The sequence below is a fragment of the Triturus cristatus genome, chromosome 2_1 (assembly GCF_964204655.1).
Source record: "Triturus cristatus chromosome 2_1, aTriCri1.1, whole genome shotgun sequence".
Lineage (NCBI taxonomy): Eukaryota > Metazoa > Chordata > Amphibia > Caudata > Salamandridae > Triturus > Triturus cristatus.
Window position 1 is genome coordinate 693,397,036 of NC_140581.1, and position 72,089 is coordinate 693,469,124.

Genomic DNA, 72,089 nt, shown 5'->3' on the forward strand with positions numbered 1-72,089 from the left:
TATCACTAACTAATGTCTCTTACAGATATATTGTTACACAAGTAGTAACTTGTGCATCTGAAAGAGACACGTTAGGGATAGATTCCTCACCTTAGAATAGATACCCCAGCAATACCAACCCCGATGGTGGGTCTGCGAACAAGATTACACCAGAAAGTCACGGAGAACAGAACAGCCAAAGAAGCAGTCTCTCCGGACCCGACTGTCAATGCAATATTGCTTTGTAAAAGTGTGCAGCGAAGCCCACATGGCAGCCTGACAAATGTCCTGCAGGGGGACACCGCGTCCCAATTCAGTAGTAGCTGCTGTCGCCCTGGTAGAATGGGCACGCAACCCCACCGGAGGTTCCTTTTTAGCCATAGAATAACAGGCCTTGATACACAAGACGACCCAGCGGGAGATAGTCCTCTTGTGAACAGCCCGGCCTTTCTTGGTGCCTGCGTAACCAACAAATAGCTGGTCATCCACCCGGAATGCCTGTGTGTGATTCAGGTAAAAGGAGAGCGCACATTTTGGGTCCAGGCGGTGGAGCCTCTCTTCCTCTCTGGAAGGGTGCGGAGGCAGAAGGAAAGTGGGCAAGGTGATAGTCTGCCCAATGTGGAAGGCAGTGAGAACCTTTGGCAAGAAGGAAGGACGAGTATGAAGCACAACCTTGTCTGGATGAACCGACAGAAAAGGAGGCTTACAAGAAAGAGCCTGAAGCTCACTCACTCTCCTGGCAGAGGTGATAGCCACCAGGAAGGCAGTTTTCAAAGTCAAAAGACATAAAGGACAATTGTGAAGCGGCTCAAAGGGAGCACATATGAGATAAGTCAAAACAAGATCCAAGTCCCACTGAGGCATTATGAAAGGAACAGGAGGGAACATATGCGTAATGCTTTTTAAGAATCTCTGTACAACAGGGGACTTGAAAAGAGAAGGCTGACTGGAAGCCTCAGAAATGCTGAAATGGCCGAAAGGTAGCCCTTGATAGTGCCCAGAGCAGAGCCCTGCCACGACAGAGAAAGAAGGAACAAAAGGACCTCAGAAAGAGGGACAGAAAGGGGGTCAACAGTCTTGGCTGTGCACCATGCCACAAATTTGTTCTACCTGCAGGCGTATACCGATTTAGTGGAGGGACGCCTGGCTGCCAGAATGAAATCACAGACTTTGGGAGGCAAGTCAAATGGAATCATCTGTCGCCTCTCAATCTCCACGCATGTAGGTGGAGGCTGGACAGATTTGGGTGGAGAACCGTCCCCTGCTGCTGCGAAAGAAGATCCTCCCACAGAGGCAGTCGGATCGGGGGATCCAGGCTCATACTGAGTAGCTCGGGATACCAAACTCTTCGAGCCCAGTCCGGAGCCACATGGATGACTTGGGCCAGGTCGTGCCTGACTTTCTTCAGCACTCTGGGTAGAAGAGGTATAGGCGGAAAGGCGGAAAACAGACCGCAGCTCCACTTGCGACGCAAAGCGTCGCCAAGCGTGTGCCGCCTTGGAAATTCCAACGCGCAGAACTGCAGACATTGCGCGTTCTCTTCTGTGGCGAATAGATCTAACCAAGGCTCTCCCCACTGTTGAAAGAGACCTTGTGCCACCTCCGAGTGAAGACGCCATTCGTGATCCATCAGACACCGGCAGCTGAGTTTGTCTGCCCTGGAGTTCAAAGACCTCGCCAGGTGTTGAACCGTCAAGGAAATGCCGTGACGTTTCAGCCATGTCCAGAGGCGTAGAGCCTCCTGACATAGGGTCCACGACCCCACCCTGCCCTGTTTGTTGCAATACCACATGGCGGTGGTGTTGTCCGTGAACACCTGCACTACCTTCCCTCTGACAGAGGGAAGGAATGCCTTCAGTGCAAGAAGGATCGCCCGAAGCTGCAGAAAGTTGATATGGAGCCGGGACTCCGCCAGAGACCAGAGGCCTCTGATCTCCGCCTCTCCCATGTGCCTGCCCCATCCCAGGAGGGAAGGATCCGTCACCACTGTGTGCTCCGGTTTGGGAAGGGAGAGGGATCTGCTGCTGACCCAATGCTGACTCGTGAGCCACCCCTGCAATTGTTGTGCAGTGCCCTCCGAGACCTGGACGTAGTCGGACAGGTTCCCCTGATGCTGCGCCCACTGGACCATCAGGTCCCACTGCAGAGCCTGCATGTGCCACCTGGCATGGTTGGTCAGCAGGATGCAGGAGGCCATGAGTCCCAGCAGCCTCAAGGTCATCTTGACCAAAACACAGGACAAGGGCTGAAAGATCGGAATCATAGCACGAATGTCCTGGACTCGCTGTTTGGGAGAATAAACCCGAAACTGCGCCATGTCCAGAACCGCTCCGATGAAGAGAAGTTTCTGGGAGGGAATAAGGTGCAACTTCAGCACGTTGATGGAAAACCCCAGCAAATACAGGAGGTCGGCCGTAGTCTGGAGGTGGGAGACGACAGTGTGGGGCAAGCCCGCCTTGAACAACCAGTCGTCGAGATAGGAGAAGACTGGAAACCCCTGATCTGTGCAGATGAGCTGCGACCAAGGCCATCACTTTTGTGAACACCCCAGGGGCGCTGGTAAGGCCAAAGGGGAGCATGGTGAACTGAAATTGCTCCTGGCCCACCGTGAATCGCAGGTAACGTCAATGGCCGGCAGGACGGTAATATGAAAATAAACGTCCTGCAGGTCCAGTGCCACCATCCAGTCTTGTAGGTCGAGAGCAGACAAGAACTGAGCCAGAGTGAGCATTTTGAACTTCTCCTTCCGGAGGAAGCGATTTATGCTCCAAAGGTCTAAGATGGGACGCAGATCCTTGTCCTTCTTTGGAACCAAGAAGTAGTGGGAGTAACAACCACAACCTACTTCTGGCATCGGAACGCACTCGATGGCCAACTTGGCCAAGCGGCCCGTAACTGCTGGAGAAATGCCAAATGATCCCCCGACATGCGGTGGAACTGCGGTGGCATGGCTGGGGGGGTAGACTCGAAGGGGAGGGATTGCTCCGTCGAACAATCTCCAAAACCCACCTGTCTGATGTAATGTTGCGCCAGTGGGGGAGGTGATGACGACTCCTGCCCCCCACTGGCGTCTGGTGGGCCTGAAACACCAGACTAGGAAGGTGTGGAGGCACTGGCAGCGGGGGAGTTGGTGGACTGACCCGCACGCTGGCCCCGTGACCCGCCTCTGCGAGCCCCACGTCCGCGGCTGCGCTGGGACTGTTGCTGCGCAGGCTTGTTCTGAAATGAACGTGTTTGTACGCCCCTTCCGGAGCTTCGAAAGTAAGGAAAGTTAGAAGCTGAAGGAGTACGTGTAGACGAATGGCCTAAGGACTTGGCCATGGCCCGAGTCCTTGAAACGCTCCAATGTGGAATCCGCATTATCACCAAAGAGGCGAGTGCCATCGAAGGGCATGTCCATCAAAGTATTCTGGACATCTGCCGAAAAACCAGTCATCCTCAACCAGGCATGACGACGAAGCACCACCGGTGTGGAAATCGCCCTACCCAGTGAATCTGCGGTATCAAGACCACAACGTATAGTGAATTTGGCCGCGTCTCTCCCCTCCATAAGAGCTTGGGAGAGAACTGCCCTGGCCACTTCCGGACACTGAGGTGGCACTTGTTCAACCGCATCTCATACAGAATGGGAATAGCGGCCCAAGAGACAGGCAGTGTTCACAGACCGCAGTCCAGAACTTACGGAAGAATAAATCTTCTTGCCAAACTGCTCCAACTTCTTGGATTCCTTGTCTGGTGGAGCAGAAGGAAACGAACTCGTCGAGGCCTGAACCACCAAACTTTCAGGTGTAGGGTGTTGGGTGAGGAAGGCAGGGTAGACCGGGGCCGGGCGATGGCGTCGGCCTACACTGTTGTCCAGAGGGGCCCCTGTGTTGGGCCGGGACCAGGTCGCCAGAAGCACATCAGTAAGTGCATCATTAAACAGCAACAGCGGGTCTGTAGAAGAAGAGGCTGGCCGAAGCACTTCAGTCAGTAGGTTGGTCCTGACAGCCACAATAGGGAGCTCGAGGCCAAGAGCCTCGGCCGCCGTACGTAGCACCGTGGAAAAGGTACCACTCTCCTACATAGTAGTTGAAGGGGATGGTGAACCAGGCGCCGGAGCGTAATCCGGGTCACCGGCCTCCCCCTCCTCATCCCAGTCGGGGACAGACTCTCACTGTGCTACGAGAGGGTCTTCAAACCCCTCCCAGTCCTCCCCTTCCTCCACAAGTGGACGAGGACCTGGGTGAATAGAAGGGTAAAAGTTTCCCATTGGTGTCGGGATCGGCGTTAGGAGACATCCCTCCGGCACCGTGCCGGCATCGGAAAAGAAGTCGATGCCGGCGTCGGCGCCGCTGGCATCGGTGACATCGATGTCGGCGGGGGCCGTACGGGGTCCACCGGCAAGAACGGGGAGCCATGGCTGGAGCCATGGAGGCCTCTGGGCATCGACGACGTCAGAGCCGGCAACGTCGCGGAACGCAGAACAGTGGGGCCCGCGGGGCCCAAGGCGTGCCGACGGGGCCGCACGGGCTGAAGATACGTGCCATTGCAGACACCAACTCTTGCAATTCGGCTGGAAATGCCGATGGACCCAGGAAAGGTAGGTAAGGCAACGGTAACTGCTCAGGCTCTGTTGGAGCCGCAGGGGCGGTGCAACCTGCCCCCTCAGCCGCATTCCGTGACCAGCGAGGGGAGGATGAAGAGCGGCGACGCTTCTTCGACTTCTTGTGCTTTGCCTTACCTGACTCCGAGTGTGAAGACTTTGAATGATGGTGCTTGCTCTGCGACCGGGCCCTCGACCTCCCACGGGACTGGGAACGACGTGGGGCCGACTCCCGGGCCTCCAGCCACTTCCGGGACCGCTCCCGCAAAGTTTTCAGGCCATGGCTTGGCAGTGGGGGCACGACTCGGTGTCGTGGTCACGCGGTACAAAAGGGGGTGGTGATGGACGGAGCATCAGAACCAATCAAACACTCACACCCAGTCAACAGATCTGGGTTTGATCCATCACCGTTCTTTAGCCCACTCTGCCACCCCAGTTCAGACATGGCCATATGCAAATTAGTCTGACCCTGTGCCTCATGGGAACAGTCCAGCCCGAACTGCCAAGCCATGCCTTCCCTGGACCGGAAACAAGCTTCCTAGGACTGGTTTCTGGCATTTCAGCCGTCTTCAGCCAGGCTTGCTTGAATCCAATGGCAAAGTGAGCAAGGGACTCACGTCTGAGCATACCCTGCCAAATTATGGCGAGCAAAGCGGTACAAAAGGGGGTGGTGATGGACGGAGCATCAGAACCAATCAAACACTCACACCCAGTCAACAGATCTGGGTTTGATCCATCACCGTTCTTTAGCCCACTCTGCCACCCCAGTTCAGACATGGCCATATGCAAATCAGTCTGACCCTGTGCCTCATGGGAACAGTCCAGCCCGAACTGCCAAGCCATGCCTTCCCTGGACCGGAAACAAGCTTCCTAGGACCGGTTTCTGGCATTTCAGCCGTCTTCAGCCAGGCTGGCTTGAATCCAGTGGCAAAGTGAGCAAGGGACTCACGTCTGAGCATACACTGCCAAATTATGGCGAGCAAAGCGGTAGAAAAGGGGGTGGTGATGGACGAAGCATCAGAACCAATCAAACACTCACACCCAGTCAACAGATCAAGCTTCCTAGGACCGGTTTCTGGCATTTCAGCCGTCTTCAGCCAGGCTTGGCAGTTCGGGCTGAACTGCTCCCATGAGGCACAGGGTCAGACTGATTTGAAGATCTGTTGACTGGGTGTGAGTGTTTGATTGGTTCTGATGCTCCGTCCATCACCACCCCCTTTTGTACCGCTTTGTTCGCCATAAGTTGGCAGGGTATGCTCAGACGTTAGTCCCTTGCTCAATTTGCCACTGGATTCAAGCAAGCCTGGCTGAAGACGGCTGAAATGCCAGAAACCGGTCCTAGGAAGCTTGTTTCCGGTCCAGGGAAGGCATGGCTTGGCAGTTCGGGCTGGACTGTTCCCATGAGGCACAGGGTCAGACTGATTCGCATATGGCCATGTCTGAACTGGGGTGGCAGAGTGGGATAAATAACGGTGATGGATCAAACCCAGATCTGTTGACTGGGTGTGAGTGTTTGATTTGTTCTGATGCTCCGTCCATCACCACCCCCTTTTGTACCGCTTTGTTCGCCATAAGTTTGCAGGGTATGCTCAGAAGTGAGTCCCTTGCTCACTTTGCCACTGGATTCAAGCAAGCCTGGCTGAAGATGGCTGAAATGCCAGAAACCGGTCCTAGGAAGCTTGCTTCAGGTCCAGGGAAGGCATGGCTTGGCGGTTCGGGCTGGTCCGTTCCCATGAGGCACAGGGTCAGACTGATTTAAATATGGCCATGTCTGAACTGGGGTGGCAGAGTGGGCTAAAGAACGGTGATGGATCAAACCCAGATCTGTTGACTGGGTGTGAGTGTTTGATTGGTTCTGATGCTCCGTCCATCACCACCCCCTTTTGTACCGCTTTGTTCGCCATAAGTTGGCAGGGTATGCTCAGACGTGAGTCCCTTGCTCACTTTGCCACTGGATTCAAGCAAGCCTGGCTGAAGACGGCTGAAATGCCAGAAACCAGTCCTCGGAAGCTTGTTTCCGGTCCAGGGAAGGCATGGCTTGGCAGTTCGGGCTGGACTGTTCCCATGAGGCACAGGGTCAGACTGATTTGCATATGGCCATGTCTGAACTGGGGTGGCAGAGTGGCCTAAACAACGGTGATGGATCAAACCCAGATCTGTTGACTGGGTGTGAGTGTTTGATTTGTTCTGATGCTCCGTCCATCACCACCCCCTTTTTTACCGCTTTGTTCGCCATAAGTTGGCAGGGTATGCTCAGACGTGAGTCCCTTGCTCACTTTGCCACTGGATTCAAGCAAGCCTGGCTGAAGACGGCTGAAATGCCAGAAACCGGTCCTAGGAAGCTTGTTTCCGGTCCAGGGAAGGCATGGCTTGGCAGTTCGGGCTGGACTGTTCCCATGAGGCACAGGGTCAGACTGATTTGCATATGGCCATGTCTGAACTGGGGTGGCAGAGTGGCCTAAAGAACGGTGATGGATCAAACCCAGATCTGTTGACTGGGTGTGAGTGTTTGATTTGTTCTGATGCTCCGTCCTTCACCACCCCCTTTTTTACCGCTTTGTTCGCCATAAGTTGGCAGGGTATGCTCAGACGTGAGTCCCTTGCTCACTTTGCCACTGGATTCAAGCAAGCCTGGCTGAAGACGGCTGAAATGCCAGAAACCGGTCCTAGGAAGCTTGTTTCCGGTCCAGGGAACGCATGGCTTGGCAGTTCGGGCTGGACTGTTCCCATGAGGCACAGGGTCAGACTGATTTGCATATGGCCATGTCTGAACTGGGGTGGCAGAGTGGGCTAAAGAACGGTGATGGATCAAACCCAGATCTGTTGACTGGGTGTGAGTGTTTGATTAGTTCTGATGCTCCGTCCATCACCACCCCCTTTTGTACCGCTTTGTTCGCCATAAGTTGGCAGGGTATGCTCAGACGTGAGTCCCTTGCTCACTTTGCCACTGGATTCAAGCAAGCCTGGCTGAAGACGGCTGAAATGCCAGAAACCGGTCCTAGGAAGCTTGTTTCCGGTCCAGGGAAGGCATGGCTTGGCAGTTCGGGCTGGACTGTTCCCATGAGGCACAGGGTCAGACTGATTTGCATATGGCCATGTCTGAACTGGGGTGGCAGAGTGGGCTAAAGAACGGTGATGGATCAAAACCAGATCTGTTGACTGGGTGCGAGTGTTTGATTAGTTCTGATGCTCCGTCCATCACCACCCCCTTTTGTACCGCTTTGTTCGCCATAAGTTGGCAGGGTATGCTCAGACGTGAGTCCCTTGCTCACTTTGCCACTGGATTCAAGCAAGCCTGGCTGAAGACGGCTGAAATGCCAGAAACCGGTCCTAGGAAGCTTGTTTCCGGTCCAGGGAAGGCATGGCTTGGCAGTTCGGGCTGGACTGTTCCATGAGGCACAGGGTCAGACTGATTTGCATATGGCCATGTCTGAACTGGGGTGGCAGAGTGGCCTAAAGAACGGTGATGGATCAAACCCAGATCTGTTGACTGGGTGTGAGTGTTTGATTTGTTCTGATGCTCCGTCCATCACCACCCGCTTTTTTACCGCTTTGTTCGCCATAAGTTGGCAGGGTATGCTCAGACGTGAGTCCCTTGCTCACTTTGCCACTGGATTCAAGCAAGCCTGGCTGAAGACGGCTGAAATGCCAGAAACCGGTCCTAGGAAGCTTGTTTCCGGTCCAGGGAAGGCATGGCTTGGCAGTTCGGGCTGGACTGTTCCCATGAGGCACAGGGTCAGACTGATTTGCATATGGCCATGTCTGAACTGGGGTGGCAGAGTGGCCTAAAGAACGGTGATGGATCAAACCCAGATCTGTTGACTGGGTGTGAGTGTTTGATTTGTTCTGATGCTCCGTCCATCACCACCCCCTTTTTTACCGCTTTGTTCGCCATAAGTTGGCAGGGTATGCTCAGACGTGAGTCCCTTGCTCACTTTGCCACTGGATTCAAGCAAGCCTGGCTGAAGACGGCTGAAATGCCAGAAACCGGTCCTAGGAAGCTTGTTTCCGGTCCAGGGAAGGCATGGCTTGGCAGTTCGGGCTGGACTGTTCCCATGAGGCACAGGGTCAGACTGATTTGCATATGGCCATGTCTGAACTGGGGTGGCAGAGTGGGCTAAAGAACGGTGATGGATCAAAACCAGATCTGTTGACTGGGTGCGAGTGTTTGATTAGTTCTGATGCTCCGTCCATCACCACCCCCTTTTGTACCGCTTTGTTCGCCATAAGTTGGCAGGGTATGCTCAGACGTGAGTCCCTTGCTCACTTTGCCACTGGATTCAAGCAAGCCTGGCTGAAGACGGCTGAAATGCCAGAAACCGGTCCTAGGAAGCTTGTTTCCGGTCCAGGGAAGGCATGGCTTGGCAGTTCGGGCTGGACTGTTCCATGAGGCACAGGGTCAGACTGATTTGCATATGGCCATGTCTGAACTGGGGTGGCAGAGTGGCCTAAAGAACGGTGATGGATCAAACCCAGATCTGTTGACTGGGTGTGAGTGTTTGATTTGTTCTGATGCTCCGTCCATCACCACCCGCTTTTTTACCGCTTTGTTCGCCATAAGTTGGCAGGGTATGCTCAGACGTGAGTCCCTTGCTCACTTTGCCACTGGATTCAAGCAAGCCTGGCTGAAGACGGCTGAAATGCCAGAAACCGGTCCTAGGAAGCTTGTTTCCGGTCCAGGGAAGGCATGGCTTGGCAGTTCGGGCTGGACTGTTCCCATGAGGCACAGGGTCAGACTGATTTGCATATGGCCATGTCTGAACTGGGGTGGCAGAGTGGGCTAAAGAACGGTGATGGACCAAACCCAGATCTGTTGACTGGGTGTGAGTGTTTGATTGGTTCTGATGCTCCGTCCATCACCACCCCCTTTTGTACCGCTTTGTTCGCCATAAGTTGGCAGGGTATGCTCAGACGTGAGTCCCTTGCTCACTTTGCCACTGGATTCAAGCAAGCCTGGCTGAAGACGGCTGAAATGCCAGAAACCGGTCCTAGGAAGCTTGTTTCCGGTCCAGGGAAGGCATGGCTTGGCAGTTCGGGCTGGACTGTTCCCATGAGGCACAGGGTCCGACTGATTTGCATATGGCCATGTCTGAACTGGGGTAGCAGAGTGGACTAAAGAACGGTGATGGATCAAACCCAGATTTGTTGACTGGGTGTGAGTGTTTGATTGGTTCTGATGCTCCGTCCATCACCACCCCCTTTTGTACCGCTTTGTTCGCCATAAGTTGGCAGGGTATGCTCAGACGTGAGTCCCTTGCTCACTTTGCCACTGGATTCAAGCAAGCCTGGCTGAAGACGGCTGAAATGCCAGAAACCGGTCCTAGGAAGCTTGTTTCCGGTCCAGGGAAGGCATGGCTTGGCAGTTCGGGCTGGACTGTTCCCATGAGGCACAGGGTCAGACTGATTTGCATATGGCCATGTCTGAACTGGGGTGGCAGAGTGGGCTAAAGAACGGTGATGGATCAAACCCAGATCTGTTGACTGGGTGTGAGTGTTTGATTGGTTCTGATGCTCCGTCCATCACCACCCCCTTTTGTACCGCTTTGTTTGCCATAAGTTGGCAGGGTATGCTCAGACGTGAGTCCCTTGCTCACTTTGCCACTGGATTCAAGCAAGCCTGGCTGAAGACGGCTGAAATGCCAGAAACCGGTCCTAGGAAGCTTGTTTCCGGTCCAGGGAAGGCATGGCTTGGCAGTTCGGGCTGGACTGTTCCCATGAGGCACAGGGTCAGACTGATTTGCATATGGCCATGTCTGAACTGGGGTGGCAGAGTGGGCTAAAGAACGGTGATGGATCAAACCCAGATCTGTTGACTGGGTGTGAGTGTTTGATTGGTTCTGATGCTCCGTCCATCACCACCCCCTTTTGTACCTCTTTGTTCGCCATAAGTTGGCAGGGTATGCTCAGACGTGAGTCCCTTGCTCACTTTGCCACTGGATTCAAGCAAGCCTGGCTGAAGACGGCTGAAATGCCAGAAACCGGTCCTAGGAAGCTTGTTTCCGGTCCAGGGAAGGCATGGCTTGGCAGTTCGGGCTGGACTGTTCCCATGAGGCACAGGGTCAGACTGATTTGCATATGGCCATGTCTGAACTGGGGTGGCAGAGTGGGCTAAAGAACGGTGATGGATCAAACCCAGATCTGTTGACTGGGTGTGAGTGTTTGATTGGTTCTGATGCTCCGTCCATCACCACCCCCTTTTGTACCGCTTTGTTCGCCATAAGTTGGCAGGGTATGCTCAGACGTGAGTCCCTTGCTCACTTTGCCACTGAATTCAAGCAAGCCTGGCTGAAGACGGCTGAAATGCCAAAAACCGGTCCTAGGAAGCTTGTTTCCGGTCCAGGGAAGGCATGGCTTGGCAGTTCAGGCTGGACTGTTCCCATGAGGCACAGGGTCAGACTGATTTGCATATGGCCATGTCTGAACTGGGGTGGCAGAGTGGGCTAAAGAACGGTGATGGATCAAACCCAGATCTGTTGACAGGGTGTGAGTGTTTGATTGGTTCTGATGCTCCGTCCATCACCACCCCCTTTTGGACCGCTGTGGTCACGCCCCAGGCAGAAGACACACTCACGGTGCAGGTCCGTCAGCAACATCGTGCGCAGACAGGCCGTGCAAAGCTTGGAACCGGGCATCCCTATGCACCAGGTGTAAGTTTACTTACAAATTGTAACAAACAAATACTTAGTCAACAAGTGACGGGGTACCACTCTCTCCGGATCTGCGCTTGCTGGTGCGGAAAAAGAAAGAACTGACGTCAGCGCGCGTGGGCGCGTCCAAGTAGCTCCAGTGACGTCATCTTGGCGAATACGATACCAGCAACGCACACGGAGCCATACGACGACACTTATCGACACGCAGGGGTACTGCTGACGAAAGATTTCCAGATCCAGTCTGTTGCCTGGGGATATTCTAAGCCTTAGAGAGTGTGGCTTATTGTATTTAAAGGGTTTGCAGAGTTGCATGTGATTTCCGTGTCAGTGCTGCAGCCGAGAAAATGCCTCCTCGAGTTGTTGTGATTTTAAATTTGGAAGCCCCGTGCACATGTATGACTAATGTTTTATGTGCATAATAAAGTACTGTCTAAGAGAGAAATGCATCGGGAAGAACACGTTACACCTCTGCCGGAGGAAGGGGTCACAGGGACATTGGGCACTAATGCCAGCGCCGTCAGCACATTTCATGTGGAGTCAGCCCACAGAAAGGTCTCAAAACATGAATTTTAATGCTTTCAATAGACAGGACTCTTCTGGTGGTGGAAGTGAGGTGCCCACCGTGCCTCTGGGTTATGATTGAATTATAAGTTTGCACGGCGGGCATAGAAACACAGTATGACCTTTACAAAACAGAAGCGGGCACAAGTACTGCCCGCGGTTACACTTACCTGCAGCTTAAGTGATATCGGCGTTTTTCCGGCTGCAGTGAAGATTCTCCGGGGTTGCGGGCTGCGACGTCGCCACGGACACAGGAAGCTTCTTCAAAGGTCCTTTAAAAGTCAGCTGTAAAAGCGCTAGTTACAGATGACTTTTAAAGGGCTTGTGCTTCGAGCCGGGTGCCGTGTGTGACGTCACGTCTCAGCGGCCCAGGCCAATCAGAGGCAAGCATAAGCAGAGAAGATGGGCGCAGGAGCAAACGTTGTGAATACGTATTGAATACGTATTCACTACGTATGCTCCTGCGGCCATCTTCTCTGTTTACAGGAAGGACCTGGCATACTGTATGTATGTGTATGCAAGGGTCCGCGGGCCGCCAATGAAGGCCGGGCGGGCCGCCAGCGGCCCGCGGGTCGTACTATGAGTACCCGTGTTCTAAGGTGAGGAATCTATCACTAAAGTGTCTTTCAGATTTACAAAATAGTAATACAGTTATGTATCTAGATTGGTGAAGAAACATTAGAAATGAACATCACATCTAACTGCTTAGAGACAGACGCCCTTCACGCTGCAACAGTCGGAGTGACCATTGTCATTCTGCCTGTGACAATCCCTCACAGACGTGTCCCTGAATGTGTGTGTTTGGGTCCCACTGCGGCTGCAGTTCAGCACACCTATCCGATCCCTAAGCCTTTAGAAGACTTGCAAACTGTGCGCCCGCAGCGGGGTGGCCCGGGAAGTTTGGGTCGGTCATTCTATCAAAAAAGAACTAGCCCACGAGCTGCATTTGGGCACATCCCATCGGCCAATTGCCCGCCTCGCCTATCGGACCCTGCCTACTCACATCTTTTTTCCCTTTTGATTCACCTTCTTCCCCTTTTTGCTTGCTCGTATCTTCTTTCTCCCTTTCTCCTCCATATTAACCCCCCTTTCTATCGGAGTATCTTCTCCTAGCTACTTTTCACGGTTTCCCTTTTCCACCATTTGCCCTCTTCTTCTTTCTTCTTGTGTGTTCCCCTTTTATGTCATCTCGATAGTATGTCTTCTATCCTCTCTCTGCCTTACATGTCTCTCCTCCCTTTCTTTCTCACGTCCTCCTCTTAAGGCAGACACGCGCCTGCAGTCTGTTTATCAGGGCTCTCTGGTCTGATCCCTACAAGGCAAGTCTGCCCAGTGTCTTCCAATCTTCCGGACTCGTCCTTGCCTGTCTCCCCACTTCCTAGACTAATGATCACCCAGAGGAGAGCAAACAAAGAGCCAGGCCCAGGGAGGCTCTGGCACAAAATGTATGAGCAGGTAATTAAATCAGTCCTACCAATGAAAGAGACAACGGAGCTCGTCGCAGCTTGGATTAGGTGCACTACACCCGCTGCACCCCTAATAGCTAGGCCCCTCTCTACAACACAAATAAATAATTTAATTAAACTCGGGATTGACGTGGTATAGAATCCTTAGTCAAGAGAATAAAGCCTCCTTGTCACCAAAACATTTGAATCAACACACCTTTCACACCAAGAGGATAAGGATGGACAGTATGAACATAATGAAAACAGATAAGAAGAAATAAATCAGGAACATTTATTTAACAATTCATAAAATAGAGTACAAACTTAATGATGTACAAAGTCACGTAGCTATTAATGAAGCAAGGACAATGTCAACAAATAAGTATACAGATGATCATAAAACGTTGCTTAAAAAACAATCAGTATATTTCTAAAAATATAAAGAAAAACATACACAATAATATACACCATAGGACATAAAATTGGGAACAAAGTAAAAAGGAAAAAATAATCCTATTGACATAAGGAAATCACCAAATCAAAGATTTATCAATTGCGACCCTGAATGATACCACTTTCGAATGTGTGTCACAAAAACCAGTAATCATAGATTTTAGGTGGTTTCCTCTTATAAAAGCATCGACGCGTTTCGGTGGGCAATAGTTCACAGCCAACACCTTCTTCAGGAAATACACAATAGAATCCCAATAACAGTTATCCTAAAACGAAATATTCTGAAAAACAAAAAAACATATAACATCGTTTTAATCAATTCCCAAATTTATTTCTTCTCTCTTTATGGCACATTACAACTGTCCACAACCTTCATCCTGCAACTAATACTCAGACAACCATACATCAGCACCACTCTAGGCTTCTTTATTTTACAACCAATAGGGTAAGTTGGTAGAAACCCATTTGATACACAAAAAATGAGCTATCATTTAAGTATATCTATTGAGCCTATGATAGGGCTATACCATATGAGTACATGGTGAGAAATCTTCTTGCTACGTTTAATCCAAGTGCTATACTATAGTATCTGCACTCCTATTTATGTTTGACAGAGAACGGAAAGTCCCTAATCCTGCTTAAGGACCAATTACTATCCTCTTCATATTACTTCTTACACATATCTATCCAGTGTAGAACTCACATTTGTTCTTTATTAGGCTGTGTCCATAAGGATCCTGCCAAAGCTTCTGTGTGTTTAATTTTTAGGAAAATTCTTCACAATGAAATGGTACCTATTTGAGTAGAAAATGAAATGCCAAATTTATTGGCTTTGTGCCTAGATAGGACTAATAAATCGTTTATACTATCTGAAAGTTAGATACCATTCCATGTACCTTAATTTCATCGACTCCGGGTCTAAAAGGACCTCAGGATACTATTTCCTCTATCTGGATGCAGTCTTTCTTTGTTATTCCAAGAAGAGAAATTCAAGAGACCTGTAAACAAAGTGAGTAAGTATGTACATTTTCTCAATGATTTTAAAAGACAATGTATATTTTCAGTTCCTCCTGGATACCGAGATAACAAGACCTATAAACAAAGTGAGTAAGTTTGTACATTTTCTCAATGATCTTAAAAGAAAATGTATATTTTCGGTTCCTCCTGGATACCGAAATTACAATAGCTAAGAGGTGTGGAAATGGAACTCTGCTATACCAAAGAATCATTGCAAAGAAACAGGATATACTGGAAGTGTTGCAGATAATTTAATGGACACTAACAATACATGTCCATTCAGCAACCACATCCTTAACAGAAGGACAAACCCCTCTCGTAATAAAGCTATCAGTCCCTACACCCAACTCGTACATGATAGTACGAATGAACCCTCCGGCATTTGATCAGAGCCCCTCGTTGCAAGATCGATATCATATATCTTGAGGACACACCCGTCTTAAATTAAGTGATGTGTCTCCTTAGACCGATTGCAAAATATCCGGACATCACCATCACCATTTCGTCATTACAATCCCAAGATCTATCCAGTCAGCGAAATAGGACCAAGGTATCTGATTCGATACTAAAAACCTTCAAATTACACTAATCTACCACTAGATACTGTTGGTCTTTGTAGTAACAAAATGCTTAGTGGTAGGGCGCAACTATATTGCAATAAATCAGAACAGGCTTCCAATTTGAATAAAAAAAGATAAGAACCGGATGTATGGTTCGAAGAGTTACCTTCAAAAATATCTCAATAATGGATTACCGTGCCTTCATAGGGTGTGGGCAAACAGATGTCCCAGAATTCGGATAGGTGCCAAATAACGCACTGTGGGAAAATTCAAAAAATATCTGGATAAGCCATTATTTCTTTACAAACGGCGAACCACCTATCCCCCATCCAGCCCATAGCCATCTGTAGTCAGAGCCTACCTCAATTAGACTTGTTCCGGTACGCACGGTAAGGTCTTCTTAGTCGAATAAGCTTCATTCACGAAGGACGGAGAATTTAAAATCCGAGTCCTTAATTGCATCGGCAACAGGAAGTGAACCCAATTCTTCCGGGGTAAAATCAAATGGATGTAAACAATTACCAGACGCCCGCAAATGGGCGCGCCATCTTGGAAGAGTGCGATGAATATAGTTACACCTAATGCTATGCGAGATCTGAATGTGCCTAATGACAACAGTCACTATCACAGATATTTGTTTAAGGCCATATTTGCTTACGCAAAAAGTAATGGAACTATACCAAAAAGATCGCCAATAAAAAATCGAGAAAGATCTTTTCTCGATAAACCTTACATCTTTACTAATATTCCTAGATACTTATACTTAGTGATCAAGTGGAGAATACCCCGCTAACCACATCCCTCTTGCGTATAGTAGAGAGGGTATCCCACACAAGCACTTTCGAAAAACAGCCGCCATTATGAACAGGCGGAGGGCCCAAGAAATCCAGACGACAATAAAGTGAAATAAAACATCAATATGTCGTGTAGTTTCTGAGAAGACAGGTAAACTATCAAGGGATCAAAGATGGTTACAGTAAAATGGTCAACCCCTGTCTTTAATGTTGATAACTGCAAGGGAGGTAATCCAGTTATTAAATAAGGAAATCCAGGACCTAGAAGACAAACTTAAAGCATCTAGCAGCCTCGAGGAAGGCAAGAAAAAATTGGAAGAGATTGTGATAGAGTTAGATTCATTCAGTGAATATCTACTCAAAAGAAAAACGGACAAGCTAAGAAAGGATATTAGACTCTTCTCCCAGGAAAGGGCCTATCCTTACCTATCCGAAAACTTCTATACTTCAACAAATGATAATTTGACTGGTAACCCCAATCCCCAGTGGAGCAACAAACGTATTATAACATTTTCAGATACAACTGACTCAGACAGCGAGGGGCCATCTTGTCAAACCCCCCAATATAGATCAGACGCGGAGAGATACCAAAGTGAGAACCGTTTTTTAGGGAATCGAAGGGGCGGATCCCGCCCACGATTTCAAAACCAATATCGAAACCAATATCAGAACACACATCAGAGAAGTCAATACCAGGAACCAGTCCAACAACAGAGATACCAGGAACCAGCTCAACCACAAAGATACATCAGGACTCGCCAGAACCAATACTGGCGAACATAGCTAAAATTCCAGTGTTTAATCTATCAGCACATATGATGGATGACCCCACTGAGACATTACTTACCAAAGGACTTTCCTTTGTTCCTTCAGTTACGATGAACAAATTCGAATTCATGACAGACATGCATGCTTTCTTCCGGAAAATCAGATTGAATTTTTTTTTTCAGAACAGAGATGTGAATAATGACAATGGAAATCGTTCCGGTCTCAAACCACCATCGAATTTTACACCTACCATTAATCAAATTGGTAAAGAAGTAGACCTCTTTGAGAAAGCTGTCCTCAACAAGATTGAAAAAATAACCACATTTGTACCCTTTCCCACCAATAACATCACCAGGGAAGAAAAGAATGCCCTTTCTACCTTGAAAAACAACAAAGACATCACAGTGAAACCATGTGACAAAGGGGGAGGCATAGTAATTTTTGACACGTGACTACAAGGATAGAATGAACGCGCTGTTGGGGGTACCCAGGCATTATTTAAAAATCAATACCAACCCAGAACCAAGACTGAAACGTAGAATCCTTCAGGTGGTTGTATCAGCAGTAGAGAGGGGGGAAATATGCGAAAAAGAAGCAGAGTATCTTACCCCTACTCATACCCGGATCCCCATTATCTATGGAGTTCCCAAAACTCATGAAAATCAAAAGGACCCCCCAATGAGACCCATTGTATCCACCATAGGATCGGCGACAGAACCACTTTCAAAATATATTGATCGGTTCCTTCAACCTTTGGTCACCACGCTCCAATCCTATGTTAAGGACACAGGACACTTTATCTCTAAAATAGAAGGCCTACAATATGATCCAGAACGAGAAATTTTAGTCACCATGGATATTGAGTCCCTATACTCGAACATCCCACAAGGAGATGCTTTGAGAACAGTTAAGGACAAAATTGAATCAGAAACATCATTACACAACAAAACATTCCTGACTCAATGTTTGGAAATTGTTCTGGAAGAAAACTTTTTCGAATTTGATGGTGATTTTTATCATCAAATACAGGGAGTCAGCATGGGGGCGGCCTGTGCGCCCAGTGTCGCCTGTCTGTATATGGGACACTTCGAAGATCGAAACATCTATAACGAGGTGGCCCCCTTTTATGAGAACATTCGTCACTGGTCACGCTTCATCGACGATATATATTTTTTTGTCTGGAGTGGTGACCAAGAATCCCTTAATGAATTCATCTCTTGGATTAATCTAGCTGACTCCAACCTCCGATTTACGGCACAAAGCAGTGTTGAAAAACTAGAGTTTCTGGATGTTTATGTCAAGCATGAAGACCACCAACTTCAGGTATCACTTTTCACGAAACCTACCTCTAGGAACACCCTGCTTCACTTTGAAAGCTTTCACCCCAACAGCCAAAAATCGAGTATACCATTCAGCCAGTTTCTACGACTGCGTAGAAACTGCACTTCAGTTAAAGATTATCTCTTTCACTCAGAGTTAATGAAACAGAAATTCATTCAAAGAGGGTATCCCAACAGGCTTGTTAGGGATGCTCTCAAGAGAGCCAGATACTACAATCGGGATACGTTGTTCATCCCCAAGGAGAAAGAAAACAAGATGGAAAAACTGGTCTGTGTTATCAAACACTCACCCATAAATCCTAAAGTACGTCAAATTGTCAATTCACAATGGCATCTTCTTAATCTAGACAATCAGACACCCAAAATTCCGAAACCTCTTTTCGCATTCCGACGGAACAAAAACCTAAAAAACATGTTGGTGAGGGCCAAACTACCAGAACGGAATATTGCGACACAGAGATCCATCACAGGCAACATTCCTATATTGGGACACTATCAATGTGGAGGTTGCCAGGCATGCCCTAATGCTATTGTTGATGACAACATCGTAATTAACAACAGGACAATTAACCTCAAAGAGATGACAAATTGTAAAACATCCAACTGCATATATGTCATCTTATGCCCCTGCGATATCCCCTATGTGGGAGAGACCGGCAGAGAATGCAAAATACGCATAGGGGAACATAAGTCCAACATTAGGCGTAACAACCTTACAGCCCCATTGGTCAAACACTGGATGGAGTCCAAACACACCGTCAACGAACTACGTTGGACCATCTTAGAAAAAGTCAGAACACAAAAGGGCACTGATAGTGCTCGCATTCGAAAGAAGCGAGAAGTTTTTTGGATTTTCCTTCTGGACTCTAAAACAAGGGGTTTAAACGAGGAATTACCTTGGGAAAACGCAATCATATAATCACCATGACATGGTCTTTTACCTGCCTGTGAAGACGAATCTTCATCATCATGTCCTACCGTGATCGCAGTTCGCCCTGTTGATTTATTAACCCTATATTTTGCCACGCTGATGGGCTCTAACAAAATTCCATTTGGAATTTTCTTATACCTATCACTCGAGCCATCTTTATTTGGATATTCGAACTCTTTTTAACAGACCGCGCGATCCAATATGTCCCTACCTCGTTTTTGCAGAATGCCAGTTCTGACAGTGCTATTTTTAGCAACCAACCTCTGTTGCTAATTTCGAGAACTCCGTTCCGACGTTTTTTGTGAAATCCACAGCCACTTTTTTTATGTCACATTATGACGCGGTTTGTGCTCTCCCCCTAATGGTACTTAAACAGCTGAGTACCATTAGGCTGTTCGTTTCTCTTTCTTCGGAGAGGGGCCTACTGGGAGAGGAGCACCTTCAGCCGTCCGTGTATTCTGAGCGAGTTAAGACGAATGTCCACATTGTCAGGAAATCTTCCTACGGTGAGCATTTTGAAAACCGGTGGCATTGTGTTATTTCAAGTATTTCCAACCCCGCGCGTTCTTCTTGAACGCTAAAGTCATTTGTTTGTTTGCCACCAGACCTCGCGGAAAGCCCGTGCCATTGTCCAATCCACACTGCCACATTGAAGCTGGTTTCACGTCCAGTCAGAGCAGCGAGGTGCTTCTTTTCAAATTACCAAGTCAGGAAATCTTCCTACGGTGAGCGATTTGAAAACCGGTGGCATTGTGTAAGTTGAAGTATTCCCAAGCCCACGCTTTCTTTTCGAACGCTAATGTCAATTGTTTGTTTGCTCCTAGACCTCGCGGAAAGTCCATGCCATTGTTTTATCCACACTGCCACATTGAAGCCGGCTTCACGTCCAGTCAGAGCAGCGGGGTGCTTCTTTTCAAATTACCAAGTAGGTGGCCTACCCCATTAACTATGTCTGTCGTACTCTATCTGGAGTCCTTCTTAGAACGGCTTATTGACAGTTCGTGTGCTTCCTTTTTTTAGGTTTAGAACCTCTACTTATCTGTCTAGGAGCACCCGCAAAATAAACTTTTGATTCGCTGACCTCAGGTAGATCCGTTCCATTATATGTGGCCCATGTTATACATAATCCTTTTAAATTGTGCTCAATTACTTAAACGATAACTCCTCCCGTATTTACTTTTAGATTCACTACCCCCTCTAGTGGACGAGCTTCATTCAATTGCTATACTCGGCCCCTGTAAGAATTTCTGAAGTTGTTCTATTGAATTTGAGGACAATTTTTCCTGTGTTTTTTGGTGAGCATGTTTTTTGTATTATATCTCTGAGCCATTTGTTTCGTATAGGAATTAGTGACCTTAATTTACTCTCCGGCACTTACCTCAAACTGTCTTCTTATTTTTCTAGTATCAAACTGGTTATGCACATCGTTTCTTTAATCATGGTCAATATATGTGTCTTTGATTTACTCTTCTCAACTGAATTTCTCTCACTAAATTTGCACAATTTTTTTTTTTTTTTTGATGAACCAACACATCCAGAGAATCCCTTGATTAGTTAACAAGATCAATATTGATTGGGGAATTTTTTATTTCATTTTATTTATATTTTTTTCATTTCTTCTTGACTATGTGTGCAACTTTCAAATATAAACCATGTATCCGGTTCTTAACCACTCATCTGCCTAGACCAGTGCCCATCCAGTCCGATTATTGATATGTATTATTGCCTAAAATGTTAGATCTTCAAATGTAACAACTTAGAATCAGCATATTATGTTTATATTTTGTGTCTATTACTTGATAGGTCCCATGGAAATCGCATTTGAATAATTTCACGCCCTGAAGAAGGTGTTACCCCAGGAAAGGGGGTGTCACACCGAAACGCGCGTCGGCGTCTCGAACTGAATTGTTCGTCACACAGATCTATTAAGACCTTACAATCTCAAAAGAATAATCCTTTGTTTTTTCATTCTTCTTTCCATATTTGGATATCTTTGATTGTAAAATTTCTACCTTTAATTCATTAATTTGTGTGGTTTCACGCCTAATAAGACTCGCCTACTATGTTGGGGCTCTAAATTGTTCATTTTCCTTTTAGACTTTAGGATGTATGTGTTATATGTCGTTATGGTGTGAATGGATTTAGTATGAATGAGAATGCTTGAATAATTTTATATCTCAGATTTTCCATGGGCATTATTGTCTTGTAGGACCATTTTGTCCTTTGTTTGTTGAATTGTTTTTGCAATCTATAATCTGCACATTTATAAAGCAAGTTTCTTTCAATTAATCTGAAAATTAAAAAAAAGGATAAACATCTCTATTTGATTTGTAGCGTAATTTATGCATGGTCTAGATAGAGTGGTTTTTGCCTCAAAAAATTGACTTAGATGCATTAGTTAAAAGATTGTAGGTATAGCAGACTGTTTCGTGTTTACTTTTAATGTTGATATTAAAACACAAAGATACACTTTAGCTTAGGGGAACCGATCTTAATGGCAGAAAGCACTCCCCTAGCTGAAACACTGCTCTTATCCCCTGATAGAGAATTCCTTCAGAGGTAGGGAAAAGAATCACACCCTTAAAAGACGGTTAGATAACCACTTCAGCAAGGAAGTGAGCCATACAGCAAAAAAGCACAAGATAGATACTAGTCCTCCTCATCTCACCACTAGCAGATTTTCCCATTCTTCTCTCGAATTCAACCCCTTATGTACAGTGTTTAGAAATGTACCATTGTTCACGTGCTTTCCGCTTGTTGGTAATATTGCCACCTCTTCTATCTACTCTAACCTTTTCCAAAATAAACCACATGAAGTCACTTTCTCCATGTCCAGACTCGAGGAAATGTGGGACAAGGGGCGCAGTCACTTTTTTTGTTTTAATTGCTGATATGTGCTCTTGTAGTCTGACTCGTAGTTCTCTCCCCGTTTCCCCCACATAGCCTAGACCACAAGGGCATCTGAGAAAGTAAATCACATTTTTACTCCTGCAGTTATTAAGGGTATTGGCTCTCATTGTGCAACCATTATGTGTGATCTCTTTAGTTTGTAGGCATTGGGGGCAGATATTACAGGTTCCACATCTGTGGTTACCAGTTGCTGGGTAATTTCCAATTGTTCTCTGGCTCTCACATTTTTCTTCACGATATGTATGCACCAACATATCTCTTAGATTATTGTTTTTCTTGAATGCATACAGAGGTCTTTCCAACTTCACCTCTTCTTCATGATTAAGAATATGCCAATTTCTATTGACAATGTTCTTAATTTGATTACTCAAATTACAGAATTTGCTGACAAACACCACTTTGTTCGGTAATTCCTTCTTGGCTACCGGTTTATTAACCAAAGCAACTCGGTCATAAAACCTAGCTCGCTTGAGGGAGTGGGTCAAGAGTTTTTTTGGATATCCCCTATCCCTGAATTTGCATTTCAAGGCATCAGCATGTTTGTAAAAGTCTTGTAAATCAGAACAGTTCCTCCGAAGACGGAGGAACTGACTGAACGGGATACTATCCCTTTGGGATTTGGGGTGAAAACTCGAAAAATGGAGTAGAGTGTTTTTCGCCATAGGCTTAGTGAACAACTCGACTTCCAATGCTCCATTAGCATCTTTTATTGTGATGTCCAAAAAAATCGACCTTGGTCCTGCTGTAATGAGACGTAAATCTTAGGTTGGTGTCTCCAAGATTCAGCCAATCCAAAAACAATTCCAAGTTCTCAATGGTGCCTTCCCAAATGAAAAAAATATCGTCAATGTAGCGGTACCAGCCCGCTACATTTTCGAAGAAAGGGGCCACCTCGTTGTAAATATGCTTGTTTTCAAATTGGCCAACGTATAAACAGGCCAAACTTGGAGCACAGGTAGCCCTCATGCTGGTCCCTTTCAGCTGTTTAAAGTATTCATCTTTAAACAGAAAAATTTTGTTTTTCAAAATCAGGTTGACACAACTAACAATAAAATCAGCGTTGGCTCCCCCAAGATCATGATCCCCCAGGATCTCCCGAATAACATCAACTGTGTCATTCTGTGGAATGTTAGTGTAGCGAGACTCAATGTCCAGAGTGACTAGACACTGAGTCTCCCCACAGAAAGTCTTCCCCTCAATAAGCGAGATAATGTGAGCCGAGTCTCTCACATAGGAGCGCAAACCGCAAACAATCGGGCGTAGAAAATGGTCGACATATTTGCTGACAGGCTCCAAGAGAGAGCCAATGCTGCTCACTATAGGTCTCATGGGTGGATCAGTGCAATTTTTGTGGATCTTAGGTAGACCGTACAGGGCAGGGGTCCTAGGTTCCAGATTATTAAGGAACTTAAACTCGTCCTCACAGATCCAAGAATTTTCTTTAGCTTCTAAGAGCAGCGCGAGACATTCTCTGGACACAATGGCTAGGTGCCTCTCATTTGTACGTACATAATGTTCCTTTACATTAAGCATTTCAAACATCCTATGCTCATAGTCCGAGGTATTGAACAGAACTACCCCACCTCCCTTATCGGCAGGTTTGATGGTTACATTTCTATCTGCTTTCAAGGAGTTAAGGGCCTGTCTTTCTGCTCTATTGATGTTGTTCTGTCCCAAAAATGTATTAGATTTATTCAGAATCTTATGACTATCACTCTCAACCGCTTTTTCGAAAACTTCAATATTTTTACCAACCATGGCCAGACTTGGGGTAAATTGAGATTTAGGTTTAAGACCCGAATGGTTAATACGCTCTAGCGTCTCCCTATTCTCAAAAAATCTCCTCAATCTCACCTTCCTGAAAAAAGAACGCAGATCCTTCTCTAGCTGGAATCTGTCAATGGAAGCTGATGGAACAAAGCTAAAGCCTTTACTGAGGATATTGATTTCTATTTCATTAAGGGATTTGTCAGATAGATTGATTATTGGTGCTCTGTCTGTCGCCAATAGCGCTGGCTCCTTGTGCGCATATATTCCTGTTGTTGTGGAGGGCCCCTGTTCATCTGGCCCCTACCAGGATTCCCGTTGAAACGTGCTCCTCTCCTTGGACGTGAGTCTAAAAAAGGAACATATTCTCTAATATTTCCCCTGTTCATAGGCTCATCCCTAGGTATACTATCATCTTCACTGCTCGAGCCAGAAGTTTCAGAGAAGGTAACCTGTTTTCTTCCCCCTCTGTTATATATTTGTCTATTGGATGGTTTTTTCCAGGCCATATCATTTCTTTGTTGGAAATAATTCTCTCTAAGGAAAGTATAAACCTTTTCATGAGAGAACCGATCCATATCCTTTCTTAGTTTATTAGTTTTCTTATTTAATAGATAATCTCTGTATCCTTCCACATCTCTATTTATTTCCTCCAACTTCTTTTTGGCTTCTTCTAATGCTGGGCAGTTGTTTAATTCAATCTCCAATTTATCGATTGCTTCTTTTTCAATAATAATCAATTCCTGGGCGGTCTCAATGATCAGAAGCATCCAATCACGGCTGCATCTATTCGATATCATGGCCCAAGTTTCTAAGAATGTTTTATTTTCTGTGAATAAACCAGGTTCATTCCGAACCTGTAGCCCAATCGGGAGTGTGCCTGACTTGACATATTCGATTAAGAATTCGGCATGGGCTTCTGTGCGTATTAATTTCTTTTTTAGATTCAGAAGTTTACCCCAGTATTCGCCTCTGCCTGATATAACAGTGATTTTATTCCCGTTTTTAGTGTTGATGATTCTATTTAATTGATCATCACTAAAACCAAAAGTTCTAAATTGGTCCATAAGTAGGCAAAAAGCTCTCACTTGGACTCGTCAAAAGATTCGGAATATATCAAACAGCGACTCTCCAGCACAACAGGCTGTACCAAGTATTTCAAAAAAGAGAGAGGGACCCCTATGACACAGGAGAGGGGCACCAAATATGACCTTAGTCAAGAGAATAAAGCCTCCTTGGCACCAAAACATTTGAATCAACACACCTTTCACACCAAGAGGATAAGGAAGGACAGCATGAACATAATGAAAACAGATAAGAAGAAATAAATCAGGAAAATTTATTTAACTATTCATAAAATAGAGTACAAACTTAATGATGTACAAAGTCACATAGCTATTAATGAAGTAAGGACAATGTCAACAAATAAGTATACAGATGATCATAAAAAGTTGCTTAAAAACAATCAGTATATTTCTAAAAATATAAAGAAAAACATACACAATAATATACACCACAGGACATAAAATTGGGAACAAAGTAAAAAGGAAAAAATAATCCTATTGACAAAAGGAAATCACCAAATCAAAGATTTATCAATTGCGACCCTGAATGATACCACTTTCGAATGTGTGTCACATAAACCAGTAATCATAGATTTTAGGTGGTTTCCTCTTATAAAAGCATTGACGCGTTTTGGTGGGCAATAGTTCACAGCCAACACCTTCTTCAGGAAATACACAATAGAATCCCAATAACAGTTATCCTAAAACGAAATAATCTGAAAAACAAAAAAACATATAGCATCGTTTTAATCAATTCCCAAATTTATTTCTACTCTTTTTATGGCACATTACAACTGTCCACAACCTTCATCCTGCAACTAATACTCAGACAACCATACATCAGCACCACTCTAGGCTTCTTTATTTTACAACCAATAGGGTACGTTGGTAGAAACCCATTTGATACACAAAAAATGAGCTATCATTTAAGTATATCTATTGAGCCTAAGATAGGGCTATACCATATGAGTACATGGTGAGAAATCTTCTTGCTACATTTAATCCAAGTGCTATACTATAGTATCTGCACTCCTATTTATGTTTGACAGAGAACGGAAAGTCCCTAATCCTGCTAAAGGACCAATTACTATCCTCTTCATATTACTTCTTACACATATCTATCCAGTGTAGAACTCACATTTGTTCTTTATTAAGCTGTGTCCATATGGATCCTGCCAAAGCTTCTGTGTGTTTAATTTTTAGGAAAATTCTTCACAATGAAATGGTACCTTTTTGAATAGAAAATGAAATGCCAAATGTATTTGCTTTGTGCCTAGATAGGACTAATAAATCGTTTATACTATCTGAAAGTTAGATACCATTCCATGTACCTTAATTTCATCGACTCCGGGTCTAAAAGGACCTCAGGATACTATTTCCTCTATCTGGATGCAGTCTTTCTTTGTTATTCCAAGAAGAGAAATTCAAGAGACCTATAAACAAAGTGAGTAAGTATGTACATTTTCTCAATGATCTTAAAAGACAATGTATATTTTCAGTTCCTCCTGGAAACCGAGATAACAAGACCTATAAACAAAGTGAGTAAGTTTGTACATTTTCTCAATGATCTTAAAAGAAAATGTATATTTTCGGTTCCTCCTGGATACCGAAATTACAATAGCTAAGAGGTGTGGAAATGGAACTCTGCTACACCAAAGAATCATTGCAAAGAAACGGGATATACTGGAAGTGTTGCAGATAATTTAATGGACACTAACAATACATGTCCATTCAGCAACCACATCCTTAACAGAAGGACAAACCCCTCTCGTAATAAAGCTATCAGTCCCTACACCCAACTCGTACATGATAGTACGAATGAACCCTCCGGCATTTGATCAGAGCCCCTCGTTGCAAGATCGATATCATATATCTTGAGGACACACCCGTCTTAAATTTAGTGATGTGTCTCCTTAGACCGATTGCAAAATATCCGGACATCACCATTTCATCATTACAATCCCAAGATCTATCCAGTCAGCGAAATAGGACCAAGGTATCTGATTCAATACTAAAAACCTTCAAATTACTGGGAATTCTGGGACATCTGTTTGCCCACACCCTATGAAGGCACGGTAATCCATTATTGAGATATTTTTGAAGGTAACTCTTCGAACCATACATCCGGTTCTTATCTTTTTTTATTCAAATTGGAAGCCTGTTCTGATTTATTGAAATCGCGCCCTACCACTAAGCATTTTGTTACTACAAAGACCAACAGTATCTAGTGGTAGATTAGTGTAATTTGAAGGTTTTTAGTATCGAATCAGATACCTTGGTCCTATTTCGCTGACTGGATAGATCTTGGGATTGTAATGATGAAATGGTGATGTCCGGATATTTTGCAATCTGTCTAAGGAGACACATCACTAAATTTAAGACGGGTGTGTCCTCAAGATATATGATATCGATCTTGCAACGAGGGGCTCTGATCAAATGCCGGAGGGTTCATTCATACTATCATGTACGAGTTGGGTGTAGGGACTGATAGCTTTATTACGAGAGGGGTTTGTCCTTCTGTTAAGGATGTGGTTGCTGAATGGGCATGTGTTGTTAGTGTCCATTAAATTATCTGCAACACTTCCAGTATATCCCGTTTCTTTGCAATGATTCTTTGGTGTAGCAGAGTTCCATTTCCACACCTCTTAGCTATTGTAATTTTGGTATCCAGGAGGAACCGAAAATATACATTTTCTTTTAAGATCATTGAGAAAATGTACAAACTTACTCACTTTGTTTATAGGTCTTGTTATCTCGGTATCCAGGAGGAACTGAAAATATACATTGTCTTTTAAGATCATTGAGAAAATGTACATACTTACTCACTTTGTTTATAGGTCTCTTGAATTTCTCTTCTTGGAATAACAAAGAAAGACTGCATCCAGATAGAGGAAATAGTATCCTGAGGTCCTTTTAGACCCGGAGTCGATGAAATTAAGGTACATGGAATGGTATCTAACTTTCAGATAGTATAAACGATTTATTAGTCCTATCTAGGCACAAAGCAAATACATTTGGCATTTCATTTTCTATTCAAATAGGTACCATTTCATTGTGAAGAATTTTCCTAAAAATTAAACACACAGAAGCTTTGGCAGGATCCATATGGACACAGCCTAATAAAGAACAAATGTGAGTTCTACACTGGATAGATATGTGTAAGAAGTAATATGAAGAGGATAGTAATTGGTCCTTTAGCAGGATTAGGGACTTTCCGTTCTCTGTCAAACATAAATAGGAGTACAGATACTATAGTATAGCACTTGGATTAAACGTAGCAAGAAGATTTCTCACCATGTACTCATATGGTATAGCCCTATCATAGGCTCAATAGATATACTTGATAGCTCATTTTTTGTGTATCAAATGGGTTTCTACCAACTTACCTTATTGGTTGTAAAATAAAGAAGCCTAGAGTGGTGCTGATGTATGGTTGTCTGAGTATTAGTTGCAGGATGAAGGTTGTGGACAGTTGTAATGTGCCATAAAGAGAGAAGAAATAAATTTGGAAATTGATTAAAACGATGTTATATGTTTTTTTGTTTTTCAGATTATTTCGTTTTAGGATAACTGTTATTGGGATTCTATTGTGTATTTCCTGAAGAAGGTTTTGGCTGTGAACTATTGCCCACCGAAACGCGTCGATGCTTTTATAAGAGGAAACCACCTAAAATCTATGATTACTGGTTTATGTGACACACATTCGAAAGTGGTATCATTCAGGGTCGCAATTGATAAATCTTTGATTTGGTGATTTCCTTATGTCAATAGGATTATTTTTTCCTTTTTACTTTGTTCCCAATTTTATGTCCTGTGGTGTATATTATTGTGTATGTTTTTCTTTATATTTTTAGAAATATACTGATTGTTTTTTAAGCAACTTTTTATGATCATCTGTATACTTATTTGTTGACATTGTCCTTGCTTCATTAATAGCTACGTGACTTTGTACATCATTAAGTTTGTACTCTATTTTATGAATTGTTAAATAAATTTTCCTGATTTATTTCTTCTTATCTGTTTTCATTATGTTCATGCTGTCCATCCTTATCCTCTTGGTGTGAAAGGTGTGTTGATTCAAACGTTTTGGTGACAAGGAGGCTTTATTCTCTTGACTAAGGTCATATTTGGTGCCCCTCTCCAGTGTCATAGGGGTCCCTCTCTCTTTTTTGAAATACTTGGTACAGCCTGTTGTGCTGGAGAGTCGCTGTTTGATATATTCCGAATCTTTTGACGAGTCCAAGTGAGAACTTTTTGCCTACTTATGGACCAATTTAGAACTTTTGGTTTTAGTGAAGATCAATTAAATAGAATCATCAACACTAAAAGCGGGAATAAAATCACTGTTATATATAGAGGAGCCTAGCACGCAACCAAGATGGCCGCGTAGGCTTACGGCTCTCGAGGGCCTCCGCAACCTCCCACGTCTATCCTGACTTAATCCTGGTTTTATTGACGGGCTTTTGCTGATGAACTTGCGCTGAGGTGTCACCCGTTTTCCAAATTCAAATCGGACGCCGGGAACCGGAATGGTTGCGCTCCGAAGTTTGCGGCCTGCTCTTGCCTTGGTCCCGACCTCGAGTTGGTGAGGTGCCCGGGTACGAAGTGAACAACAGCGGCATGCCAGGCTTGCCCTGCCACGTACCCCGCACTTTCACTTTCGTTTTCAAGCTTGTTTGCTGATATCGGCCGAGGGACTCTGGTGTTTCAGAGGAGCGCGGATGGCGGAGTGTCTGGCCTGACTCTCGGACTATACAAGGGCTTACTGTCTACGACGGCTGTGTTCAATTGAATTAGCTGTCTGGTCCTTATTCCTGGTGCTGGCGGGTGCCAGCCTTGGTGGCCTCCGGACGATGGCGGCGAGACTAGACGGAGACAAGTTGAAACCCAAGTCAACCCGGAGAGGAGCCTATACTCAGGCCAATAACATGGATCGTTATGCGCAGACAAAGGGATCCCCTAGTGGCTCGCATAAATCGCCTGAGAGGTCCAAAGAGGTCTCGGGCCCATCTTCAGAATTGACTTTGCTGGACGTCATGGGCGCCATTGAGGAGATGAAGGCTGCTGTGGGTCAGCAGTTTGATACCCTGGCTCATAAATTGGACGCGGTCCTGATCGATGTGAATTTGGTCAGGGCAGATCTGTCCAAAACTAACGAGCGGGTCGACTCCTTGGCTCAGGCTGCGTCGAGCCTAACTGTGGACGTGGCCGCCCTGCAGACGGAGGTCCGTAGGTTGCGGCTAGCCAGTGACCTGACGGACCGTCGACTTGAGGACTCCGAAAGCAGGGCTATACGGAACAATGTTCGTATCATTGGAGTGCCGGAAAGATCGGAGGACTCTGCTGCTCATCTTTTTGTGGAGGATCTGGTGATCAATCGTCTCGCGCCCAAGGGACTGAGCAAGTTCTTCGCGGTGGAGCGGGCCCACAGGATTCCGGGTGGTGCGCCCAAAGTGGGTGCTCCCCCGCGGCCTATAATCACCCGACTCTTTAACTTTCGGGATAGGAATGCTATCCTTCAGGCGTCGAGGGTGGCCGGGCCGCTGAAGTTTGACAACTCTAATGTTAGCTTTTACCCGGACTTCACGCAAGCGGTCCAAAAACAACGGCTGGGATTTTTGGGCGTCAAACGGCGCTTGAGGGACATGGAGCTGAAATATGCGATGATATTCCCGGCTAGGCTGCGGGTTGAGTTCGGGGGTCGCTCACACTTCTTCGACCAGCCGGAGGCGGTTGGAGACTGGTTGGATGCCCTGCCTCGGGGACAGGATCGGGATGGTCGGACGGCGGAGAGCGGAGAGGGTTTGGCGGAGCAGGACTAGAACTTGGTTCCTGGTGATGGACTAGACTGGTGATGTTTTGTACCTTGGCTCAACTGGACTCTAGTTTGGCACAATATGCCCTTCAAATGCTTGGAGGTTGTGGGGAGCTTATTGGGGCCCTTTCCTCCTTCTGGGGTTCTTTTTGTGGTATATGTTAGGGCGACAGGCACACTGCGAGTTGGGGGGGCTGTTTGGGCTCAAGCAGGGGTGCAGGGAGGGGGGAGTTGTGGTTGGGGGATTGTGGGGGAGGGGGGGTGTAGGGGACTGTTTGTTTGTTTCGCAAGGCAATGTGAAGTTCTCTGCTGATTTGTCCGGGTTGTGCTCTCCGGGATGTGGGTATCATGCACGGGAGTGGGGTGGGGGGTAGGGGATTGAGAATCCTTTCGTGGAATGTGAATGGATTGGGGGACAGGATCAAGCGCGGGGTGGTGTTGCAGTTTTTGAAACGGATTTCGCCCGATATTGTTTTCCTGCAGGAGACACATTTGATTGGGAACTCCTTCCATGCCCTGAATAGGCGGGGCTATCGCCTTGCCGCTCACTCTGGTTTCACTTCTGGCTCAAGGGGAGTGGGCATTTTGGTTAGGGCCTCTCTCCCATTGGAGGTGGACGAGGTGCTTCACGATGATAGGGGGCGCTATGTGGCACTGGTGGGGAGATGGGAGGGTAGGACTGTTTCGCTCGTTGCTGTTTATGTGCCTCCGGGATTGCAGACAGCTACATTTGCTGATTTGGGGCGTCTGGTCCTGGGACTCCCTGAGGGGGTTCTGGTGTTGGGGGGTGACTTTAATGCTGTTGTATCCGGGTTGGAGGACCGTCGCCCCCCCAGGGATCTCCCTAGGGCTCAGGCCTGGTTGGGTGGCTTTCTGGACACTTTGGGACTTGTAGATTGTTGGAGATTGATGCACCCGGGACAGGCGCAATACACCTTTCACTCGGGGACCCATGGGAGTCTCTCGAGACTTGATTACATGCTTATGCCGGCGATCCAAGCTGGGATGATTGGGGAGGTGCGTCATTTGGCCCGAGGTATTTCTGACCATTCCCCTATATGGTTGCAACTGAAGGTTTTCCCTGGGGCAGAGGGGAGAGTAGCGCCCATTAACCCCTGGTATTTACGTAATCCTAAGATCCGCGTGGAACTGGTCAAGTCCATCGATCACTACTTCAATGATAATGTGGGGTCGGTGTCGTCGGCTGTCTCCCTATGGGAGGGTTATAAAGTGGTGATCAGGGGGCAGGCCTTGTCACTTATCTCCCATGCTAAGAGGTGCGGGAGAGCAGAGGTGGTTCGCCTGGAAACTGAAATAGCTGAAATGGAGGAGGACTTGGAGCGGGGTGTTACTGATGAGAAATTGCACGTTCTCAGCCTCAAACAATCAGATTATAGAGCGCTAGTCACGGATGCCGCTAAAGGGATGAGTAGAGAGCAGCAAGGACGACTGTATGATGTGGGGGATAAGGCCGGAAGGTTGATTGCTTGGTTGGATAAGAAGGAGAGAGCGAGCAGGGTGGTGCCCGTTGTGGAGAGAATGGATGGAGTGTGTGTGACTGACCCTGTGGAGATTGTTGACTGCTTCGCGGATTATTTCCGCGGGGTATACTCTCCGGTTTCTGTGCGTTCGGAGGAGGATTCTCATCTGTTGCTTAGAGACATTGCATTGCCAACCCTATCGGAGGCTGATGCAATATTGATGGAGGCGAAGTTGTCGTCGGATGAGATCGCTTTGGCCATTCGCTCGATCGCTTCTGGTAAGTCTGTGGGTCCTAATGGTCTTCCCATTGAACTATATAAGTTGCGTCCCGACAAGATAGCGCCGTATCTTCGGGACATGTTTTTCGCGGCACGTGCGGCGGGCTTCCTCCCCCCTGACCAACGTCTCGCCACCATAGTTGTGATACACAAAGAGGGGAAGCCGCGAGATCGCCGCGCCTCCTATAGGCCCATTTCGCTGTTGAACGCAGAACCCAAAATTCTGGCTAAGGTATTGGCTAATCGGCTGGTTCGGGTCGTGGGCGACTTGATTCATCAGGATCAGTCCGGTTTTATACCCCATCGGAATACCGCCCTGAATTTGAGGCGGTTGCACGGCGTGCTTGCTAGAGCGGAGTTTATGCGTGAGCCGGCCATCTTGGCATCTTTAGATGCTACCATGGCGTTTGACACTTTGGAGTGGCCGTATATTTGGGTCGTGTTGGCGAAATTCGGGTTTGGCCCTGAGTTTATTGGTTGGGTAAAATTATTATACGCTGACCCATTGGCACAGGTTGTGGTGAATGGTAGGGTGTCGGCTCCCCTCGCACTGGGGAGAGGTACGCGGCAGGGCTGTCCGTTATCACCTCTTCTCTTTGCACTTTCTTTAGAGCCTCTCGCCGCCTGGTTGCGTTGGGAGCCGTCGCTGCGGGGCATTAGATGGACGCCGGAGTTTGAGGACCGTGTCTCCCTTTACGCGGATGACATCCTTCTGTATCTTACCTCTCCTCGACAGTCGCTAATTGTATTGGTAGACGTATTGAATTCCTTTGGTCGTAACTCTGGCCTGGTTATCAACTGGGCCAAGTCATGTGTTTACGTCCTCTCGGGCGAGGCCCCCCTCCTGCCGCGGGATTGCCCTATCCAGATTGCTACACTGGGGTTCAAATATTTGGTTATCTTTATATCTCTGGATCCCGCGGTCCGCTATGAGCGAAACCTTCTCCCTCCCCTCCAGCGATTGAAGGCCGACGTCGCGAGGTGGCGACGACTCCCGCTCTTGCCGCTCGGATGATGTCACTGCCTCGCTTCTTGTACGCTTTGCAAAATACTCTAGACGTCGTGCCAGCCCGTTATTTCAGTGAGGTGGAGGGTCTTCAGCGTCAACTGTTTTGGGACGGGCGGCCGCGGATCGCTCTCGCCAAGTTGACGCTCCCTTGGTACGATGGGGGGGTCGCCCTCCCCGATATTAAAAGATACTATTGGGCGTCTCAATTGGCGGCGGTGAACCACGGTATATACGGTCCTGCCTTGAATCCGGCCTTCGAGATGGATAAATTACTGCTCCCGGGTGGGGATTGTAATAGGGCGCTGTATTCGGCGACCCCGGATGCACGGCTGACAGGACCCACGCAAGTTGCGGTACGTGTGTGGCATGCGGCAAATGCTGCGATGGGGTGGAGGGATCGCTTGACTCGGGCGACGCCGTTGTATGCCTCCCGGCGGCTGGGTTGTTTGTGGAAAACGAAAGGCTTTGAGAAATGGGATATGATTGGTATATGTAAGGTGGGTGATCTTTGGGCGAAGGGGTCTTTCAAAACGTTTGAAATGCTTAAAACTGAATACAAATTAAATGATAGAGAGTACTTCCGGTATGTACAGGTCTACCATACGCTGTGTTCGGTCTTTCCGGACGTTGCTGCTATCCCCGAGTATTCCCCGCTGGAGGATAGAGTGTTGGATGGCTATGTGCCCGACAGCACTATTTCTCTGATCTACAAAAAACTTATTAATGATCGCGCGGACTTGCTGATCCGTCTGCGTGAGGCGTGGACGGGCGACGGCTTGGAACTGGACGATGAGGACTGGGTATTGGCGGTGGCCTCCCCGAAAGAGGTGGCGATCCCGGCCCGCTTACGATTCGTACAGCTGAAGATCCTCCATAGAGTGTATGTCACGGGGCCCGGTTTGCTACGTATGGGTTACTCGAGGGATGGAATGTGTAAGCGTGGTTGTGGCCTGTCGGGTACCTTTCTTCATATCCTATGGGAATGTTCGGAGGTTGTGCGATTTTGGAACGGTATCCACACCGTAATGGAGGAGGTCACGCACGTTGCTCTGTTGCCAGAGGCTAGGAGGTGTTTGTTGAATGTCTGGGAACCGAACGACTATAATGTGGCACAGACGCAGTGGGTGACTTTGGGGTACATGGTGGCTAAGCGTAACATTGCACAGCTGTGGGGCTCCCCGAGGCCGCCGACGATCGCGGTATGGAAGGAGAATATGGACTGGTGTATGTTTAGGGAAAAGACGGTGTATGTGGCGAGAGGCAAGCCTGGGAAATGGACTAAGGTATGGGGTCCATGGAATTCATATCGTGGACATATCTGCGCCCCGCCTCTGCCGTTAGAGGTTGATATTGCTTTGTCCCCCTAGCCACACATTCTGCGGGATTGTGTAAGGTGTGTTCCATGCTTTGTCTTCCCATCGCCCCCCACTACCACTTCCTGTCAAGAACTGCTTCGGACACTGTACGTTGTCCCCCGTCCTGGGAAGCGCACGCTGCTATTTCGGACTCTCATTGCCTTGAGTGTGTGTTGTATTTAATAGAAAATGAAACTGTTTTTTCCGATTGCTCTTGGCCTATGGCCACGGCCTGTTGCATGTGCTCACGAACTGCCGGGAGCTTCGCCTCTGGTTCATTTGAATGTGTGGCGTTGCATTGCGGGCCCTCGGGCTCTGTAGCGGGCGGCCTTGGTGGTTGTAGGCCCTTGTATGTATTTTTATTGTGTAATAAAGGTTTCTTTAAAAAAAAAATTCAAAAAAAAAAACAAAACCAAAAAAATCACTGTTATATCAGGCAGAGGCGAAAACTGGGGTAAACTTCTGAATCTAAAAAAGAAATTAATACGCACAGAAGCCCATGCCGAATTCTTAATCGAATATGTCAAGTCAGGCACAATCCCGATTGGGCTACAGGTTCGGAATGAACCTGGTTTATTCACAGAAAATAAAAAATTCTTAGAAACTTGGGCCATGATATCGAATAGATGCAGCCGTGATTGGATGCTTCTGATCATTGAGACCGCCCAGGAATTGATTATTATTGAAAAAGAAGCAATCGATAAATTGGAGATTGAATTAAACAACTGCCCAGCATTAGAAGAAGCCAAAAAGAAGTTGGATGAAATAAATAGAGATGTGGAAGGATACAGAGATTATCTATTAAATAAGAAAACTAAGAAACTAAGAAAGGATATGGATCGGTTCTCTCATGAAAAGGTTTATCCTTTCCTTAGAGAGAATTATTTCCAACAAAGAAATGATATGGCCTGGGAAAAACCATCCAATAGACAAATATATAACAGAGGGGGAAGAAAACAGGTTACCTTCTCTGAAACTTCTGGCTCGAGCAGTGAAGATGATAGTATACCTAGGGATGAGCCTATGAACAGGGGAAATATTAGAGATTATGTTCCTTTTTAGACTCACGTCCAAGGAGAGGAGCACGTTTCAACGGGAATCCGGGGAGGGGCCAGATGAACAGGGGCCCTCCACAACAACAGGAATATATGCGCACAAGAACCCAGCGCTATTGGCGACAGACAGAGCACCAATAATCAATCTATCTGACAAATCCCTTAATGAAATAGAAATCAATATCCTCAGTAAAGGCTTTAGCTTTGTTCCATCAGCTTCCATTGACCGATTCCAGCTAGAGAAGGATCTGCGTTCTTTTTTCAGGAAGGTGAGATTGAGGAGATTTTTTGAGAATAGGGAGACGCTAGAGCGTATTAACCATTCGGGTCTTAAACCTAAATCTCAATTTACCCCAAGTCTGGCCATGGTTGGTAAAAATATTGAAGTTTTCGAAAAAGCGGTTGAGAGTGATATTCATAACATTCTGAATAAATCTAATACATTTTTGGGACAGAACAACATCAATAGAGCAGAAAGACAGGCCCTTAACTCCTTGAAAGCAGATAGAAATTTAACCATCAAACCTGCCGATAAGGGAGGTGGGGTAGTTCTGTTCAATACCTCGGACTATGAGCGTAGGATGTTTGAAATGCTTAATGTAAAAGAACATTATGTACGTACAAATGAGAGGCACCTAGCCATTGTGTCCAGAGAATGTCTCGCGCTGCTCTTAGAAGCTAAAGAAAATTCTTGGATCTGTGAGGACGAGTTTAAGTTCCTTAATAATCTGGACCCTAGGACCCCTGCCCTGTACGGTCTACCTAAGATCCACAAAAATTGCACTGATCCACCCATGAGACCTATAGTGAGCAGCATTGGCTCTCTCTTGGAGCCTGTCAGCAAATATGTCGACCATTTTCTACGCCCGATTGTTTGCGGTTTGCGATCCTATGTGAGAGACTCGGCTCACATTATCTCGCTTATTGAGGGGAAGACTTTCTGTGTGGAGACTCAGTGTCTAGTCACTCTGGACATTGAGTCTCTCTACACTAACATTCCACAGAATGACACAGTTGATGTTTATTCGGGAGATCCTGGGGGATCATGATCTTGGGGGAGCCAACGCTGATTTTATTGTTAGTTGTGTCAACCTGATTTTGAAAAACAACATTTTTCTGTTTAAAGATGAATACTTTAAACAGCTGAAAGGGACCAGCATGGGGGCTACCTGTGCTCCAAGTTTGGCCTGTTTATACGTTAGCCAATTTGAAAACAAGCATATTTACAAAGAGGTGGCCCCTGTCTTCGAAAATGTAGCGGGCTGGTACCGCTACATTTACGATATTTTTTTCATTTGGGAAGGCACCATTGAGAACTTGGAATTGTTTTTGGATTGGCTGAATCTTGGAGACACCAACCTAAGATTTACGTCTCATTACAGCAGGACCAAGGTCGATTTTTTGGACATCACAATAAAAGATGCTAATGGAGCATTGGAAGTCGAGTTGTTCACTAAGCCTATGGCGAAAAACACTCTACTCCATTTTTCGAGTTTTCACCCCAAATCCCAAAGGGATAGTATCCCGTTCAGTCAGTTCCTCCGTCTTCGGAGGAACTGTTCTGATTTACAAGACTTTTACAAACATGCTGATGCCTTGAAATGCAAATTCAGGGATAGGGGATATCCAAAAAAACTCTTGACCCACTCCCTCAAGCGTGCTAGGTTTTATGACCGAGTTGCTTTGGTTAATAAACCGGAAGCCAAGAAGGAATTACCGAACAAAGTGGTGTTTGTCAGCAAATTCTGTAATTTGAGTAATCAAATTAAGAACATTGTCAATAGAAATTGGCATATTCTTAATCATGAAGAAGAGGTGAAGTTGGAAAGACCTCTGTATGCATTCAAGAAAAACAATAATCTAAGAGATATGTTGGTGCATACATATCGTGAAGAAAAATGTGAGAGCCAGAGAACAATTGGAAATTACCCAGCATCTGGTAACCACAGATGTGGAACCTGTAATATCTGCCCCCAGTGCCTACAAACTAAAGAGATCACACATAATGGTTGCACAATGAGAGCCAATACCCTTAATAACTGCAGGAGTAAAAATGTGATTTACTTTCTCAGATGCCCTTGTGGTCTAGGCTATGTGGGGGACACGGGGAGAGAACTACGAGTCAGACTACAAGAGCACAGATCAGCAATTAAAACAAAAAAAGTGACTGCGCCCCTTGTCCCACATTTCCTCGAGTCTGGACATGGAGAAAGTGACTTCATGTGGTTTATTTTGGAAAAGGTTAGAGTAGATAGAAGAGGTGGCAATATTACCAACAAGCGGAAAGCACGTGAACAATGGTACATTTCTAAACACTGTACATAAGGGGTTGAATTCGAGAGAAGAATGGGAAAATCTGCTAGTGGTAAGATGAGGAGGACTAGTATCTATCTTGTGCTTTTTTGCTGTATGGCTCACTTCCTTGCTGATGTGGTTATCTAACCGTCTTTTAAGGGTGTGATTCTTTTCCCTACCTCTGAAGGAATTCTCTATCAGGGGGTAAGAGTAGTGTTTTGGCTAGGGGAGTGCTTTCTGCCATTAAGATGGGTTCCCCTAAGCTAAAGTGTATCTTTGTGTTTTAATATCAAAATTAAATACAGGGGTTGACCATTTTACTGTAACCATCTTTGATCCCTTGATAGTTTACCTGTCTTCTCAGAAACTACACGACATATTGATGTTTTATTTCACTTTATTGTCGTCTGGATTTCTTGGGTCCTCCGCCTGTTCATAATGGCGGCTGTTTTTCGAAAGTGCTTGTGTGGGATACCCTCTCTACTATACGCAAGAGGGATGTGGTTAGCGGGGTATTCTCCACTTGATCACTAAGTATAAGCATCTAGGAATATTAGTAAAGATGTAAGGTTTATCGAGAAAAGATCTTTCTCGACTTTTTATTGGCTATCTTTTTGGTATAGTTCCATTACTTTTTGCGTAAGCAAATATGGCCTTAAACAAATATCTGTGATAGTGACTGTTGTCATTAGGCACATTCAGATCTCGCATAGCATTAGGTGTAACTATATTCATCGCACTCTTCCAAGATGGCGCGCCCATTTGCGGGCGTCTGGTAATTGTTTACATCCATTTGATTTTACCCCGGAAGAATTGGGTTCACTTCCTGTTGCCGATGCAATTAAGGACTCGGTATTTAAATTCTCCGTCCTTCGTGAATGAAGCTTATTCGACTAAGAAGACCTTACCGTGCGTACCGGAACAAGTCTAATTGAGGTAGGCTCTGACTACAGATGGCTATGGGCTGGATGGGGGATAGGTGGTTCGCCGTTTGTAAAGAAATAATGGCTTATCCAGATATTTTTTTAATTTTCCCACAGTGCGTTATTTGGCACCTATCCGAATTCTGGGACATCTGTTTGCCCACACCCTATGAAGGCACGGTAATCCATTATTGAGATATTTTTGAAGGTAACTCTTCGAACCATACATCCGGTTCTTATCTTTTTTTATTCAAATTGGAAGCCTGTTCTGATTTATTGCAATATAGTTGCGCCCTACCACTAAGCATTTTGTTACTACAAAGACCAGCAGTATCTAGTGGTAGATTAGTGTAATTTGAAGGTTTTTAGTATCGAATCAGATACCTTGGTCCTATTTCGCTGACTGGATAGATCTTGGGATTGTAATGATGAAATGGTGATGTCCGGATATTTTGCAATCGGTCTAAGGAGACACATCACTAAATTTAAGACGGGTGTGTCCTCAAGATATATGATATCGATCTTGCAACGAGGGGCTCTGATCAAATGCCGGAGGGTTCATTCGTACTATCATGTACGAGTTGGGTGTAGGGACTGATAGCTTTATTATGAGAGGGGTTTGTCCTTCTGTTAAGGATGTGGTTGCTGAATGGACATGTATTGTTAGTGTCCATTAAATTATCTGCAACACTTCCAGTATATCCCGTTTCTTTGCAATGATTCTTTGGTGTAGCAGAGTTCCATTTCCACACCTCTTAGCTATTGTAATTTCGGTATCCAGGAGGAACCGAAAATATACATTTTCTTTTAAGATCATTGAGAAAATGTACAAACTTACTCACTTTGTTTATAGGTCTTGTGATCTCGGTATCCAGGAGGAACTGAAAATATACATTGTCTTTTAAGATCATTGAGAAAATGTACATACTTACTCACTTTGTTTATAGGTCTCTTGAATTTCTCTTTTTGGAATAACAAAGAAAGACTGCATCCAGATAGAGGAAATAGTATCCTGAGGTCCTTTTAGACCCGGAGTCGATGAAATTAAGGTACACGGAATGGTATCTAACTTTCAGATAGTATAAACGATTTATTAGTCCTATCTAGGCACATAGCAAATAAATGTGGCATTTCATTTTCTATTCAAATAGGTACCATTTCATTGTGAAGAATTTTCCTAAAAATTAAACACACAGAAGCTTTGGCAGGATCCATATGGACACAGCCTAATAAAGAACAAATGTGAGTTCTACACTGGATAGATATGTGTAAGAAGTAATATGAAGAGGATAGTAATTGGTCCTTTAGCAGGATTAGGGACTTTCCGTTCTCTGTCAAACATAAATAGGAGTGCAGATACTATAGTATAGCACTTGGATTAAACGTAGCAAGAAGATTTCTCACCATGTACTCATATGGTATAGCCCTATCATAGGCTCAATAGATATACTTAAATGATAGCTCATTTTTTGTGTATCAAATGAGTTTCTACCAACTTACCCTATTGGTTGTAAAATAAAGAAGCCTAGAGTGGTGCTGATGTATGGTTGTCTGAGTATTAGTTGCAGGATGAAGGTTGTGGACAGTTGTAATGTGCCATAAAGAGAGAAGAAATACATTTGGGAATTGATTAAAACGATGTTATATGTTTTTTTGTTTTTCAGATTATTTCGTTTTAGGATAACTGTTATTGGGATTCTATTGTGTATTTCCTGAAGAAGGTGTTGGCTGTGAACTATTGCCCACCGAAACGCGTCGATGCTTTTATAAGAGGAAACCACCTAAAATCTATGATTACTGGTTTATGTGACACACATTCGAAAGTGGCATCATTCAGGGTCACAATTGATAAATCTTTGATTTGGTGATTTCCTTATGACAATAGGATTATTTTTTCCTTTTTACTTTGTTCCCAATTTTATGTCCTGTGGTGTATATTATTGTGTATGTTTTTCTTCATATTTTTAGAAATATACTGATTGTTTTTTAAGCAACTTTTTATGATCATCTGTATACTTATTTGTTGACATTGTCCTTGCTTCATTAATAGCTACGTGACTTTGTACATCATTAAGTTTGTACTCTATTTTATGAATTGTTAAATAAATTTTCCTGATTTATTTCTTCTTATCTGTTTTCATTATGTTCATGCTGTCCATCCTTATCCTCTTGGTGTGAAAGGTGTGTTGATTCAAATGTTTTGGTGACGAGGAGGCTTTATTCTCTTGACTAAGGTCATATTTGGTGCCCCTCTCCTGTGTCATAGGGGTCCCTCTCTCTTTTTTTAAATAAGTGGTATAGAATCCACCACACAAAATTTGAATTGAAAGTGAGAAGTTGTAGAGTTCTGAATCAAGCAGCGATCATGAAGCAGCGAAAGAAATTCTTCACGAATTCACTTCAAATCACATCTCGTCACAGTACCTATGCTTGGTGCAGCAACAGCGCCACCTAGTGTCTGAAAGCAGGCATCAGAAACTCTTAAACCGTTGTTTGTCTATCTTTAAATTCACGTGTTCTCTTCTATGTAGAACATAAGAACTCTCCTTGAGTGAATCCTATGCAATTGCCCCCACATCCTTCATTAAAAAGCGACTATAAGTCTTGAAGAGAGAACTTTTGAGGACGACGAAACTCATAAATGACCTTCTTTAGAAAGGGCGCCCTATACTGGAAGAATGAGGTCTAATGTGGCGATAAGGGAATAGTCAACATCTTAGCATCCTGTTAACTTGATGTGGTGGCAAACCCGCAAGATGCTTTTCTTCAGAAGGTACAACAAAGATTTCAAATACACAGGGTCAATAGAGAACCCACTGCATAAATGAAGAACAAATCCAAATCCCATTATGAGACAACGAACCGGAGTAACGGGTAAAAACCTTAGTTGGAGATCTGCTAACTGCAAGCACCTCATACATCCCTTTTGAAGGTAGGTAGCACGTTTGTAAAGTGTTCCTCTTGATTTCCAGGCATGCGCAGAGAACCCCTCTTCAGATACTGGGCTCCCACTAGATGGGCTGTGGATATTTCCATCCCTTCGTCGAACTCCGATGCCACCTGTTAGAAAATGTGGTCTCTAGTTGGCAGAGGTAGGTAACTTTGTCTAAGTAGGGACTCCTGCTTCTAGTCGGGGTAAGGGGGAGACACCCTTTAGATAACTCCTGCTCATCCCCTTGGTAGATTGGCACGAGCAGATAGGCTTATCCCAAAAGGAAATGTGTAAAGTATCAGTACTCAAATCACACAGTAATACACAAATGGACACCACACCAGTTTAGAAAAATAAAGTATCTTTATCTAAACCAAACGAGACCAAAATGACAAAAATCCAACGTAGAAGTAGTAAAATACGATTTGAGAACAGTTATTTTAAAAATAGAACTTGTAGCAAACAAGTAAGTCCACCTAGGGCTATTATGACGTCATAACAGACAATAATCCAAAGTACAGTGCCGACTGCGAGGTGCGTGGCGTCAGGCATGGAGTCACATGGACCCCCAATTAACAGTACCTTGGATACGAAGTCTTTGAATAGTGCATGGCGTTGTGGAGCTGAGGCGTTAATGACGAGGCCGGCTCCCTGGCTGCCACAAGGGAGTCGAGGTGTCATGTCCGCGAGAAGGCGACATGTTAAGTCCAAGACGGGAAGTCTGTTGCGTCGGCGGTAAGGCGTCGGTTCCAGTAAGGCGATGCGAAGTCGAAGACTCGTGGAGTCACCCTCGGCAGTTATCGGCTCCATGATAACGGGATGTAGGCACTGACCGTGATAGCGTTGGTGCGAGCGCTGGCGTTGGGAAGGCCAATAACTGCAGGCGTCCGCACATTCAACAGCCAATCGAGATAGGAGAAGGCTGGCTCCCCTGATCTGTGCAGATGAACTGTGTCCACACCCATCACCTTGGTGAACACCTGAGGGGCGCTGGTGAGACCAAAGGGGAGCATGGTGATTTGAAAATGCTTGTGGCCTACCATTTAACCGCAGATAGTGCTGATGGCCAGGCGGGACAGGAAAGTGAAAATAGGGTCCTGCAAGTCCAACGCTACCATCCAGTCTCCTGGGTCCAGGGTGAGCTATAGTGAGTATCTTGAACTTTTCCTTTTTGAGAAAGTAGTTGAGGGTTTGTAGATTTTGGATAGGGCGCAAGCCCTTTTCCTTCTTTGGGACTAGATATTAGTGGGAATAGCAACCCCAGCCTACTTCAGGTGCCAGAACTCTCTCTATGGCTCCCTTGGACAAAAGAGTCATGACTTACTACTGAAGCAAAGACATGTAATCCTCCATCAGCCAGTTGTAAGTTGAAGGCATGGAAAGAGGTGTAGTCTCGAAAGGGAGGGAGTAGCCCCTTCAGACTATCTCAAGAACCCACCTTTCTGACTTGATGTCCTGCCAGTGGTGGGGTGATGGTTGATCCTGGCACCCACTGGCCACCCATGATGTTGAAGGGCCGGACTAGGAGGGTTTGGAGGCTGAGGTTGCAGGGGAGTGGTGGACTGACCCGACCTCTGGCCACCTCACCCACAGGGCTTGAACGAGCTGTGCCCACAGCTGTGCAAGGGTTGCTGAACTTGCGCTGTCCTGTGGCTGGGGTAAGGCTGGCGTGGCTGAAAGACCCTTCCGTAGCCATGAAAGGGGTGAAAGGCGGACTGGGGATAAGTAGCAACTGAGAGACCCAAGGACTTGGCCATAGCCCTTGAGTCCTTAAAGCGCTCCAGTGCCATGCCTGCCTTGTCTCTGAAGAGAAGGGCTCCATCGAAGGACATGTACATGAGAGAGGCCTGGACATCCCCCGAATAGCCAGAAGTCCACATTCAGGTGTGTAATCTAACAGCCATTGTCGTTGAAATTGCTCTGCCTAGTAAGTCGGTCGTGTCGAGCCCACAACGGATGGCAAACTTTTCTGCTTCTCTCCTGCCTGACACAGCTTGGGAAAGGAAGGCCTGGGCCTTCTCCGAGACCTGTGGCAGCACTTGCGCAACTGTTTCCCACAGAGTGTGGGAGTAACAGCCCAGTAAGCGAGCAGTGTTCACTGAAAGCAGTGCAAGGCTAGAGGAAGAAAACATTTTCTTACCCCGAATATCCAGCCTCTTGGATTCCCTAGCCAGTTGTGCGTAAGGGAACACGCCTTGGGAGGTAGAGGCTTGAACCACCAAGCTCTCAGGGGTAGGGTGGTTGGTGAGGAAATGTGGGTCACCCTGTGCAAAGCGATGGTGGTGGGCAGTTGTCCTATTCACAGGAGCCACTGTGCAGGGCTTGGACCAGGTGCCCAGTAGGGCATCAGTTAAGGCCTCGTTGAAAGGCAGCAAGGGTTCCGATGAGGAGACATCAGGCTGCAGAACCTTCGTCAAGATGTTCGCCTTGACTGCCACAGAAGGGAGCTCAAGGTCCAGGACCCAGCTGCGTTTCGCACCATAATAGAGTATGACGCTCCCTCCTCTGTACCCATGGTAGGGGGGTAGAGTGCAGGCTAATATCTGGGGAGGTATCCAGTTCACTGGCCTCACCCAGCTCCTCACACCAGTCCATATAGTGGTAAGGCTGTGCTTGTACAGGGTCCAGTGACCCTTCCTAATCTTCTTCCATTTCTAACCCTTCAGAAAAGGGCTGAGGAAACGACCTAGGACCCAAGGGTTCTGTTGACATCGCTATGCCAATCTGGCCTTGGAGCGTTGGGAATAAGCATGGGGGTGGGGCCACCAGTGAGCATGGGCGGCACTGCCAATCTCTGTGTCAGGACCGATGCTGTGGAAGGTCGCAAAGGTACGACAGACATCAGCCCAGATCCGTCACCGGATCCATAATGGGGCATCAGCACCGGAACTGCCGGCGCGGAACCCGATGGAGCCCCTCTGAGCCTCCGGGCCCAAAGGCACACCGGAAGGGTCAGGCCACCCAAATATGAGGCACATGGCATCAAAAAACTCCTTGAGCTAGGCAGCGGTCGCTCCGGCTCCCGGGAAGGCTGAGAAGCACGGAGCTGACCCAGACGCAGGTAGGCCTAGAACACCAAGGCTCCTACGTCGTGTCAGCCGCTAATGGGGAGAAGTTGAAGCATGCTTTGATTTATTATGTGTCTTGTGCTTACTACCAGACCGACGCAAAGACGTCAAGTGGGAGGATGAACACTTGGAGATCCCAGAGCGGTGCCCGGATCTTCCTCTAGACCGGAACTATGAACGACATCTTCAGAGTGAACGACGCGGTGCCAGGCACCAGGCCACAAGTAGCTTTAGGGACCGCTCCCTCAAAGCAATTGTTGTGCAGTACCCTCCGAGACCTGGACGTAGTCAGACAGGCTCCCCTGATGCTGCGCCCACTGGAACATCAGGTCCCACTGCAGAGCCCGCATGTGCCACCTGGCATGGTTGGTCAGCAGGATGCAGGAGGCCATGAGTCCCAGCAGCCTCAAGGTCATCTTGACCGAAACCCAGGACAATGGCTGAAAGATCGGAATCATAGCACGAATGTCCTGGACTCACTGTTCGGGAGGATAAACCCGAAACTGCACCATGTCCAGAACCACTCCGATGAAGAGAATCTTCTGGGAGGGAATCAGGTGCGACTTCGGCACGTTGATGGAAAACCCCAGCAAATACAGGAGGTCGGTCGTAGTCTGGAGGTGGGAGACGACAGTGTGGGGCGAGCCCACCTTGAACAACCAGTCGTCGAGATAGGAGAAGACTGAAACCCCTGATCTGTGCAGATGAGCTGCGACCACCGCCATCACTTTTGTGAACACCCGATGGGCGCTGGTAAGGCCAAAGGGGAGCACGGTGAACTGAAATTGCTCCTGGCCCACCGTGAATCGCAGGTAACGACAATGGGCCAGCAGGACGGGAATATGAAAATAAGCATCCTGCAGGTCCAGTGCCACGATCCAGTCTTGTGGGTTGAGAGCAGACACGACCTGAGCCAGAGGGAGCATTTTGAACTTCTCCTTTCGGAGGAAGCGATTTACGCTCCGAAGGTTTAAGATAGGACATAGACCCTTGTCCTTCTTTGGAACCAAGAAGTAGTGGGAGTAACAACAACGACCTACTTCTGGCGTCGGAACATGCTCGATGATCCCCTTGGCCAAGTTGGCCATAACTTCCTGCTGGAGAAATGCCAAATGATCCCCCGACATGCGGTGGAACTGTGGTGGCATGGCTGGGGGGTAGACTCGAACGGGAGGGGGTAGCCCCGTCGAACAATCTCCAAAACCCACCTGTCTGATGTAATGGTTCGCCAGTGGGGGAGGTGATGACGAATCCTGCCCCTCACTGGCGTCTGGTGGGCCAGAAACACCAGACTAGGAAGGTGTGGAGGCACTGGCAGCGGTGGCGTTGGTGGACTGACCCGCACGCTGGCCCCGTGACCCGCCTCTGCGAGCCCCATGTCCGCTGCTGCGCTGGGACTGTTGCTGCACAGGTTTTCTTCTGAAATGAACGTGTTTGTACGCCCCTTCCGGAGCTTCGAAAGGAACGAAAGTTAGAAGCGGAAGGAGTACGTATAGACGAAAGGCCTAAGGACTTGGCCGTGGCCCGAGCGTCCTTGAAACGCTCCAATGTGGAATTCGCCTTATCACCAAAGAGGCGAGTGCCATCGAAGGGCATGTCCATCAAAGTATTCTGGACATCTGCCAAAAAAACAGTCATCCTCAACCAGGCATGACGACGGAGCGCCACCGTTGTGGAAATCGCCCTACCCAGCGAATCTGCGGTATCAAGACCACATCGTATAGTGAATTTGGCCGCGTCTCTCCCCTCCATAAGAGCTTGGGAGAGAACTGCCTGGGCCACCTCCGGACACTGAGGTAGCACTTGTTTAACCGCATCTCATACAGAATGGGAATAGCGGCCCAAGAGACAGGCAGTGTTCACAGACCAGAACTTGCGGAAGAATAAATCTTCCTGCCAAACTGCTCCAAGTTCTTGGATTCCTTGTCTGGTGGAGCAGAAGGAAACAGACTCGGAGTCGTCGAGGCCTGAACCACCAAACTCTCAGGTGTAGGGTGTTGGGTGAGGAAGGCAGGGTAGCCCAGGGCCGGGCGATGGCGTCTGCCTACACCCTTATCCAGAGGGGCCTCTGTCTTGGGCCGAGACCAGGTGCCCAGAAGCACATCAGTAAGTGCATCATTAAATGGCAACAGCGGTTCTGTAGAAAAAGAGGCTGGCCAAAGCACTTCAGTCAGTAGGTTGGTCCTGACAGCCACAATAGGGAGCTCGAGGCCAAGAGCCTCGGCCACCCTACGTAGCACCGTGGAAAAGGTACCACTCTCCTCCATAGTAGCTGAAGGGGATGGTGAACTAGACGCCGGAGCGTAATCCGGGTCACCGGCTTCCCCCTCCTCATCCCAGTCGGGAACAGACTCTCACTGTGCTTCGAGAGGGTCTTCAAACCCTTCCCAGTCCTCCCCTTCCTCCACAAGTAGACGAGGACGTGGGTGAATAAAAGGGTAAAAGTTCCCCGTCGGGATCGGCGTCGGGTGACATCCCTCCGGCACCGTGCCAGCATCGGAAAAGAAGTCGATGCCAGTGTCGGCGACGTCGATGTTGGCGGGGGCCGTACGGGGTCCACCGGCAAGAACGGGGAGCCACGGCCGGAGCCATGGAGGCCTCTGGGTGTCGACGATAGGTGAGTAAATGGCAGTGTGATTAATTATTGCCCCACGGCAACGTCAACGGCAACGTCAAGGAACGCGGAACAGTGGGGCCCGCGAGGCCCGAAGGAGTGCCGACGGGGCCACACAGGCTGAAGATACGTGCCATTGCAGACACGAACTCTTGCAATTCGGCCGGAGTTGCCAATGGACCCAGGAAAGGTGGGTAAGACAACGGTAACTGCTCAGGCTCTGTTGGAGCCGCAGGAGCGGTGCCACCTGCCCCCTCAGTCGTGTTCCGTGACCGGCGCGGGGAGGATTAAGAGCGGCGACGCTTCTTCGACTTCTTGTGCTTTGCCTTACCTGACTCCTAGTGCGAAGACTTTGAATGATGGTGCTTGCTCTGCGACCGGGCCCTCGACCTACCACGGGACTGGGAATGACTTGGGGCCGAATCCCGGGCCTCCAGCCACTTCCGGGACCGCTCCCGCAAAGCTTTCAGGCCACGGCTTGGCAGTGGGGGCACGACTCGGTGTCGTGGTCACGCCCCAGGCAGAAGAGACACTCATGGTGCGGGTCCGTCAGCAACATTGTGCACAGACAGGCTCTGCAAAGCTTGAAACCGGGCATCCCTATGCACCAGGAGTAAGTTTACTTACAAATTATAACAAACAAATACTTAGTCAACAAGTGACGGGGTACCGCTCTCTCCGGATCTGCGCTTGCTGGTGCGGAAAAAGAAAACTGACGTCAACGCGTGTGGGCGCGTTTAAGTAGCTCCAGTGACGTGATCTCGGCGAATACGACGCCAGCGAAGATTTCCGGATCCAGTCTGACGCCTGGGGATTTTCTAAGGTGAGGAATCTATCACTAACGTGTCTCTTTCAAATTTACAAAATAGTAATACAGTTATGTATCTAGATTGGTGAAGAAACATTAGAAATGAACATCACATCTAACTGCTTAGAGACAGACGCCCTTCACGCTGTGACAGTCGGCGTGACCATTGTCATTCTGCCTGTGACAATCCCTCACAGACGTGTCCCTGAATGTGTGTGTTAGGGTCCCACTGCGGCTGCAGTTCAGCACACCTATCCGATCCCTAAGCCTTTAGAAGACTTGCAAATTGTGTGCCCGCAGCGGGGTGGCTGACCCGGGAAGTTTGTGTCGGTCATTTTATCAAAAAAGAACTGGCCCACGAGCCGCATTTGTGCACATCCCATCAGTCGATTGCCCGCCTCGCCTATCCGACCCTGCCTACTCACATCTTTTTTCGCTTTTGATTCACCTTCTTCCCCTTTTTACTTGCTCGTGTCTTCTTTCTCCCTTTCTCGTCCATATAAACCCCCCTTTCTATCGGAGTATCTTCTCCTAGCTACTTTTCACGGTTTCCCTTTTCCACCATTTCGCCCTGGTGCCCTCTTCTTCTTTCTTCTTGTGTGTTCCCCTTTTATGTCATCTCGATAGTATGTCTTCTATCCTCTCTCTGCCTAACATGTCTCTCCTCCCTTTCTTTCTCACGTCCTCCTCTTAAGGCAGACACGCGCCTGCAGTCTGTTTATCAGGTCTCTCTGGTCTGATCCCTACAAGGCAAGTCTGCCCTTTGTCTTCCGATCTTCCGGACTCGTCCTTGCCCGTCTTCCCGCTTCCTAGACTAATGATCACCCAGAGGAGAGCAAACAAAGAGCCAGGCCCAGGGAGGCTCTGGCACAAAATGTATGCAGTTTTTGCAATTAAATCAGTCTTACCAATGATAGAGACAACGGAGCTCCTGGCAGCTTGGATTAGGTGCACTACACCCGCTGCACCCCTAATAGCTATGCCCCTCTCTACAACACAAATACATTAATTTAATTAAACTTGGGATTGACGTGGTATAGAATCCACCACACAAAATTCGAATTGAAAGTGAGAAGTTGTAGAGTTCTGAATCAAGCAGCGATCATGAAGCAGCGAAAGAAATTCTTCACTAATTCACTTCAAATCACATCTCGTCACAGTACCTATGCTTGGTGCAGCAACATCGCCACCTGGTGTCTGAAAGCAGGCATCAGAAACTCCTAAACTATTGTTTGTCTATCTTTAACCCCTTCGCTGCTAGGCCTTTTCCCCTCCTGTGCTAAGCCTTTTTTGGGCTATTTGGGGTAGTGCGCGCTTAGGCCCCTGTAACTTTTTGACCACATTAGGTATCCACGCCAAATTTGCGTCCTTTTCTTCCAACATCATGGGGATTCGAAAGGTACCCAGGGAATGTGGATTCTCCTAGAGGGTTCCCAGAAATTAGTCAAAATACAGCAACATTTAGTTTTTTTTGTGAAAAATTGGAAAAACGGGCTGCAAATGAAAGCGTCTGGGTTTTTCGCTGCAAATGGTATCAAAAAAGGGTTTGTGGGGCTGAAATCACCATTTCTCCAGCTTTTAGGGAATGACAGAATTTTGTCAGAAAACCAACATATTTTACACAGTTTTGGCATTTTTCTGGGACATACCCTAATTTTGCTATTTTTTGTGCTTTCAACCACCTTCCAGTTAATGGTAGAAATGGGTACAAAAGCAATAATGGATCCTGTAAAGCTATACATTTTTGAAAAGTAGACAAAATTCTGAATTCAGCAAGGGGTCATTTGTGTAGATCCATCAAGGTTTCTTTATAGAAACTACCAGTTAAATATAGGAAAAATAAAAAATTAGTTGAAAAAAGCAGCCTTTTGAGTCAACGTTTTCACCTGTAACTTATAATTATGACATCTCTTTGAAAGCAATGTACTGTTACATCCGCTGGACCTTCCTGGTTGTGGGGATATATAGGACTAGGAGGTTCACCAAGAGCCCAACGAACCCAGAGTAAAAAACTGAGCAGCATTTTGTAATAGTTTTTTATTATGTTCCGGGTATATAGCAATTATTGTGGGAAAATGTATACATGGAAAAATCGGTATGAAAGACACCTATGTGTTTCTGAAATGGGAACAAATTACAGAGTTTAGAAACAGTGCATATTTGCACATTTTCGAAACTGGGAATACACATACTAGCATGAGAATTAATAGTCATTTTTCAAAATGACTTTTTTTTTTTACACAATGTCTTTCATTTGGAAGGGAGAAATGCATCAAAAATCAATAGGTAATAACAGTTGCTTTACAAATCTGAACTACCCTAACTCTCCCGATAAAAATGGTACCTCACTTGTGTGGGTAGGCATAGTGCCCACGACAGGAAGTGGCTCAAAACCTAACGTGAACACACCACATTTTCGCAATGAAAATTTACAAATTTTTTGCGAAGAGTCTAGCTGTAGTTTTTGAACCCTAGCTCTGCCGGCACCTAGGGAAACCTAGCAAACCTATATATTTCTGAAAACTAGACACCCAGGGGAATCCAGGATGGGGTGAATTGAGTGCCTCCCACTAGGGTCTGTTACCCAGAATCCCTTGTAAACGTAAAAAATTGTCAAAAAAAACACATTTTCCCCACATTTCTGTGATGGAAAGTTCTGGAATCTGCGTGGATCCACAAATTTCCACCCACCCGCGTTCCCCAAAGTCCTACGAGAAAAATGGTACCTCACTTGTGCAGGTCGGCCTAGTGCCCGTGACAGGAAACGGCGCAAAACGCAACGTGGTCACTCCTCAATTTAGCAGTGAAAAATGACCCTTTTTTGGCACATTGCCTAGCTGTAGTTTTTTAACCCTAGCTCTGCCGGCACCTAGGGAAACCTAGCAAACCTATATATTTTTGAAAACTAGACACCCAGGGGAATCCAGGATGGGTGACTTGAGTGCCTCCCACCAGGGTCTGTTACCCAGAATCCCTTGCAAACCTAAAAAAGTGTCAAAAAAAACACATTTTCCCCACATTTCTGTGATGGAAAGTTCTGGAATCTGCGTGGATCCACAAATTTCCACCCACCCCGCGTTCCCCAAAGTGCTACGAGAAAAATGGTACCTCACTTGTGCGGGTCGGCCCAGTGCCCGCGAAAGGAAACGGCGCAAAACGCAACGTGGTCACACCTCATTTTTGCTGTGAAAAAGGACCCTTTTTTGGCAAAGTGACTAGCTGTAGTTTTTGAACCCTAGCTCTGCCGGCACCTAGGGAAACCTAGCAAACCTATATATTTTTGAAAACTAGACACCCAGGGAATCCAGGATGGGGTGACTTGAGTGCCTCCCACCATGGTCTGTTACCCAGAATCCCTTGCAAACCTAAAAAATTGACAAAAAACAACACATTTTCCCCACATTTCTATGATGGAAAGTTCTGGAATCTGTGTGGATCCACAAATTTCCACCCACCCCGCGTTCCCCAAAGTCCTACGAGAAAAATGGTACCTCACTTGTGCGGGTCGGCCTAGTGCCCGCGACAGGAAACGGCGCAAAACGCAACGTGGTCACACCTCAATTTTGCAGTGAGAAATGACCCTTTTTTGGCAAAGTGACTAGCTGTAGTTTTTGAACCCTAGCTCTGCCGGCACCTAGGGAAACCTAGCAAACCTATATATTTCTAAAAACTAGACACCCAGGGGAATCCAAGATGGGGTGACTTGAGTGCCTCCCACCAGGGTCTGTTACCCAGAATCCCTTGCAAACCTAAAAAATTGTAAAAAAAAAAACACATTTTCCCCACATTTCTATGATGGAAAGTTCTGGAATCTGCGTGGATCCACAAATTTCCACCCACCCCGCGTCCCCCAAAGTCCTAGGAGAAAAATGGTACCTCACTTGTGCGGGTCGCCCTAGTGCCCGCGACAGGAAACGGCGCAAAACGCAACGTGGTCAAACCTCAATTTTGCATGGAAAAATGACCCTTTTTTGGCAAAGTGACTAGCTGTAGTTTTAAAACCCTAGCTCTGCCGACACCTAGGGAAACCTAGCAACCTATATATTTTTGAAAACTAGACACCCAGGGGAATCCAGGATGGGGTGACTTGAGTTCCTCCCACCAGGGTCTGTTACCCAGAATCCCTTGCAAACCTAAATTTGTTTTTTTTTAAAACACATTTTCCCCACATTTCTATGATGGAAAGTTCTGGAATCTGCGTGGATCCACAAATTTCCACCCACCCCGCGTTCCCCAAAGTCCTACGAGAAAAATGGTACCTCACTTGTGCGGGTCGGCCTAGTGCCCGCGACAGGAAACGGCGCCAAACGCAACGTGGTCACACCTCAATTTTGCAGTGAAAAATGACCTTTTTTTTTGCAAAGTGCCTAGCTGTAGTTTTTGAACCCTAGTTCTGCCAGCACGTAGGGAAACCTACCAAACCCACACATTTCTGAAAACTAGACATCCGGCGGCTGAAAAAAACAATTTTCACACGTTTTGGTGTGGGAAAGTTGTGGCATCACTTTTTTCACACATGTTCCCCCAGGTCTCCCGGTAAAAATGGTGCCTCACTTGTGTGGGAGACCCAAGTACCCACGACAGGCAAGGGCCCAAAACATTTTTTGATAGGCAATGTTGATTTCGCCTCACAACGTTTTCAGCCCTTGCCTGCCGCGGGTACTTGGGCCTCCCACACAAGTGAGGCACCATTTTTACCGGGAGACCTGGGGGAACGCTGGGTGGTGGTAAATTTGTGTGAGCCCGGTGATGCCACAACTTTCCCACACCAAAATGCGTGAAAAAAGTGATTTTTTCAGCTAAAATTGAGGTTTGCAGGGGATTCTGGGTAAGGAAACGTTGGGGGATCCACGCAAGCCATACATCCCTGGAAGCCCCCGGGTGTCTAGTTTTCAGAAATGTATGGGTTTGGTAGGTTTCCTTAGATGGCCGCCGTGCACCGGGCCAAAAACCCAAGTGACCCCCCTAGCAAAACCAGGTGGTTTTGCGAAAGGCCATTTTGATGTCGCCTCACTACGTTTTGGGCCCTTGCCTGTCGCGGGTACTTGGGCCTCCCACACAAGTGAGGCACCATTTTTACCGGGAGACCTGGGGGAACGCTGGGTGGTGGTAAATTTGTGTGAGCCCGGTGATGCCACAACTTTCCCACACCAAATTGTGTGAAAAAAGTGTTTTTTTCAGCTAAAATTGAGGTTTGCAGGGAATTCTGGGTAAGGAAACGCTGAGGGATCCACGCAAGCCATACCTCCCTGGAAGCCCCCAGGTGTCTAGTTTTCAGAAATGTATGGGTTTGGTAGGTTTCCCTAGATGGCCGCCGAGCACGGGGCCAAAAACCCAGGTGACCCCCCTTGCAAAACCAGGTGGTTTTGAGATAGGCAATTTTGATGTCGCCTCACTACGTTTTGGGCCCTTGCCTGTCGCGGGTACTTGGGCCTCCCGCACAAGTGAGGCACCATTTTTACCGGGAGACCTAGGGAAAGCTGGGTGGTGTGAAATTTGTATGAGCCCGGTGATGCCACAACTTTCCCACACAAAAATGTGTGAAAAAAGTGATTTTTTCAGCTAAAATTGAGGTTTGCAGGGGATTCTGGGTAAGGAAACGTTGGGGGATCCATGCAAGCCATACCTCCCTGGAAGTCCCCGGGAGTCTAGTTTTCAGAAATGTGTGGGTTTGGTAGGTTTCCCTAGATGGCCGCCGAGCACGGGGCCAAAAACCCAGGTGACCCCTCTTGCAAAACCAGGTGGTTTTGAGATAGGCAATTTTGATGTCGCCTCACTGCGTTTTGGGCCCTTGCCTGTCGCTGGTACTTGGGCCTCCCACACAAGTGAGGCACCATTTTTACCGCTAGACCTAGGGGAACAATGGGTGGTGGGAAATTTGTGTGAGCCCGGTGATGCCACAACTTTCCAACACAAAAATATGTGAAAAAAGTGTTTTTTTCAGCTAAAATTGAGGTTTGCAGGGGATTCTGGGTAAGGAAACGTTGGGGGATCCACGCAAGCCATACCTCCCTGGAAGCTCCCTAGTTTTCGGAAATGTGTGGGTGTGGTAGGTTTCCCTATGTGATGGCTGTGCTAGGGCCCTAAATCCACAGGTAGGCATATTGCTAAAAACAACTCTGTGCCTAGTTGACTTTCTGCCACTCGGGGGGGGGCATCGGGGGGGAAGAGGTTTGCCCCGATATGCCCCCAAGAGGGGCAGAAACACTGTGGCTATTTTTTGGGGGGTGGGGGCATTGGTATGCCCATTCTGGGCAGCCCCCACCCCCACACATAAAAAAAGCCAGCGTAATCGTTGGCGTCCAGTGGGCTTTTTGCCCCCCAAGGGGGCAGATTGAGGGCTACTGCCCCATCTGTCCCCCACGGGGGGCAGGAAGGCTGTAACTTTTGCAGGGAGGGGGTGGGGGCATGGGCATGTCAGTTTTGGCCAACCCCCAACCTAATTAAAATTTGCCTCAAAATAATCCCTGGTGTCTAGTGGGCTTTTTACCCCTCCAACGGGGCAGATTGGGGGCTGATGCACCCATCTGCCCCCCAGAGGAGGCAGAATGTCCACTAGACGCCAGGGAGTTTTTTGGGCAAATTTTAATTAGGGTGGGGGCTGTTCAAAATGGGCATGCCAATGCCCCCACCCTAATTAAACTTTGCCTAAAAAATCCCTGGCGTCTAGTGGGCTTTTTGCCCCCCAGAGGGGCAGATTGGGGATTACTGCCCCATCTGTCCCCCGGGGGGGCAGGAAGGCTGTAATTTTTGCGGGGAGGGGGTGGGGGCATGGGCATGACCGTTTTGGGCAACCCCCACCCTAATTAAAATTTTCCCCAAAAACCTCCCTGGCGTCAAGTGGGCTGTTTGCCCCCCGGTGGGGCAGATTGGGGGCTAATTCCCCCATGTGCCCCCCAGGGGAGGCAGAAAGTCCACTAGGTGCCAGAGAGTTTTTTGGGTAAATTTTAATTAGGGTGGGGGTTGCCCAAAACGAGCATGCCAATGCCCTCACCCTAATTAAAATTTGCCCCAAAAAATCCCTGGTGTCTAGTGGGCATTTTGCCCCCCGGGGGGGCAGATTGGGGGCTACTGCCCCATCTGTCCCCCACGGGGGGCAGGAAGGCTGTAACTTTGGCAGAGAGGGGGTGGGGGCATGGGCATGTCAGTTTTGGCCAGCCCCCAACCGAATTAAAATTTGCCCCAAAATAATCCCTGGAGTCTAGTGGGCTTTTTACCCCTCCAACAGGGCAGATTGGGGGCTGATGCCCCCATCTGCCCCCCAGAGGAGGCAGAAAGTCCACTAGACGCCAGGGAGTTTTTGGGGCAAATTTTAATTAGGGGGGGCTGCCCAAAACGGGTATGCCAATGCCCTCACCCTAATTAAATTTGCCCCAAAAAATCCCTGGTGTCTGGTGGGCATTTTGCCCCCCGGGGTGGCAGACTGGGGGCTACTGTCCCATCTGCCCCCCAGGGGGGCAGGAAGGCTGTAATTTTTGTGGGGGTGGGGGCATGGACATGCCCTTTTTGGGGCCCCCCACCCTAATACAAATTTGCCCCAAAAAAATCCCTGGCGCCTAGTGGGCTTTTTGCCCCCCTGTTGGGGCAGATTGGTGGCTAAAGCCCCCATCTGCCCCCAGGGGGGGCAGAGAGTCCATTAGATGCCAGGGAGGTTTTTGGGCAAATTTTTATTAGATTGGGGGCTGCCCAAAATGGGCATGCCAATGTCCCCACCCTAATTAAAATTTGCCTAAAAAATCCCTGGCGTCTAGTGGGCTTTTTGCCCCCCTGGGGGGGGCAGATTGGGGGCTACTGCCCCATCTGCCCTACAGGGGAGCAGGAAGGCTGTTATTTTTGCGGGGGAGGTGGGTGGGGGCATGGGCATGCCCGTTTTGGGAGCCCCACCCTAATTCAAATTTGCCACCCAAAAATCCCTGGTGTCTAGTGGGCTTTTTGCCCCCCGGCGGGGCAGATTGGGGGCTAATGCTCCCATCTGCCCGCCAGGGGGGGCAGAAAGTCCACAAGACCCCAGGGAGTTTTTTGGGCACATTTTAATTAGGGTGGGGCTGCCCAAAACGGGCATGCCAATGCCCCCACCCTGATTAAAGTTTGCCTAAAAAATCCCTGGTGTCTACTGGGCTTTTTGCCCCCCCAGGGGGGGGCAGATTTGGGGCTAATGCCCCCATCTGCCCCCCGGGGGGGGCAGAAAGGCTGTAATTTTTGCGGAGGGTGGGTGGGGGCATGGGCATGCCCATATTGGGCAGCCCCCACCACAAATTAGAAGAAAAAATTAATCGCTGGCGTTTAGTGGGCTTTCTGCCCCCCGGGGGGGGGGCAGATTAGGGGCTACTGCCCCCAACTGTCCCCCAGGGGGGGCAGAAAGGCTGTACATTATGCGGGGTGGAGGCATGGGCAGCCCCCACCCTAATAAATGATGTGGGCAAAGTAAATATCCCTGGTGTCTAGTGGGCTTTTTGCCCCCCCGGGGGGCAGATCAGGGCTACTGCCCCCATCTGCCCACCAGGGGGGGCAAAAAGACTAAATGACACTAAAAATATTTGGGGGGAGCAAAAGTCCTTGCCTAAGGGGCCGCTCCCCCCTCCCTGGTGTCTAGTGGGTGGATCCCTGCTTGGGGATCGCCCTCCTGGGGTGATCCCCAAGCAGGGATCCCCTGGGGAGGGGTACCATTTGAAAGGGGAGATTCTCCCCTTTCCAATGATACCTCTCTCGTCTTTCTACGTGCCCGGGGGGCTGAGATAGCCCCCTGAGCACATACAAAGTGAAACTGAAATGAGCCTAAAGGCTCATTTCAGTTTCGGTTTCTGTGCAATGAAGACAGCGCGACGTGCGTGCTGATCTTCATTGCACAGAAACCAGGGAGGGGGCCTCGGGAGCTGGGGAAGCTCTTCCTCAGCTCCCAAGGTCAAAGGGATTAAATAGAAATCCCTCTGCTGTCTGCAGCAGAGGGATTTCGTGCCACTGGCCTCATGATGGAATGGTTTCGTCATGAGCACAGTGGCACCGATGCTCATGACGGAACCATTCCGTCATGAGCATCGAAGGGGTTAAATTCACGTGTTCTCTTCTTTGTAAAACATAAGAACTCTCCTTGGGTGAATCCTATGCAATCGCCCCCACATCCTTCATTAAAAAGCGACTAAGTCTGGAAGAGAGAACTTTTGAGGATGACGGAACTCATAAATGACCTTCTTTAGAAAGGGCGCCCTCTACTGGAAGAATGAGGTCTAATGTGGCGATAAAGGAATAGCCGACATCTTAGCATCCTGTTAGCTTGATGTGGTGGCAAACCCGCAAGATGCTTTTCTTCAGAAGGTACAACAAAGATTTAAAAATTAGCTAGCATTCGCGCCAAGAATTTTCAATTCTATTAAGGACACGGAGGCGAGGATTATGCTTCTCTTTCTCATTTATTGCTACTCACAGCAGCCAATGAAAACGTATATTATGTAAAACAAACTACATTTCCCATGATGCATGCACCACATCACTTCCTGCAGAGCCCCATAATTGCCAGCAATACCGGAACCTGTCCTCTTTCTTTGCTGCTCACGCAGAAAGTTAAGTTGCTGACATAGTTCTTCCTTTTACATCGCTAATTGATATGTAATGGATATCTTTATTACAAGCTGTGCGACACATTGTTTATGCTTAATTTATGCCTAGAGCCGCTTTGCTGTGTAACGTTTATTGGTGTTTGACTTTCGTACTTAGCCGTGTACGCGTGTTGGTTACGCGGCCTTGGAGCTGTGGGGCTCCCGCTAGGAGCGGCAACGTTTGGCAGCATTAGCGACCCTGATATTTCAAGTTTGGCGGCGTTAGCGACCCTGAATTTGCAAGATTGGCGCTCGAGTAGCAATAAATGAGAAAGAGAAGCATAATACGAAGCCTCCGGTCCTGTAATAGAATTCAAATACACAGGGTCAATAGAGAACCCACTGCATAAATGAAGAACAAATCCAAATCCCATTATGAGACAACAAACCGGAGTAACAGGTAAAAACCTTAGTTGGAGATCTGCTAACTGCAAGCACCTCATACATCCCTTTTGAAGGTAGGTAGCACGTTTGTAAAGTGTTCCTCTTGATTTCCAGCCATGCGCAGAGAACCCCTCTTCAGATCCTGGGCTCCCACTAGATGGGCTGTGGATAATTCCATCCCTTCGTCGAACTCCGATGCCACCTGTTAGAAAATGTGGTCTCTAGTTGGCAGAGGTAGGTAACTTTGTCTAAGTAGGGACTCCTGCTTCTAGTCAGGGTAAGGGGGAGACACTCTTTTGATAACCCCTGCTCATCCCCTTGGTAGATTGGCACGAGCAGATAGGCTTATCCCAAAGGCAATGTGTAAAGTATCAGTACTCAAAACACACAGTAATACACGAATGGACACCACACCAGTTAAGAAAAATAAAGTATCTTTATCTAAACCAAACAAGACCAAAACGACAAAAATCCAACGTACAAGTAGTAAAATACGACTTGAGAACATTTATTTTAAAAATAGAACTTGTAGCAAACAAGTAGGTCCACTTAGGGCTATTATGACGTCATGACAGACAATAATCCAAAGTACAGTGCCGACTGCGAGGTGCGTGGTGTCAGGCATGGAGTCACATGGATCCCCAATTAACAGTACCTAGGATACGAAGTCTTTGAATAGTGCATGGCATTGTGGAGCTGAGGCGTTGATGACGAGGCCGGCTCCCTGGCTGCCACAGGGGAGGCGAGGTGTCATGTCCGTGAGAAGGCGACATGTTAAGTCCAAGACGGGAAGTCTGTTGCTTCGGCGGTAAGGCGTCGGTTCCAGTAAGGCGATGCGAAGTCGAAGACTCGTGGAGTCACCCTTGGCAGTTATCGACTCCACGATAACGGGATGTAGGCACTGACTGTGACGGCGTCGGTGCGAGCGCTGGCGTCGGGAAGGCCAATAACTGCAGGCGTCAGCTCCTTCAACAGCCAATCGAGATAGGAGAAGGCTGGCTCCCCTGATCTGTGCAGATGAACTGTGACCACACCCATCACCTTGGTGAACACCTGAGGGGCGCTGGTGAGACCAAAGGGGAGCATGGTGATTTGAAAATGCTTGTGGCCTACCATTAAACCGCAGATAGTGCTGATGGCCAGGCGGGACAGGAAAGTGAAAATAGGGTCCTGCAAGTCCAACGCTACCATCCAGTCCAGGGTGAGCTATAGTGAGTATCTTGAACTTTTCCTTTTTGAGAAAGTAGTTGAGGGTTTGAAGATTTAGGATAGGGCGCAAGCCCTTTTCCTTTTTTAGGACTAGATATTAGTGGGAATAGCAACCCCAGCCTACTTCTGGTGCCAGAACTCTCTCTATGGCTCTCTTGGCCAAAAGAGTCACGACTTCCTACTGAAGCAAATACATGTAATCCTCCATCAGCCAGTTGTAAGCTGAAGGCATGGAAAGAGGTGTAGTCTTGAAAGGGAGGGAGTAGCCCCTTCAGACTATCTCAAGAACCCACCTGTCTGACTTGTTGTCCTGCCAGTGGTGGGGTGATGGCTGATCCTGGCACCCACTGGCCACCTATGATGTTGAAGGGCCGGACTAGGAGGGTTTGGAGGCTGAGGTTGCAGGGGAGTGGTGGACTGACCCGACCTCTGGCCACCTCACCCACAGGGCTTGAACGAGCTGTGCAAGGGTTGCTGAACTTGCGCTGTCCTGTGGCTGGGGTAAGGCTGGCGTGGCTGAAAGACCCTTCCGTAGCCATGAAAGGGGTGAAAAGCAGACTGGCGATAAGTAGCAACTGAGAGGCCCAAGGACTTGGCCATAGCCCATGAATTCTTAAAGCGCTCCAGTCGCAATGCCTGCCTTGTCTCTGAAGACAAGGGTTCCATCGAAGGACAAGTCCATGAGAGAGGCCTGGACATCCCCCGAATAGCCAGAAGTCCACATTCAGGTGTATCATCTAACAGCCATCGTCGTTGAAATTGCTCTGCCTAGTAAGTCGGTCGTGTCGAGCCCACAACAGATGGCAAACTTTTCTGCTTCTCTCCTGCCTGACACAGCTTGGGAAAGGAAGGCCTGGGCCTTCTCTGAGACCTGTGGCAGCACTTGCGCAACTGTTTCCCACAGAGTGTGGGAGTAACAGCCCAGTAAGCGAGCAGTGTTCACTGACAGCAGTGCAAGGCTGGAGGAAGAAAACATTTTCTTACCCCGAATATCCAGCCTCTTGGATTCCCTAGCCAGTTGTGCTTAAGGGTACACGCCTTGGGAGGTAGAGGCTTGAACCACCAAGCTCTCAGGGGTAGGGTGGTTGGTGAGGAAATGTGGGTCACCCTGTGCAAAGCGATGGTGGTGGGCAGTTGTCCTATTCATAGGAACCACTGTGCTGGGCTTGGACCAGGTGCCCAGTAGGGCATCAGTTAAGGCCTCGTTGAAAGGCAGCAAGGGTTCCGATGAGGAGACACCAGGCTGTAGAACCTTCTTCAAGATGTTCGCCTTGACTGCCACAGAAGGGAGCTCAAGGCCCAGGACCCAGCTGCGTTTCGCACCATCATAGAGTATGACGCTCCCTCCTCTTTACCCATGGTAGGGGAGAAGAGTGCAGGCTAATATCTGGGGAGGTAGCCAGTTCGCTGGCCTCATCCAGCTCCTCACACCAGTCCATATAGTGGTAAGGCTGTGCTTGTACAGGGTCCAGTGACCCCTCCTAATCTTCTTCCATTTCTAACCCTTCAGAATAGGGCTGAGGAAACGACCTAGGACTCAAGGGTTCTGTTGACATCGGTATGCCAATCTGGCTTTAGAGCGTTGGGAATAAGCATGGGGGTGGGGCCACCAGTGAGCATGGGCGGCACTGCCAATCTCTGTGTCAGGACCGATGCTGTGGAAGGTCACAAAGGTACGACAGGCATCAGCCCAGATCCGTCACCGGATCCATAATGGGGCATCAGCACCGGAACTGCCAGCGCGGAACCCAATGGAGCCCCTCGGAGCCTCCGGGCCCAAAGGCACACCAGAAGGGTCAGGCCACCCAAATATGAGGCACATGGCATCAAAAAACTCCTTGAGCTAGGCAGCGGTCGCTCCGGCTCCCGGGAAGGCTGGGAAGCACGGAGCTGACCCAGACGCAGGTAGGCCTAGAACACCAAGGCTCCTCCGTCGTGTCAGCCGCTAATGGGGAGAAGTTGAAGCATACTTTGATTTATTATGTGTCTTGTGCTTATTACCACACCAACTCGAAGATTTCAAGTGGGAGGATGAAGACTTGGGGATCCCGGAGCGGTGCCCGGATCTTCCTCTAGACCGGAACCATGAACGACATCTTCAGAGCGAACGACGCGGTGCTAGGCACCAGGCCGCAAGTAGCTTTAAGGACCGCTCCCTCAAAGCTTTCGGAGCCATGGCCCAGCTGTTGGACCATGACTTTGAGCTGTGGTCATGCTCCAGGCACTAAAGGCAAACCAAGTGTGGATCCGTCACTGACATGGCGCAGTGGCACGCGCAGCACGGCTTGAATACAGAAGTCTTCTTGGACATCATGAAAACCTATACACCAAAAAATGTTCAACAAAACGACGAGAAAAGCCTGTGAAAAAGCGACAGAGGATAGCTCTCATCAAGGCTCTGCACTGGCTGGCGCGGAAAAAAAAGAACTGACGTCAGCTTGATGAGATGGTGCCTAGATTGATGACGCGGACATCACAACTGAGGAGATGACGTGGATGTCATCATGCGGAGCCGACAAACACCACCTACCAGCACGCAAGGGAATTGCTCTAAGAGAAATCATCCGTATCCCGTCTGGCGCCTGGGAAATTCAAAGGTAGAGAATCTGTGGCTAGATGTCTCTATCAGATACATGGTCACATTTGGCTTACACCTGATTACCACATTTAATTAACTTGGAAATCCCTAATAAAGTGTACTGAAGCACCTTTAAATAAAAAGCCACTAGTGGGCCTTCAGCACTAATTGTGCCACCTACTTAAATGGCACTTTAAATATGTCTCAGACCTGCCATTGCAGGCTGTAGTGCTTCTTGAACTGACAAATCGACCTGGCAAAAAAAACTCTTTGCCAGGCCTAAACCTTCCTTTTTAAAGCATATACGTCATCCTATTAGGGCAAGGTACATTGTACTTTAAAAAGTAGGACGTGTTGTACAGTTCTACAATTCCTGGTAGTGAAAAAATCCTAGGTTCATTTTTCACTACTGTTGGACTTGGCCCTTCTGGCAGGTTCACCCCTAAACTTTTTTGCTTTTATTGGTGACTTGGTGATAGTGATTTTAGGTTTCGGCGCACTTTCCCTGTGTCCCAGAGTAAAGTGCGTGCGCCCTCTGAGTGCATGTGGTGAGATAGGCCTGCCCTCCCATAGGAATGCATGGGGAATGTATGTGTCCCTGGTAGTTCCTGATGCGTGGGGTGTGCAGGGTCGAGTCTGGTATGTACGGACTCGTGTGATAAAATGCTGCGCGATGATGTGTGCGGCGTGCATGTATCTAGTGTGGAAGTGCCACTTCTAGAAGTGGGCACTTCTGTGTGCAGTGTGAAATGTGTGCCTTGCCTGGTGATTGGCTGGCTGAGGTCAGGTGACGGGCTAGGGAATCCCCAGAGTCAGGGGGAGTCACCCAGTGGTGAATAGGGAGATCAGCAGCTAGATGGGTGGGAGGAGTACACCTGAGTCCTGAATAGGGCTGGGCTTTCCCCACACAATGCTGGCTCCGCCCCCTGTGGTGCGACTGATGACCCTGGCCTGCACTCTGAATAGGGAGAGGGGATGAGCAAAACAAAGTGCTCAGGAACCAATTGTAACTGGTTCGCCCCTTCCCTGCACCCTGAGACAAAGGGTTGTACTGTATAAAAATGGGGCTGTGTCCCCACAGAAACTGTTCTCTTCCAGGATCCTGAGGGGGGCTGCTGCTGCTGAAGGCCAGGAGGAACCGCCACTTTGGACTGCCTTCCTGCCTGGAGGGCCCAGTGAGCTGTCCCCTGGCCCAGCCTTGCCCCCTGCCCACCTTCCTAAGAACTTTGCTGGACTTGGTGGTTATTCCTCCCCAAAGCGCTGGGAGCGCTTCATTTGTGTCCCTAAGCGCCTGGAAGCGCTTTTATTTGCCTTTAGCGCTCAGGAGCGCTTTATTGCTGCCAGCTGGTGCCCACCCGGCGTTTACCCCGCTTATTTAATTATTTGATCGAGCGGGAGCCCACCCCGCATTGTGGTGTGCTTGCGGGTGCCCACCCCGCTTATTTGATTATTCTTACGGCGGGTGCCCACCCCGCCGTACATTGCATCATTGAGGGAGCCCACCCCTCTTTGCCACCGTGAAGAAAGTCACCGCCGCGGCCCCTGCCGAAACCCAGGAAGTCAGGCGACCTCCGTCGGGACGTGGGCGGGGCTTGGCCCAGCGCGAGGAAGTTCCGGCCGGGAAGCTGAGGGACCCCGAGGGCTGCGTCGATCTCCAGCGGTGCTCCCGGCATGTAGGGAGCCCCGCAGACACTCCGAGGCCCGCCAAGGAAAGAAGCCAGCAAGTCTGCCCGGGGCCCTCGTGAGCTGAGAGAGCCCCGGTGCCCCAGCGAGGTCGGAGCGTCGTATGCTCCGTGGCCGCCGCCCGCCGCCTGCTGAGACCCGGGAGCAGCCCGAGAGAGCAGGAGGCAACGCGGGAGTCCCAGGTGAGTGGGGCTCCACGCGGTTGAAGATTCTGCCCGTTCGGCCCCTCTTCTCCCCAGCAGCGCCGCAGTTGCGGGCTGCTGCACTGAGGGGGCAGTTCTTTCGGGGGCATTACTCGTAGAGTTCTCAAGTGCGAGTAGCACTCCAACGCAGGGGGCATTTCTTATTGTTTAGAGCCTGCGAGGCTCAGGGGGCCATCTGTGTGGTTAGAGCCTGCGAGGCTCACGAGTCCCCCGCGTGGGACTCCAACGGTTGGGGGCATTGTTTCTTGAGCCCCGAGGCTCCGACCACGTGGGGCATTATTGGTTGCTCAGAGTCCAGAGGGACTCCCACGACGGCGCATTGGTGGTTTAGAGCCATGAAGGCTCTAGGGGGCATTTCAATTGTCTAGAGCCCAGAGAGGCCCCACGTGACTGCGATTTGTGTTCCAAAGGCACCGTGGTGCCCAGGCTCCTTTCTACAGCTGCCCAGCACTTAGTGGGCAGCTGCACCGTTTAGGTTGGGCCCCTCCACGTTTTGGCTTGCGCAGCCTGCGCAGCCCAGCCCTGACTTTGTGACACAGGGCGTCCTAGCCCCCCTACGGGGCCAGTTGGCCTAGGGACTGCCACAGGTGGTGGCTAATGGGAGTTTTGCGCAATTGTTCCTTTCCTGCACCTCAATGTGTTTTTATGCGTCATGTGCCTTGTTTTACACCGCTAAATGTTTTTATGCATCATGTGTTTTCCTTCCCTACACCTCTGAATGTGATGCATCATGTGTAACGTGCTATTACCCCTACAGGTATTGTGATACTTAGGTGGTTGTTTGTTTACTCCTAGTACAGGTGGTGCTAGTGAGGTCCTAGTTCCCTGCGTGACATTTTCCTAAGGTGGTTAGGGTTGCGTAGGTGGTACTTACCTGTTACCAGTAGTTACTGGTTGTGTGCTACAAGTTCTATTTTAGTGCTACAGTGATTGTATGTGCTATGTTCTAAAGTATTATTCCTATATCCTATGTGCTAATTTCTACAAAGTGCTAATTCCCGACAGTGGTCCATGTGGCCCCGTCCCCTGTACATATAATCCCTTGTAAACTCTGCCCGTGCCTGTTGGCACATTGTAAAGTGTGTGTTTTTATCTAATGTGTTTGGTATAATACAAAGGCTATTTTTATATAATACCTTGTGTGGAGTTTCGTTTGTGGTGGGCCTTGGGTGTTGTTGCTGGGTGCGCGCGCAAACGCTTTACACATCGCCTCCGGGATAAGCCTGACTGCTCGTGCCAAGCTACCAAGGGGGTGAGCAGGGGTTATCTTTGGCGTGTAACTCCCCAGCCCTGACTAGAGTGGTGGTTTCTGCCTGGCTTTGGCGCAAGCCCTAGCCAACCAGAAATCACCATTTCTAACAACTACTATAAGGCCTATCTTTCCCATGGATAACAGTGGGTTACATTATTAATTTTAATAAGTGCTAATTTTTGATTGGGAAAAGATAGGGGGTGTCAATTTTGGACTAAAATACTTGTAATTTAAAACCTTCTTTAACGGTGAAGTCAGATTTTAATTCACAATTCTGAAAATGCCAACTTTCTTGTCCTATTTGGTGTCTGCTGCCTGTCTCGCATGACTGTGAATAGTTGGGCTTTGTGTATTTCTCCCAGACAGTGAGACAAAGGGGGACTAGGTGTTGGTAGGATAGGCCAGCCAGCCAGAAGGGTTGGGGCAGGGCTGTTCACTGCCCTACATACATTCAAAGGTCTGGCTCCAGCACACACACATAGGGACCAGACTCCAGTCTGTTGTCACCCCAGACTATTTGGAGCCTTGACAGGGAAGGGAAGAACTTTTCAGAAACAGATGGGGATAGCCAGAATGTCTCCCTACTTCATATGCTGACACCAGGTATAAATATTGGACTTCCTGAATCATCTCTTCAGTACACTTCTAGACATGTGGACAGAACAGAAGGATGACTGTCTAGTTCCCCAAAGGACTGTCCTGCTGCTTGAGGTCTGCATTGTACCCCGGATGACTACCCTGCTGCTGCTAGAGCACTAGACAGCTGCTTGAGGCATGCCTTGTTCCCCAGAGGACTTCCTGCTGTTTGAGGCATACCCTGCTGTTCCTCCCCGGCTAACATGAGTGAATCCAAGGGTCGGTTGGCTGACCTCCAATTTTGAGCTACAGGAACACAACAAGCTCCCTGAATCTGCCAAGCTGACATGCTGGAACTGGACATGCCTGAGCCCTGCTGGCCTCTGCTAGAAAGTGTCCCTGATCCCCAAGATGTGTCTACCCAAGTCCTGGACCCTTTTCTGCCATCAGAGTACACTGCTCTGCAAGAAAATGAGAAATCCTGAAGTTTTGGAATTTTCATGAACGGGCCTGCACATGCCTACACTCTGCCGTCCCCGACAACCGCCAATGCAAAGTTCCGGTGAACCCAATTCTTTACACTACAGTGCCCGCTAGCATGGCCAGCAACGTGAGCTCTGCACTTCATGCTACAGGAACGACAGCCTGTGATGATTGCCAAAGCGAAGCTCCAGCAACAACTGACCACGGTGCCTGACCAGCTCTTCACCTTACAGCAACAACCGTCTGCAACACCAGGCCTGCTCTTCATGCTATAGCGTCAACCATCCACAATGCTTTCCCTACTTCTCGCGGCCTCCTCCATCACAAACAGAGCTCTTCGCACAAGACTTTGAGAAGGTAACTTTTTTTAGTGGGCTTCACCTGGTCCCTGTATCTGGCTCGTACTTCACCATAGTTGGCCAGAATTTCTGGCTTTCCCCCGGTCTAGCACAACCAGATGACCACGTGTGGTACTTTGTCCAATTAAGCGCTATACTAACCTAAAACTTTGAAACTGCATATATCCGGTTCTACTGATTGAATTTGTGTTGTTCTGGTACCATTTCATATATTACAATTCAGTTTAGTCTTCTAAATTAGTATGGAATTTATTTTGTGTTTCACTTTGTTGCACAGATTCTGCGGGTTACCCAGAACAGTGTGTTAGCACGATAGGACGTCAGAGTGTAGGGACTGAGTCTATCTACGGCATCAGTTCTTGTCGGCCTGATCCTGGCTAGCCTAAAGTGCCTCACCTGAACTCCTAACCTTTCCAGAGTAACGGGTGATTTCGGCAACTTTGAACATGAACCTCTAGTCCCCAAGGGAACCGTGGAAACAGATCCTCCACTTTCGTTACTCACTTACTCATTTATGCATATCCATAGTAAATATATGAAAGACACGAAGGAAGTTTACAATACATTTATTGAAACTACTGTAGTCTATTATGAAGCAAATGTGCTGCGATCATTAGGCAGATGCAACTAAGCAAAGTAATTAGCATTACTAACAAACTGTATAGGATAAACATCCCAATCATGGCAAATTATATATCTGTCTAGGTCTACTCTTATTATATGAGCACAGGGATATATGGTTGATCTCTGGGATTGGCCTAGGACCTCATAACTGGTGTATGTAGCTGGATGGTCCTCATCATGAGTGTAAAGTTAGTTTACGCAGCACTGCATGTTGGGCACTACTATAGTTTCAGAACAGTTCTCTCTGCTGAAATTCTCCTCACTGGCACACAACAGGAAAGGAACACAATTTATACGATAAAACTATTGTGCTGAAGATGCAGCTGTGCGACCGTGTTATATATAAACGTTAGCACCTGTTGCTGAACGTGCAAAGAAAACAGTACACTAAGTTATGGATCCCCAGCAACCTTGTACAAAATGTCTACAAGAAATCCCAAGAAGAATGAATGAATACGCATTTGTATAGCGCATGGCTACCCATGGGCATCCCAGCACTTACTCATGACACCTTATTCAGCAGGCACAACTCAGGGAAAAAGAAAGGTCTTCAGCTGTTTCCTAAAACTAAAGTAATTAGAATCCGAGAGAATGTGCTCAGGCAGGCGATTCCATAGCATGGCTACATTGTATGAAAACCGTCGACCTCCTGAGCGAGCTCGCTTGATCATAGGCACTCTGAGCAAATGTTTATGCTTGGATCGCAGCATCCTATTGGGGACATAGAGTTGGACCGCCGACTGAATCAAAGGAGACCCTTTCCCAGCGATGGCCTTGTGAGCAATACACAGGGCCTTTAAACCTATCCTGGCCTGAACCGGGAGCCAGTGCAGGGCAGCAAATGCTGGTTTAGCTGAGCTACGTTTGGGAATGTTCATAAGTAGGCGGGCAGCACAGTTCTGGACAATGTGTAACCTTTTGGTAGTGCCCAAGGGAGCACCGAGATACACTACATCTGCATAGTCCAGTTGCGAGAGTATGAGCGCCTGGACTAACACCCGTCTAGCGTCAAAAGGAAGAAGGGGGAGAATCTTCCTTATCATCCTAATCTGTCCATAGCAGCTAGCTGCCACCTTACACGCCTGTTCTTTTAAATCAAGCTTGCAGTCGAGCCAAATGCCTAAGCTCTTAATCTTAGTTTTTGGTACAGGTGGCGTACCCAGACAGCTGGGCCATGAAGCATTAATACTAGTGGGAACATTCAAAATCAGAGGCCTGCTCACCTGCTGGTGGTCCCGTTCGCTGGTCTGCTCTGCCGGCCAGCGCTGCTGTTGCCGCTACAAGGGTTCCTTCAACCGCGTCTCTCCCCCGCCGCCGCCGCCGCCATAGCATTCTGAGGCCGAGAGAGAGGGGGAGACTACAATACCCAGACTTCCTTGCGGACCCTCACGTCCTGACGCCACCTATGCGCCCGGAGGCACACAAAAGACCGAGGCTCCTTCCGCGTCGCGGGACGCGCGCGGGCGGCACCGGGCTAAGCCCGGGCAAAGGGCGGGCCGTCTGTGGCCGTCCGGGGCAGGAGGAGGCAGGGCTGGGCCACATCTCCTTCGTTTGCGTACTGTAAGTAGCCCGACTATGTGAAGTTGTGTGTTGCTGGGACCGAGTATAACAACTATTGTGACAGTTATAACAAACAGTTTACAATCTCTTGTGTGAGCTTCAGAAACTGCTATTCACACCCATATACTGTTGTCCAGCTGAAAGTTTTCGGGACTGAGTAATTTGAAGTGTATAGTGCCTTGGTCTGAGGATGGGGAAACGGGCTTAAACTGTGAGGCAACGCGATCCTACCCCCTCAACGAGCATGTCCAAACCCACATCCATAGATAGAATGCTGGAGAAAGCCTTAGGTGTAGTGGCTACTGAAATAGAATGCACTGAACGGCGTCTCTCTATTACTCCAAATCTAGAGCAGATTACTCAAGTTTCTGATTCTATAACCACTACACGATCACTAGAAACAGAGCCCCCCAAAGAACATTCCCTAATTGAGGTGATCCAAACCTTAGATTGTCCAAGAGAGGAGGTTCCCCGCTGCTTTGGTCGAAAATGTAAAGAAAAAACCAAACACATTACGAAACCATCCATAAAAAAAAGCAAGGGACAGGCCTTGTCTTTGGAGAAGGGGAATCAAGGTAGGCCTACTGAGGCTGATACTGCAACTGCAAATGTTCAACCTGAGTGGTTCACTGCACTGATGAAGAATCTGCAATTGCAGATAAGACTCATCATTAAAGAAGAACTAACCCCTGTACTAGCAAGGTTGGATAGCCTGTTATCAACGTGGAATGCACGGGCACAAAATCAAGAAACGTCCATCAATATAAACAACGAAAGGAGTATGGCGAATGTCCCGGCCCCAACGAGCAATAAGCAATCTGGGTCGACCTTAGCAACTAAGGCCCCCTCCAATATGACCTCACAGGGAATAACTGTTGACAACAGGGTGGGTTCTGTCCTTAATGCGGGTTGTAGTCTGGCCCCAACCAACTTGGCGTCTCAGGTCCGACCGCAAACGCCATTAGAGGTTACACGTAGACGGGGGCCGGTCGAAACTCTTCCAAATCAGGATTACAACAATTTTGTACCAAACATTCAAACACAGGGTCCCCCAACTATCAATCTACCACCCGAGTCTGCACATTATGTTTTGATCCTAGCAGGAACCCCTGCTCTAAGGGAGGGTACACTCGAATCTCATGAAGAGCTAAAATATAAAACCATTCATTGGCTTGCTAATCACAGTAACTTTAGCTATGAGTATACCCATGAGATCTTGACCACAAGAAGGGTAGGATGGATTGGTAAACACCAAAAGGACATTCAAGGGGACTGTGTAATAATTAATTTTAGGAATTCATGTATCATTGAGCACATTCTAGCGACAGAGCACGGAAAAAACAGGGGGTCCATTATTCTACTTCCTCTGGGATATTTTTACCCCCCGATAAGGCCTCTCTACCAAAAACATCTATTCCAGTTGAAAAGGAGAGCTCCTTTTACAAAGATGGTTCCTCCCAAACCGGCTCATTTGTTTTATAACTATCCAATTTTTAACATCCCCACCAGTAATAGGTATAGTTCACTTGAAGGCATGGATTGACATGGGGACCCAGACACTATCACCAATGTGGGAACTGTTACGACAACACCCGATTTTGAGCTCCAGGATAGGATAAAAGGGATGATTTCTAAGACTAGGGAAGAACTAGTTAAAGTGAGTCAGATCGGCTCCAGTAACCTAAGTTTTTCTTCTCTGCGTTGTGATCTTTCTGAACCCATAGATCACTCGAGTCACCTTGTTTGTAATCCTATTGCCAGTGTAGAACTATTAAATGTTTCCCCATATAAAATAGCTATGTTACCGTATAAGAACTCTTCTATTGCCGAAATTACTAGGGTTTTATCTTGGAACATAGCGGGATTGACCAGTAAACTTGATGATCCTGAGTGGGGTACGTTCATTGATGGGTTTGAAATCTGCATGTTCCAAGAAACCTGGGCAAGAAAAGAGGTTCTTAAATTAGGATATGCCAGTTTTAACATCCTGGCATCCTCGAGGGGAAAAGGAAGACCCTCTGGGGGTCTTATTATTTGGGTACGTTCCCATCTGGGGTGCTCTGCAACCGAAATAGACACAGGCTCTAATGATATTCTATGTGTCAGGTTACAGTTTTTGGCTAGGCCCCCCGTTGTTTTAATAAATGTATACTCACGCCCGTCTCCAAAAGGTATTGAATCCAATACTTTGGAGGAATTAACTACCTTCCTCGGTACCATTGATACTAACCAGTTGATCATATTAGGTGGGGATTTTAATTGCCAATTCGAACCGCTGGAAGGTTTGCCACTGGATGGTCTGTATGATGAGGACCAGTTTTTAAAAATCCCAGAGTCAGGGTGCCCCAAAGTTAAAATTTGGTCCCCTTTGGCGATCCAGATGAGTTGTCTCACTATGAGGCATAGTCTTCGTGCCTGTAATGGGAGAGCAACATCTGTGACATCGAATAGCCATACATTCTACAGCAAGAACAAGGGGTCTATATTAGATTATATTTTAATTAATTCACATTTTTGGGACATGATGCTGGATTTTAAGATAATTCCCCGTACTGACAGCGATCATTCCGCCCTTGTGGTGGAACTTAAAGCGCTGAACACAGGGAGTCTGCTGGATATGGGTAACCCCCTTGACCCTAGGCTTGTGGTCTCCTACTGCAGAAAGAGAGTGAAATGGTCTAATTTTATCCAATCAGAAATAAAAATGGCCACTTTATACGATGCCTTGCTCCCAGTTTTTATAGATGCGTCCAACCTGTCGAACTTGACCAAAGAGAGTTTAAACCTTCAGCAGGCCCAATTAAATTTTGATAAACTAGGTAAAATTACCTATGATTTCTTTTTCCCAACAAAAAAACTGAAAAAAGATAAGCAGCCTATCCATCCTTGGTACAATAGCTCCTGCCGTAAGGCAAAAAAGGTATTGGTTTCAGCTATTAAAAATAAAGATCGTTCTTCAATAAGGATGGCTAGAGCACGCTACAAAATAGTTATAAATAAAACAAAGCTGGGAAGTAGAAAACTGGGCTACTATGAAAATCGCTTTGGGTGATAGAGACATGAGGACCTTCTGGGGAATAGCCAATTCAGGCACAACTACTTTACGCAGTGCGGTCGAACCAAATTT